Source organism: Cervus canadensis, chromosome 4, assembly GCF_019320065.1.
Source record: "Cervus canadensis isolate Bull #8, Minnesota chromosome 4, ASM1932006v1, whole genome shotgun sequence".
Lineage (NCBI taxonomy): Eukaryota > Metazoa > Chordata > Mammalia > Artiodactyla > Cervidae > Cervus > Cervus canadensis.
Window position 1 is genome coordinate 99,236,557 of NC_057389.1, and position 72,089 is coordinate 99,308,645.

Consider the following 72,089-nt stretch of genomic DNA (forward strand, 5'->3'; position numbering starts at 1 on the left):
AGAGTAATTAAAATGTTAAATTTTATATGATGTATATTTTACCATGAAAAAATGGATAGGTCAAAAAACCGATTAAGTACATGTTTTGAGAAAAGGATGCCCAAAGACGTCATTCTTCTTTTCCAAAACCTTCAGTTTCCTTTTCATTGTGAAATATATAAGAGGTGGTGTTACCATAAGTGATAAATCTTTATTCCTGTGTTGTTCAAAATGTGCTTCTCAGGGCAAAAAGTACAAGTAAAGCAGCACAGAGGCCTTCCTTCCTGTGGAATTCTTCTGGACCCTGAACTATAACTCTGGCTACACAGGTTTCAGACTGAAAAAGAAAAACAGACATAGGCATTGGTCAAATTTGGCAGATGATTAGCTGCTGTCAGGGGACATCTCTATTTCTCCCAGAAGAAAGGACATTCACCTTCTGTTACATCACTGGGTCTCATTCCTACTCCCAGCCTTGTCATATTCCCTAGGAATCTAAGTATGAGGAATTAAGTTATGCTTCCAAATTCCTTTTTCTGAAATATTTACAGAGACGACCAAAAATTTAGCAAAGTAATCCATGGCTTTTATTTCATATATTCCTGGTGACATACCTTGTTCTTCTTTTGTTTAACAACCTAGTCCAAAAATTCTGTCAGTGCAAGTATGCGTGTGGTCATGATACTGAAGTTTAATGTGTAGAAAAATATTTTACTATCCTCTCATATTGGCTGCATGGAGGATGGAGTTTTTGGTAAAGAACATAACAGTGTGAAAAACAGACACACTGCTAAAAGTAATTTTACAAAAAATTAATCCACACCATGGAGAGACAGACTGTGAGAGTATGTTCTGAAATACAGATTTTTAATTAACACATTACATCCCGATTCAAGTATGGTACAGTTTTGTACAAAAATGAGAAACATTTTTATGTGTTACATGCAAAAGAATTAAACAAATAAGCACCTTACAATTACACTGGACTTTTCACATGTGGGAAATTTGTTAAAACTCATGGTCAATGCTTTGAAGTATTAGAGTGAAGTTTCATGACCAAATAATATGCAAATAATGAAGGGAATGTATAAATGTACAAAGAGATAGTTGACATCCATAGTCTACTTGTGTTTATCTAAACAGAAGAAGGACTTTACCAAATATAAATAAGGTCAGGGTATTTCATTCTACACAACCTACTCATCGTAGACATTGACTCAGAAAGTATGTAAGAGGGCTTACTGTGAGTCACAACATTACATTCAAAGAGTGACTTTAATGCTCAAAGGCATGCACACTTCATTTCATACGAAGATTCTGCTCTAGTATTTTGACAGTGGATACATCTAATCTTAAAGTGATGTCATACCTCATTGATCCTATAGACCATTCTATCATCTCTTTATTGATCACCAAACCTTGGTCATATAGGCTCTTGGAGCCCAATTCTCCTTCTTTAACCAGGAGTTCTAGATTGCATAGAAAACTCACAGCATTCAGGATAACATACCACATCACATGACTTCTTTTGTCATCTGAGAATATGTGCTCCCAAGCATTGTTTCTAAGTTAGATTTTATCCAGGAATGGGTGAAGCTAGAAAAGAAGCAAGATTGAAAAATGAAAAGTGCATTCAAACTAGAAATGGAAGGCCCACTGTTACATGGCAGGCTTTCTTTCCCACCTCCCCAGCCTCTCAGTCAGTTTCTTGTTGGTAGCTTTGTGTGGGTGTTTACCATCTCTAGGATTCTAGTGACACGGACATTTCATCTCATTCTGAAAACAAAGACAGAAGGAATTAAATACAATCATGACACAGTCGAAGGATGTCTTCATCATGGATGTTGGTGAGTCCCAGACCAATAAATATTGAAAGCAACAAGGGGGAAAAATTAACATACAATAGAAATCCCATAAGATTATCAGCTGAATCCTCAATAGGACTCTACAAGCCAGAAGAGAATGGCATGATATATTCAACCGGTGGAAAGGAAGTATCTACAAATAAGAATAATCTACCCAGAAATCTCTCAATCAGATTTAATGTTGAAATCAAAGTTTTGTTGTCGTTCTAATGAGTCAGCTCTTTGCATCAAGTGGCCAAAGTATTGGAGTTTCAGCTTCAGCATCAGTCCTTCCAATGAATATTCAGGACTGATTTCCTTTAGGGTGGACTGGTTGGATCTCCCTGCAGTCCAAGGGACTCTCAAGAGTCTTCTCCAACACCACAGTTCAAAAGCATCAATTCTTTGGCGCTCAGCTTTCTTCATAGTCCAACTCTCACATCCATACATGACTACTGGAAAAACCATAGCTTTGACTATATGGACTTTTGTTGGCAAAGTAATGTCTCTGCTTTTTAGTATGCTGTCTAAGTTTGTCATAGCTTTTCTTCCAAGGAGCAAGAGTCATTTAATTTCATGGCTGCAGTCACCATCTGCAGTGATTTTGGAGCACAAGAAGATAAAGTCTGTTACTGTTTCCATTGTTTCCCCATCTCTTTGCCATGAAATGATGGATCAGATGCCACGATCTTAGATTTTTGAATGTTGAGTTTTAATCCAGCTTATTTGCTCTCTTATTTCATGTTCATCAAGAGGTTCTTTAGTTCTTCTTTCCTTCCCACCATAAGGGTGGTATTATCTGCATATCTGAGGTTCTTGGTATTTTGCCTGGCAATCTTGATTCCAGCTTGTGCTTCATCCAGCCCAGCGTTTCATATGATGTACTTGAACATAAGTTAAATAAGTAGGGTGACAATATACAGCCTTGAAGTACTCTTTTCCCAATGTGGAACAAGTCCCTTGTTCTATGTCTGGTTCTAAATGTTGCATCTTGACCTGGACACACATTTCTCAGAAGGCAGATAAGGTGGTCTGGTATTTCCATTTCTTGAAGAATTTTCTAGTTTGTTGTGATTCACACAGTCAAAGGCATTAGCATAGTCAGTGAAGCAGAAGTATGTTTTTCTGGAATTCTCTTGTTTTTTTCTATGATCAAACAGATGTAGGCAATTTGATCTCTGGTTTCTCTGCCTTTTCTAAATCCAGCTTGAACATCTGGAAGTTCTCAGTTCACATACTATTGAAGCCTGGCTTGGAGAATTTTGAGCATTACTTTGCTAGTGTGTGAAATGAATGCAACTGTGCAGTAGTTTGAGCATTCTTTGGCATTGCCTTTCTTTGCGATTGGAATGAAAACTGACCTTTTCCAGTCCTGTGGCCACTGCTGAGTTCTCCATGTTTGCTGGCATATTGAGTGTTGCACTTTCACAGCATCATCTTTTAGGTTTTAAAGTAGCTCAACTGGAATTCTATCACTGCCACTAACTTTGTTCATAGTGATGCTTCTTAAGGCCCACTTGCCTTCGGATTCCAGGATGTCTGACTCTCAGTGAGTGATCACACCATCATGTTTATCTGGGTCATTGAGATCTTTTTATTGTATAGTTCTTCTGGGTATTCTTACCACCTCTTTTTAATATCTCCTACTTTGGTAGGTCCCTACCATTTCTGTCCTATATTGCGCTCATCTTTACATAAAATGATCCTTTGGTATCTTTAATTTTCTTGAAGTGATCTCTAGTCTTTCCCATTCTATCATTTTCCTCTATTTCTTTGCATTCATCACTTAGGAAGATTTCTCTCTCCTTGCAATTCTTTGAAACTCTGCATTCAGATGGGTATATCTTTCCTTTTCTCCTTTGCCTTTTGTTTCTCTTCTTTTCTCAGCTATTTGTAAGGCCTCCTCAGACAACCATTTTGCATTTTTGCATCTCTTTTTCTTTGGGATGGTTTTGACCACTGCCTCCTGAACAATGTTACAAACCTCCATCCATTGTTCTTCAGGCACTCTCTCTATCAGATCTAATCCCTTGAATCTATTTGTCACTTCCACTGTATAATCGTAGGGAATTTGATTTAGGTCATATCTGAATGGCCTAGTGGTTTTCCTTTCTTTCTTCAATTTAAGTCTGAATTTGACAATAAGGAGTTCATGATCTGTGCCACAGTCAGCTCCCAGTCTTGTTTTTGCTGACTGTATAGTGTTTCTACATCTTCAGCTGCCAAGAATATAATCAGTCTGATTTCAGTTGACCATCTGGTGATGTCCATGTGTAGAGTTGTCTCTTGCTTTGTTGAAAGAGGGTGTTTGCTATGATCAGTGAGTTCTCTTGGCAAAACTCTGTTAGCCTTTGCCCTGCTTCATTTTGTACTCCAAGGCCAAACTTGCCAGTTACTCCAGGTATTTTTTGACTTCCTACTTTCGCATTCTAGTTCCCTATGATGCAAAGAACATTTTTGGTGTTAGTTCTAGAGGGTCTTATAGGTCTTCACAAAACCATTCAACTTCAGCTTCTTCAGCATCAATGCTTGGGGCACAGAATTGGATTACTGCAATATTGAGTGGTTTGCCTAGGAAATGAACAAATATCATTTTGTCGTTTTAGAGATTGCACCCAATTTCTGCATTTTGGACTCTTTTGTTGACTATGAGGGCTACTCCATTTCTTGTAAGGGATTCTTACCCCCCAGTAGTAGATATAATGGTCATAGGAATTAAATTCACCCATTCAGGTCCATTTTATTTCTCTGATTCTGAAAATGTCAATGTGCACTCTTGCCATCTCCTGTTGGACCACTTCCAATTTACCTTGATTCATGGACCAAACATTCCAAGTTCCTATGCAATATTGTTTTTTACAGCATCAGACTTTACTTTCACCACTAGATACATCCAAACCTGAGCACTGTTTCCACTTTGGCTCAGCCTCTCTATTCTTTCTGGAGCTATTTCCTCACTCTTCTCCAGTAGCACATTGGGCACCTGGGGAGTTCATATTTCAGTGTCATGTCTTTTCATCTTTTCACACTATTCATGAAGTTCTCAAGGCAAGAATGTTGAATTGGTTTGGCATTCCATTTTCCAGTGGACCATGTTTTGTCAGAATTCTCCACCACGACCCTTCCATCTTGCGTGGTCTTACACAGCATGGCTCAGTTTCATTGAGTTAGACAAGGCTGTGATCCATGTAATAAATTTGGTTAGTTTTCTATGATTGTGGTTTTCATTCTGTCTGCCCTCTGATGGACAAGGAAAAGAGGCTTGTGGAAGATCCTGATGGAAAGTACTGATCAAAAGCTTGAGACACAAGTAAGACTTATGAGAATTCAGCACCACTAAACTAATTTTGCAACAAATACTACAGAAACTTTTCTAGGCAGGAAGCACAAAAGAAAGAAGTTCAGTTCAGTTCAGTCGCTCAGTTGTGTACGACTCTTTGCAACCCCATGCTTTGCAGCACACCAGGCCTCCCTGTCCATCACCAACTCCCAGAGTTTACTCAAACTCATGTTCATTGAGTTGGTGATGCCATCCAACCATCTCATCCTTTGTCATCCCCTTCTCCTCCCACCTTCAGTCTTTCCCAGGAGCAGGGTCTTTTCAAATGAGTCAGTTCTTCACATCAGGTGGCCAAAATATTGGAGTTTCAGCTTCAGCATCAGTCCTTCCAAAGAATATTCAGGACTGATTTCCTTTAGGGTGGACTGGTTGGATCTCCCTGCAGTCCAAGGGACTCTCAAGAGTCTTCTCCAACACCACAGTTCAAAAGCATCAATTCCTCAGTGCTCAGCTTTCTTCATAGTCCAACTCTCACATCCATATATGACTACTGGAAAAACCATAGCTGTGACTAGATGGACTTTTGTTGGCAAAGTAATGTCTCTGCTTTTTAACATGCTGTCTAGGTTGGTTATAACTTTTCTTCCAAGGAGCAAGTGTCTTCTAATTTCATGGCTGCAGTCACCATTTGCAGTGATTTGGGAACCCCAAAAAATAGTCTGTCACTGTTTCCATTGTTTCTCCATCTATTTGCCATGAAGTGATGGGACCAGATGCCATGATCTAAGTTTTCTGAATGTTGAGTTTTTAGCCAAATTTTTCACTCTCCTCTTTCACTTTCATCAAGAGGCTCTTTAGTTCTTTCCTTTCCACCATAAGGGTAGTGTCATCTGAGTATCTGAGGTTATTGATATTTCTCCCAGCAATCTTGATTTCATCTTATGCTTCATCCAGCCCAGTATTTCATATGATGTACTCTGCATATAAGTTAAATAAGCAGGGTGATGCTATACAGCTTTGAGGTACTCCTTTCCCGATTTGGAACTAGTCTGTTGTTCCATGTCCCATTCTAACTGTTGCTTCTTGACCTGCATACTGGTTTCTCAGGAGGCAGGTCAGGTGGTCTGGTATTCCCATCTCTTGAAGAATTTTTAGCAGTTTGTTGTGACCCACACAGTCAAAGGCTTTGGTATAGTCAATAAAGCAGAAGTAGACGGTTTTCTGGAATCCTCTTGCTTTTTTGATCATGCAACAGATGTTGGCAATTTGATCTCTGGTTCCTCTGCCTTTTCTGAATCCAGCTTGAACATCTGGAAGTTCACAGTTCACATACTGTTGAAGCCTGGCTTGGAGAATTTTGAGCATTATTTTGCTAGCATGTGAGATGAGTGCAATTATGCAGTAGTTTGAGCATTCTTTGGCATTGCCTTTCTTTGGGACTGGAATGAAAACTGACTTTTTCCAGTCCTGTGGCCACTGTTGAGTTTTCCCAATTTGCTGGCATATTGAGTGCAGCACTTTCACAGCATCATCTTGTAGGATTTGAAATAACTCAACTGGAATTCCATCAGCTCCACTAGCTTTGTTCATAATGATGCTTCCTAAGGCCCACTTGGCTTCACATTTCAGGATGTCTGGTTCTAGGTGAGTGATCACACCATCGTGGTTATCTGGGTCATGAAGATCGTTTTTGTATCGTTCTTCTGTGTATTCTTGCCACCTCTTAATATCTTCTGCTTCTGTTAGGTCCATACCATTTCTGTCCTTTAATGTGCCCATCATTGCGTGATATGTTCCCTTGGTATCTCTTAATTTTCTTGAAGAGATCTCTAGTCTTTCCCATTCTACTGCTTTCCTCTATTTCTTTGCATTGATCACCGAGGAAGGCTTTCTTATATCTCCTTGCCACTCTTTGGAACTCTGCATTCAAATGGGTATATCTTTCCTTACCTCATGTTAAAATATCTTCAGTTTTAAAACTTAGATGACTCTCAATTGAAATATTAAAAATTTTAAGCCTGTAAAGAAAGAAAAAGAAAGTTAGGGACAAGAGACACTTTCTGGTCACAATGTCCTATTAGCCACTTTTCTTTTTCTCTAAACTTTCTTCCCCAGTCTCAGAACCTTCACCAGCCCCAAACCCCTACCCCTTCCTCCTCCCCCAGGCTCACAGGGGCATCTCTGAGGCCAACAGGGCCTGTGACCTCCTGTACCTGGGACAGGGACATTGTTCACAGAATCCTGGTGAGCAGCAGATGTTCAAGTTCCTTTCTGAGGACAGATTACATTCCTGAAATGAAGGATGAGACCATCCAGGCCTTAAAATTCTTAGTCAGTCCTTGTGTTCTGTGAGTTTTCAGATTTCATTATTCATTACTGAACTTGAACAATACTCAGGCACACAGAAGCTTCCCAACAGGACCATGAGTACAGGCACTGGACATTACTTCTCCCAGTGATGCTGGGTCCCAACCTTCTAGTTAATATTTTATCCTCTCCCACTGACAGACACAAAGGCAGGTGTAGGTCTTGTTAGTGTAGAGGGAGGGTCTCTGAAAACCACTGAAATATACAGTGAGTCATGCCAAAGTGCATCCACATTTCTCTGTCCCTTCCCGGCCAGCACTGGCTACAAAATGGGGAATCTTTTTTCATCTTGAGTCAAGGAAGAAGAATCATGCACAGCAAAGACAACCGCAAGACTCTCAAGCCCAGGGCCATAAAGAAGAACTGAAAACAATGTCCTCAGGTTAGTTTGTAAGACTTGAATACTCGTGAGGCCAACAAGTGAATACTGGCCCATCATTATGGAGAAGACCTAAAGAAGAACTTGGACCAGACTGGAAAGAACATGTCCCCTCTGGTATGTCTCTTCTACATTCCATTTTCATGATATTTAAGTAACCAACATGGGATGACCCAGACAATCACACGGTGCCCTAAGCAGAGTAGAGAATTATGAGACCAGGCTTTGCCCATGGTCCTGTTTTCACAAGACTGGGAAGGATTTCACACTCTGAGCCTGCCATACATCTGTCTCCTAGCTGCTCCTTTACAGCAATGGCCCAAAGCAATGATGCTGAGGGAATCAGGGGGTCATCTGTGGATACTGTTCAGAGCGTTCACAGCCCCTGAGGAAGACAGGTTCAGAGGAAGAGAGACAGGAAGTAGATCCGGGTCACCTAATCCAGCCCTGAAGGCATTTGTTCCAGTCAGCTCTTCCCTGTGTACATGGCCACCTCCCACGTCCCAGGACCAGCTCCAGGCTTGGTTCCTGAGGGTCACAGCTCTGGATTCCCACCTCAAAAGTGAACTATATTGAGACGCTCGAGTACTGTAATAGGTTCTGTGAAACTTGGGTCCTGTCTGGCTATCTCAACACCCATTTCCTGGTCTTCTGTTGAAGACCTCAAGCCTAGTAACAGCTGTGGACTTTATCAGATTCTTGTCTTGAAGACATGACTTTAAGTCATTTAAACCTGTGTTATATAGCAACTTCCCACTAGCTATCTATTTTACATATGGTAATGCATATATTATGGAGAAGGAAATGGCAACCCACTCCAGTGTTCTTGTCTGGAGAATCCCAGGGATGGCGGAGCCTGGTGGCTGCCATCTATGGGGTTGCACAGAGTCGGACATGACTGAAGCGACTTAGCAGCAGCAGCAGCCACAATGCATATATTATACATGACCAACATAGACAGCATATTAAAGAGCAGAGACATTACTTTGCCAACAAAGGTCCATCTAGTCAAAGCTATGGTTTTTCCAGTAGTCATGTATGGATGTGAGAGTTGGACCATAAAGAAAGTTGAGCACAAAGAATTGATGCTTTTGAACTGGTGTTGGAGAAGACTCTTGAGAGTCCCTGGGACTGCAAGGAGATCCAACCAGTCCATCCTAAAGGAAATAAGTCCTAAATATTCATTGGAAGGAAGGATGCAGAAGCTGAAACTCCAATACTTTGGCCACCTGATGTGAAGAACTGACTCATTTGAAAAGACCCTGCTCCTGGGAAAGATTGAAGGTGGGAGGAGAAGGGGATGACAGAGGATGAGATGGTTGGATGGCATCACCGACCGGATGGACATGAGTAAACTCTGGGAGTTGGTGATGGACAGGGAGGCCTGGCGTGCTGCAGCCCATGAGGTCACAGAGTCGGACACGACTGAGCGACTGAACTGAACTGAATGTACATATTTTAATGCTACTCTCTCAATTTGTCCCACCTTTTCCTTCCCCCACTGTGTCCACAAATCTGTACTCTACATGTGCCTCTCTATTCATGTTCTACAAATATGTTCATCAGTACCATTTTTCTAGATTCCATATATAGGCATTAATATCAGCCTGGTGCTCTGTGATGACCTAGAGTGGTGAGATGAGGAGGTGGGTGGGAGGATGGCTCAAGAGGAAGGTGACATGTGTATGCTTATAGCTGATTCACGCTGTTATATGTGGCAGAAACCAACACAACATTATTCTCCAAATAAAAATAAATTTTTTTTAGAAAGTTATTTAAACTGGATACCAATTCTGTTTGAAAGACAAGGGTTGCATCCACTGAACATCAGAAGGTTAACACTATGTGTGTGTGTGTTTATATGTGTAGAATTCAGTAAAATAATCCAGCCAGTCATTAACAATATAAACATGTTAATAGAAGCAACGATCTACAGGGGTTTGAAATACTCTAACAAAAGATATGAAACATACAAAGAAATAGGGAAGGAAGGCCTGTATGCTGGAAAATAAGCAGGGACCAGAAATTGCTTGTGAATAGGTGACAAATGAAACAGAAAAAGACTTCAGTTCAGTTCAGTTCAGTCGCTCAGTCATGTCCGACTCTTTGCGACCCCATGGACTGATGCCATCCAACCATCTCATCCTCTGTCGTCCCCTTCTCCTCCTGCCCTCAATCTTTTCCAGCTTCAGGGTCTTTTCAAATGAGTCAGCTGTTCGCATCAGGTGGCCAAAGGATTGGAGTTTCAGCTTCAACATCAGTCCTTCCAATGAACACCCAGGACTGATCTCCTTTAGGATGGACTGGTTGGATCTCCTTGCAGTCCAAGGGACTCTCAAGAGTCTTCTCCAACACCACAGTTCAAAAGCATCAATTCTTTGGCACTCAGCTTTCTTTGTAATCCAACTCTCACATCCATACATGACCACTGGAAAAACCATAGCCTTGACTAGATGGACCTTTGTTGGCAAAGTAATGTCTCTACTTTTTAATATGCTGTCTAGGCTGGTCATAACTTTCCTTCCAAGGAGTAAGTGTCTTTTAATTTCATGGCTGCCATCACCATCTGCAGTGATTTTGGAGCCCAGAAAAATAAAGTCAGCCATTGTTTTCACTGTTTCCCATCTATTTGCCATGAAGTGATGGGACTGAATGCCATGATTTTAGTTTTCTGAATGTTGAGTTTTAAGCCAATTTTTTCACTCTCCTCTTTCACTTTCATCAAAGCCTGTTTAGTTCTTCTTCACTTTCTGCCATAAGGGTGGTGTCATCTGCACATCTGAGGTTATTGCTATTTCTCTTGGCAATCTTGATTCCAGCTTGTGCTTCTTCCAGCCCAGTGTTTCTCATGATGTACTCTGCATAGTAGCTAAAAAGTACAGTTGAAATGAAAAATTTACTGGAGTATGTCAGTAAATTTGAACTAGTAGAAAAAATAATTAGCAAACTTAAGTGTGTATTGATAATAAAAATTATGTAACCCGAGAGAAGAGAGGATGAAAGAAATTGAAAGGAGACTCAGAAAACATGGAACATGTTTAAATAAATACACAATGGGAGTATCAGAAGGATAGGAGAGAAGGGAACATAAAATTACTTTGAGGAAATAATAACTTAAAATAAGCCAAATTTATTTTTAAGAACACAATAATCTACACATTCAGGAAACTCAACAAATTCCAACTAAAACAAATGCAAAGAGAGCCAGAATTAGATCCATCACATTAAAAAACTGAAAGCCAAAAGAAGAAAACATACTCTTGAAAAACCACAATGTGTCTCCTCACCTCCCTTCCGCTCACCTGCACATCTGACCATCGGCTCGGTCTGCCCCGCCACCATCCAGCTTGGTCCCTGATATCGGGAAGAGCTGAGGTACAGCCGTGGGGTCAGGCAGCCTCATCCTCCCCAGCCCAGGCCCACTGTGAGGGTCCCATGACCTGCCAGAGCCAGTGGCAGCCGTGGGCAAGGTCGGCGTGGGGCTCTCTGTCCTTGTCCCTGTCCTCGGGGGCAGGGTCCCCGGGCTCCCGCCTTGCAGCTGCAGTTGCATTTCTTTCAGAAGAGGCATCTCTCCGTAGGCTGTTGACTCTCCCCGTGTGTAATACCCATTACCAGAATGACCGTGTATTCAGTTTAATCACTCATTATTTCTATGCTGAAAGAAGATTTTTAACGAAGGGAAAAAACAACAGCAATAACATTCACATCTATGGAGCAGCTAACTCACTCACATAGTGTCCTGCTTTTCCTACAAAACTCGCCAGTGTACAAAGCGACCGTGTAAATACTCTCTCCTCTTATACACTCGTGTATCATACGTGTACATGGTGGGTCCTCCCCCGGGACTCTCTCCTTACCGGTAGCTGTCCTATTTTCTGGGTTATTTCTAACAGAGGAAGAACACGCCCACCGGCTCACCCGGCTTCCTGGGCAACCCCACCTGTCCTTCATGCCTGCTCAGCGGGCTTGGGGGGCTGTCTTGTTCTTGCTTTAAGTCAGGAGTCACAAACGAGACTTTTTTTTTTTTTCAATTAAGGAAAAAACCACAGCTCCACCCTGGTGCCCGCCAGGAGCGTCCGCATCGCCGTCCCCTTCTCTCCTTTGCTGCTGCTAATGACAATATGACAACTTACTCTACTATTCGAAAACTATTTTTATGTAATTAATGTATGCTTTCTTGTTTATAAATGCCTGATTTAAAAAGAAAAAAGAAAAAAAAAAAAAAGAAAAACCACTTGTCACTTGTAAGGGAAACTTAATAAGAAACTTAATAAGCTAACTTCTCTTTTTAAATTAATTTTTTCATGTTCAAATTTTTTTTTTAATTTTTAAAATATGAATTAAGAAAAATGTTTTTTGACGGTACTGCTTGGCAGGTGGGAACTTAGCTCCATAACCAGGGATTGAATCCACTCCCCCTGCAGTGGAAGCGCAGTCTTAACCACAGGACTACCAGGGAAACCCTAATGGTTATCTTCTTTATTAGGAACAATGGAGTCTAGAAAATAGTGGGATATTCAGAGAACTAAAGGAAACAATTGCATTCATCTCATATGATAGCAAAGTAATGCTCAAAATTCTCCAAGCCAGGCTTCAACAGTACGTGAATCATGAACTTCCAGATGTTCAAGCTGGATTCAGAAAAGGCAAAGGAACGAGAGATCAAATTGCCAACATCCGTTGGATCATTGAAAAAGCAAGAGAGTTCCAGGAAAACATCTACTTTTGCTTTACTGACTACGCCAAAGCCTTTGTCTGTGTGGATCACAACAAACTGCTAAAAATTCTTCAAGAGATGGGAATACCAGACCACCTCACCTGCCTCCTGAGAAATCTGTATGCAGGTCAAGAAGCAACAGTTAGAACAAGACATGGAACAACAGACTGGTTCCAAATAGGAAAAGGAGTACATCAAGCCTGTATATTGTCACCCTGCTTGTTTAACTTATATGCAGAGTACATCATGAGAAATGCTGGGCTGGATTGAAGCAAAAGCTGGAATCAATATTGCTTAAACAAATATCAATAACTTCAGATACATAGATGACACCACCCTTATGGCAGAAAGTGAAGAAGAACTAAAGAGCCTCTTGATGAAAGTGAAAGAGGAGAGTGAAAAAGTTGGCTTAAAACTCAGCATTCTGGGAAAAAGACCTAAACAGACATTTCTCCAAAGAAGGCATACGGATGGATAGCAAACACATGAAAAGATGTCAACATCGCTCATTATTAAAGAAAGGCAGATCAAAACTACAATAAGATATCACCTCACACCAGCCAGAATGACCATCACCAAAAAGTTTACAAACAATAAATGCTGGAGAGGGTGTGGAGAAAAGGGAATGCTCCTGCACTGTTGGTGGGAATGTAAATTGATACAGCCACTATAGAAGACGGTATGGAGATTCCTTAAGAACTAGGAATAAAACCACCATATGACCCAGCAATATCACTCCTAGGCATATACCCTGAGGAAACCAAAATTGAAAAATACACATGTATCCCATTGTTCATTGCAGCACTATTTACAAGAGTTAAAACATGGAAGCAACCTAGAAGTCATTGACAGATGAATGGATAAAGGCCTTGTGGTACATATACACAATGGAATATTACTCAGCCATAAGAAGGAATGCATTTGAGTCAGTTTGAATGAGGTGGATGAACCTAGAACCTATTATACAGAGTGACGTAAGTCAGAAAGGGAAAGATAAATATCGTATTCTAACACATACATATGGAATCTAGAAGAATGGTACTGAAGAACTTATTTACAGGGAAGCAATGGAGAAATAGACACAGAGAATAGACTTACGGACATGGGGAGAGGGGAAGAGAAGGTGAGATGTATGGCAAGAGTAACATGGAAACTTACATCACCATACGTAAAATAGACAGCCAACGGGAATTTGCTGTCTGGCTCAGGAAACTCAAACAGGGGCTCTGTATCAACCTAGAGGGGTGGGATGGGGAGGGAGATGGGGGGAGGTTCAAAAGGGAGGGGATAGATGTATACCTATGGCTGATTCATGTTGAGGTTTTACAGAAAACAACAAAATTCTGTAAAGCAACCATCCTTCAGTGAAAAAATAAATAAATTTAAAAAAAGAGAAAATAAGAAAGCTAAGATCATGGCATCTGGTTCCATCACTTCATGGCAAAGAGATGGGGGAACAAGGGAAACAGTGAGAGACTTTATTTTTTGGGCTCCAAAATCACTGCAGATGGTGACTGCGGCCATGAAATTAAAAGATGCTGACTCCTTGGGAAAAAGTTATGACCAACCTAGACAGCATATTAAAAAGCAGAGACATCACTTTGCTTACAAAGGTCTGTCTGGTCAAAGCTATGGTTTTTCCAGTAGTCATGTATGAATGTGAGAGTTGGACCACAAAGAAGGCTGAGTGCTGAAGATTGATGCTTTTGAACTGGGTGTTGGAGAAGACTCTTAAGAGTCCCTTGGACTGCAAGGAGATTCAACCAGCCAATCCTAAAGGAAATCAGTCCTGAATGTTCACTGAAAGGACTGATGCTAAAGCTGAAACTCCAATACTTTGGCTACCTGATGCCAAGAACTGACTCATTGGAAAAGACCTTATGCTGGGAAAGGTTGAAGGCAGGAGAAGGGGATGACAGAGGATGGTTGGATGGCATCACCGACTCAATGGACATGAGTTTCATGAAGCTTCGGGTGTTGGTGATGGACCAGGAAGCCTGGCATGCTGCAGTCCATGGGGTTGCAGAGTCGGACATGACTGAGCAACTGAACTGACTGATGGATGTTCAAAACCATCAGTTCTTTGCTGCTCAGCCTTCTTTGTGGCCAGCTCTCATATCCATATGTAACTACTGGAAAAACTATAGCTTTGCCTATACAGACCTTTTCCAGAAAAGTAATGTCTCTGCTTTTTAGTATGCTATCTACGTTGGTCATAGCTTTTGTTCCAAAGAGCAAGCATCTTTTAATTTCAAGACGGCAGTCACCATCTGCAGTGATTTTGGAGCCCAAGAAAATAAAATTTGTCACAGTTTCCATTGTTTCCCCATCACTTTGCTATGAAGTAATGGGACCGGAAGCCATAATCTTCGTTTTTTGAATGTTGAGTTTTAAGCCAGCCTTTTCACTCTTTTCTTTCACTTTCCTCAAGAGGCTCTTTAGTCTTTGCTTTCTGCCATAAGAGTGGTGTCATCTGCGTATCTGAGGTTATTGATATTTTCCCCAGCAATCTTGATTCCAGTTTGTGCTTCATCCAGCCCAGCATTTCACCTGATATACTCTGCATATACATTAAATAAACAAGGTGACAATATACAGCCTTGGTGTACTTTTTCCCAGTTTGGAACCAGTCTATTGTTCCATATCTGGTTCTAACTGTTGCTTCTTGACCTGCGTGCATGTTTCTCAGGAGGCAGGTTAGATGGTCTGGCATTCCCATCTCTTTAAGAATTTCCCACAATTTGTTGTGATCCACGCAGTCAAAGGTTTTAGTGTAGTCAATTAAGCAGAAGTTTTTCTGGATTATCTTGCTTTCTCTATCATCCAACAGATGTTGGCAATCTGATCTCTGGTTCCTCTACCACTCTACTATTTGTATTTATCATTTCTATGTTTATATTCTCATGTATCTTTGTTTCATGTATCATTTTCTTAATATTCTTTTTATTTTGGCCGTGTCAAATGGCATGTGGAATCCCAGTTCCCCAAGCAGGGTTCAAACTCAAGCCCCATGCATTGGAAGTGCAGGATCTTAACCGCTGGACTGCCAGGGAGTCCTAATTTTCCTAATATTCATTACTTGCTTATCTGTGTTCTCTTTTAGCTCACTGAGCGTCTTTAAGAGGGTCATTTTGAATTACTGTTCAGATAGTTCACAAATCTCCGTTTCTTAGGGCTGGTTAATGGAGATTTAGTTTATTCCTCTGACCGTGCCATGCTTCCCTGTTCCTTTCTAGACTGTGACTTCTGTCAGATTGGTTATGGGAAAAAAACAGCCCCCTCCTCAGTCTTTATGGGCTGACAGCATATCTTCCAGTCTTTACGGACTGGACAGGGGAACACTGTTATCAGTCAGCTGGGCCAGATATTCTGAGGGTGTCTCCAATCATTTTTAGGGACTCTTCTCTGAACTAGTGTATATAATTTCCAAATTAAATGAGCTTGCTGCAGAGAGAGAGTCTCTCTCTCCGGAGACTGCAGTGTCTTGCTTCTCCTGGTGTCCGTCTGTGGTATTACAGTCTCTTTGATGTTCCCCTATGGTTTTCAGCAGTCCCAACTTGGTGTCCAAACTGCCATTCCAGTCAATGCTCTGAGCCAAGTGAGACAGAAATCAGTCCCCGAGGCAAGACCCTGAAAAGTCAGACCACTGGATGTAAAGTCTATCTTGTTTTTTCCCTCTTTCACTCCTGAGGGAGAAGCTAAGAGTTGGGGATTTTTCTCCTGAATGTGTCTTGCTGTGCTTGGGGCAGAGGACATAGCTAAAGTGGGTAAAGTAGCACCGATTTTATTCTCCAACACAATGCATTTCTTACCGGCTTTGCACTCACCTGGAGTGCTGCAACCTCCTAAATGCATTCTGCAGTTCTCAGAAAAGCAATTTGATCTATATCTTATTTAGTCAAAGTCTTTGTAAGAGAGTGAAGGCCTGGAGCTTCCTAGTTCATCGTCTTACTGATGTGATTACCCTGGGCTCACAGATATTTTATTTCAGCCCTTGTACCTATGTGGTTTCTGATGAAATATCTGTTTTCATTTGTTTGCTTTTTCCCCCCCTTTATAAGGGGTCATTCTTCTCTATAACCTCTTTTAAAATTTTCCCTTTCACTTCAGTTTCCAGAAGTTTAACTGTGAAGTATTGGGGTGTGGATTTCTTTGGTTTAATGCCTTTAGGGGTTTATTCACCTCCCTGAGTTTGAAAGTTTACATCTCTTGCTAAACTTGGGAATTTTCAGCTACTACTGCTTCAGACTTTGCCAGCCTGTACTCTTTATCTTCCCTCTTTTAAACTGTGATAATATGAATGCTAGATCTTTTGCTACAGGTACAGGTACCTGAGTAGCCCTGTTCTTTCTTTTGGTCTTTTTTCTCTCTGCTATTAAGTTCTGCTCTTCTGCCTTCAAGTTTATATTCTGTCCACTCTGTTCTGCTCTTGAGCACATGCAGTGTATTTTTAAAATTTAGGTTACTGCATGTTTTCAGTTCTAAAATTTCCATTTGTTTCTTATCTTTTCTACTTCTTTGCTGAGACTTAAATTTCTTTGCTAAGACTATTTTTTGTTTCAAACATTTTTTTAAATTGCTTATTGAAGAATTTTTAGGATGGCTGTTATAAAAATATTTGTTAAATTATTTTAACATTCTTGTCATCTAATTGTTGCCTTTTTCATTTAAGTGATCTTCCTGGTTCTTGGTATGATGAAAGTTTCTTTTGTTGAATCCTTGAAATTTTGGGTATTATGTTACAAAAGTCTTGATCTTATTTTAATCTTTAGCTTCAGCTGACTTGCTTTGATACTGCCACTGCAAAGGTAGAGGAAGTGCCACCTCAAAATGGCCATGTGACATAGATCAGCTTTCCCATTTGATCTCCCTAGAAATATAAGGAGTTAAGGGTCTCCTTTTTATTGCTTGGTAGGGGTGGGATTTCTGGTTCCTCACTAAGCCTTCACTGGTACCACCTTGGCTGAGACAGATGAGTGCCTGGTTTGCTCCTATTGTCCTCCAATGGCACTATGGAGTGGGACTGTGGCCTCATTACTGTTGGGCGGTGGTAAAATTTCTAATCTGGCACTGGTGTGTGTGTGGGGGGGTGTCCCAGTTCCCCATGTAGTGCAATACAATTCATAGCAATAATAGATTGCTGTGAAGATGGGTCATTTATTACCACCCAGCATGGATGAATGTCTTAGCTCCTGGCCTTCTGTGACACCACCAGCAGAGTTTTATGGCCCCTCTTTACAGTCTTTTAAGGGTAGAAGTCTAGACTCTTCATTCAGACATTGCTGGTGTGTGTAATGATGATTCTTTTTTTTTTTTTGGTGCTTTTTGGATGGAGTAGAATGGTTATTATCTAAGAGTCGTCTGTCTTGCTAGGGTACCCCTTTCCTGGTCCTTTGGCTAATGAAACTGAACCCTTTGTTGGGGGTTTGTAAACTTCTTTTTGTGCCTATGTCTCTTGCTATCTCTGGGTTCCTGATTCTTCAGCTCTACATTTGGGATATAAGAGGCAAAACAATTGCCATATCATTCTTCTGGTTCTCCTGAGGTTCCTAGCAGGCCTATCCTCTTTTCTCCACTTTAAAGAATCTTCTTTTATATATATATATGTATATATATATATATATAACATATATAATGTACAGGGGGGTTAGGTGTACTTAGTGGGAAAATAACACAGAGTATATACCTGCCTACTCCATCTTCCTGGAACAATTTTATTTTTAGATTGAAAAGTTGAGTTCATAATATATAAATTGATTGATTATTTTATCCAACAATATATGCTAATACTGTTACTAATTAATGATGTTTCTGCCACCAAAATACATAAGATGAACACTTAAAACTATGAGTTAATCTACACCATTCATTGTTGTTGTTGTTCAGTGACTAAGTTGTGTCTGACTCATTGCCACCCCATGGACACCAGGCTTCCCTGCCCTTCACTGTCTCCTGGAGTTTGCTCAAATTCATATTCACTGAGTTGGTGATGCTATCAGATCATCTCATTCTCTGTTGCTCCTTTCTCCTACTGCCCTCACTGTTTCCCAGCATCAGGATCTTTTCCAATGAGTGAGCTCTTCACACCAGGTGGCCACAGTATTGGAGCTTCAACTTCAGCATCAGTCCTTCTAATGAATATTCAGGGTTGATTTCCTTTAGGATTGACTGGTTTGATTTCCTTTCAAGTCTTCCCAGCATCACAATTTGAAGCAAGTGTCTTTTAATTTCATACCTGCAGTCACAGTCTGCAGTGAATTTGGAGCCCAAGAATATAAAATCTGTTACTGCTTCCACTTTTCTCCCTCCTATTTGCAGTGATGAGGCCAGATGCCATGATCTTAGTTTTTTTTAAATATTGAATCTTAAGCCAGCTTTTTCACTCTCCTCTCTTACCTTCATCAGGAGGCTCTTTAGCTCTTCTTTACTTTCTGCCATTAGAGTGGTATCATTTGCACATCTAAGGTTGTTGACATTTTTCTCAGCAATCTTGATTCCAGCTTGTGATTCATCCAGCCTGGCATTTTCTATGATGTACTCTGCCTATAAGTTATATAAGTAGGGTGACAATATACAGCCTTGATGTAGTCAGTGAAACAGATGCTTTTCTGGAATTTCCTTGCTTTCTCTATGATCCAACAGATGTTGGCAATTTGATCTCTCGTTCTTCTGCCTTTTCTAAATACAGTTTGTACATCTGAAAGTTTTTGGTTCATGTACTGCTGAAGCGTAGCTTGAAGGATTTTGAGTTTTACCTTGCTAGTATGTAAAATAAGTGCAATTGTGTGGTAACTTGAACATCCTTTGGCATTGCCTTTCTTTGAAATTGGAATGAAAACTGACTTTTCCAGTCTTGTGGCACTGATAAGTTTTCCAAATTTGATGACGTATTGAGTACAGCACTTTAAAGCATCATCTTTTAGGATTTGAAATAGCTCAGCTGGAATTCCATCATCTCCACTAGCTTTGTTTGTAGTGATGCTTCCTAAGGTCCACTTCACATTCCAGGATGTCTGGCTCTAGGAGAGTGGTCACACCATCATGGTTATCCAGGTGATCAAACGTTTTTTGTATAGTTCTGTGAATTCTTGCCACCTCTTCTTAATCTCTTGTTTCTGTTAGGTCCTTCTCATTTCTGTCCTTTATTGTGCCCATCTTTGCATGAAATGTTCCCTTGGTATCTCTAATTTTCTTGAAGGGATTTCTAGTTTTTCACATTCTATTGTTTCCCTCTATCTTTGCATTGCTCACTTAAGAAGACTTTTTTTTTTAATCTCTGCTGGCTCTTCTCTGGAACTCTGCTTTCAGTCAGGTATAGCTTTCCATTTTGCTTCTCTTCTTTTCTCAGTTATTTGTAAGGCCTCCTCAGACAACCACTTTGCCTTCTTGTATTTCTTCTTCTTTGGGATGGTTTTGGTCACCACCTCCTATACAATGTTATGAATCTCCATCCATACATCTTTAAGTGCTCTGTCTACCAGATCTAATCCCTTGAATCTATTCATCCCACTGTATAATCATAAGGGATTTTATTTGGGTCATACCTGAATGGCCGAGTGTTTTTCTCTACTTTCTTCAATTTAAGCCTGGATTTTGCCATATGGAGTTCATGACTTGAGACATAGTGCACTCCAGGTCTTGTTTTTGCTGACTGTATAGAGTTTCTCCATCTTCAGGTGCAAAGAATATAATCGATTCAATTTCGGTATTGACCATCTGGTTATGTCCACGTGTAGAGTAGTCTCTTGTGGTGTTGGAAGAGGGTGTTTGCTATGATCAGTATGCTCTCTTGGCAATACTCTGTTAGCCTTTTCCCTGCTTCATTTTGTACTCCAAGGCCAAACTTTCCTGTTACTCCATGTATCTCTTAACTTCCTATGTTTGCATTCCAATCTCCTATGATGAAAAGGACGTCTATTTTTGTGTTAGTTCTAGAAGGTCTTGTAAGTCTTCACAGAACCGTTCAACTTCATCTTCCCCAGCATTAGTCATTGGAGCATGGGCTTGGATTACTGTGATGTCAAATGGTTTGCCTTAGAAACAAACTGAGATCATTCTGTCATTGTTAAGACTGCACCCAAATACTGCATTTTGGGCTCTTTTACTGACTATGAGGGCGCCTCCATTTCTTCTAAGGGATTCTTGCCTACAGTAGTAGATATAATGGTCATCTGAATTAAATCTGTCCATTCCCATCCATTTTAGTTCACTGATTTCTAAAATGTCGATGTTCACTCTTGCCATCTCCTTCTTGACCATGTTCAGTTTACCTTGATTCATGGACCTAACACTCCAGGTGTCTATGCAATATTGTTCTTTACAGCATCAGACTTTACTTTCACCACCAGACTCATCCAGAACTGGGTGTGGTTTCTGCTTCGACCCAACCTCTTCATTCCTTCTGGAGCTATTTCTCCGTTCTTCCCTAGTAGCATATTGAACACCTATCAACCTGGGGGGCTCATCTTCTGGTGTGTCATCTTTTTGCCTTTTCACACTTAATCCACACCATTAGGAACTATAAAGCAGCATATGAAAAAGGTGGATTTCCTAGGGTTTAAAAAGCCAGAGACTGTGTAACTTGAACCAGAATAGGGGTAGGAAAACATATAGGTCTCTTCACTCTTTGTCCAATGATCTCATGGAATGTTATCTCTCTCAAAAATAAAATAAAACCTTACAAGTAGCTGTTGGAAGTTGTTTTTATAATCTGAAGCATACTGACCTACAATACAGAAATTATATGTTCTTATTTTGAAAGCATAGTGAAAGTCTCTCAGTCATGTCTGACTTTGAGCTTCTCCATGGAATTCTCCAGGCCAGAATACTGGAGTGGGTAGCCTTTCCCTTCTCCAGGGGATCTTCCCAACCCAAGAATTGAACCCAAGTCTTCCACATTGCAGGTGGATTCTTTACCAGCTGAGCCACAAGGGAAGCCTAACTGCACCTTAATTTTAAAAAGTAAACTAAGTAAATTGTCAATTTAAACAATTTTATCATCTGTGGTATTTAGCAAAATACCAGGACAATTGTCAGGCACCAAGAGTAGAGCTAGCCTCTGTTCTTTTTTCTTTTTTTTAGCTTCTCATTAAACATTTTTTACAGACTCTCCTAAACTCATATTTCCAAAAGTTCATCTTTCAGCCAGTTTCTCAAGTCAGAAACTATCAAATCATCTTTGAACCTTCTGCCACATCAGATATTCTTCCTAAAACAGGCTTCAAACTGGCCATTTACTACTCAGAAATATACACTGATTTAATATCTAAGGATCCTACCCAAACTCCTATACTCTCAGGTAGTATTTAAAATTTCTGATAACCTAACTCTAGCCTTCATTTCCAGTACTACTTTTTCTTTTATTGTATCAGAAATCCTCTACATCAGCAAAGCTTGTTTCTCTACTGGTCTCATCAGACGCTGCATTCACTCTCCTTCTGAGACTCTTGCTCTTATGGTACTCTTATCCATGCCATCCCCTTCTTCTCTCTAGATGTTATAATTCCATCCATGCTTCAGGTCTGGATGATAAAAAAAGTTCTGCTCTGAGTTCTTAGAACACAATCTTGGTCACTTCATTTGGCTTCTACTTATTAAAGAAGAAACCTGATCTTATAAACACATACATGTAAATAATGATATACCATGACCAAGTAGAATTTATTTTAGTAAAGCCAACATTCAAGGGATTAGATCTAGTAAACAGTGTGCCTGAAGAACTATGCACGGAGGTCCATGATATTGTACAGGAGGCAGTGAACAATAACATTCCAAAGAAAAAGAAAAGCAAGAAGGTAAAGTGGTTATCTCATGAGGCTTTACAAATAGGTGAAGAAAGAAAAGCAGCAAAAAGCAAGGGAGAAAGGCAAAGATATGTCCAACTAAATGCAGAGTTCCAAAGAATAGCAAGGAGAGACAAGAAGCCCTTCTATAATGAACAGTGCATAAAAATAGAGGAAAACAACAGAAGGGAAAAGACTAGAGATCTCTTCAAGAAAAATGGAAATATCAAGGGAACATTTCACCCAAAGATGGACACAATAAAGGATAGAAATCGTAGAGATCTAATAGACACTGAAAAGATTTAATAGAACTTCTTGATCTAATAGATGGAGATGAAAAGAACACATGGAAGAACTGTACAGAAAAGATCTTAATGAACTGGATAACTATGAGAGCCAGAGCCAGTATGTCACCCGGAGCCAGACATTCTGGGGTGTGAGGTCAGGAGTGCCGTAGGAATTGTGGTGCTGGCGAAGATTCCTGAGAATCCCTTGACCAGCAAGGAAACCAAACCAGTCAACCTTAAGAGAAATCAACCCTGAATATGCATTTGAAAAACGGATGCTGAAGCTTCAGTATTTTGGTCACCTGATGTGAATAGCCAACTCACTGGAAAAACCCTGATGCTGGGAAAGATTGAGGGCAGAAGAAGAGGGTGTCAGATGATGAGATGACTGGATGGTATCACTGATGTAACAGACATGAACTTGGGCAAATTTCAGGAAATGGTGAGGGACAGGGAGGCCTGGTGTGCTGCAGTCCATGGGGTCGCAGAGTCGGACACGACTGGGCAACTAAATAACAATAACAGTGCAACACTGGTCAGCATAAAAATTCAGTCAATATAATTATCAATTAAAAGTGTGAAGAAAAAAAATATTATTTCACTAAGTACAGGAAATAAAAATGAAAAACTACTACTCCTGTTTATGATTAAAAGAAACAGCACACTGGGAATACAGGGGTATGTTTCTGTTCTGATAACAAATATACACAAAAAATTTAAAGTAACATCATTAAATGGGCTTTCTTGGTGGCTCAGATGGTAAAGAGTCCACCTGTAATGCAGGAGGCTCAGGTTCAATCCCTGGGTTGGGAAGATTCCCTAGGTTGGGGAGATTCCCTGGAGAACAGAGTGGCTACTCAGCCCAGTATTCTTGCCTGGAGGATCCCAAGGTTAGAGGAGCCTGGCAGGCTAAAGTCCACAGGGTTGCAAAGAGTTGGACGTGACTGAGCAACTAACACTTTCACTGCTTTTCAACATTGTGCTGGTCTGTGCTATACAGGACTACCATGTAAGAAGAAATTTTGATTTAAAATTAAATGTACTACAACTCAAAGAGAAAAATAAAATGGTCATTATTTACAAAAATTCAGACATAAATTGAAGAAAGTAGGGAAAAACCACTAGACCATTCAGGTATGGCTTAAACCAAATCCCTTGTGATTATACAGTGGAAGTGATAAATAGGTTTAAGTGATCAGATCTGATAGACAGAGTGCCTGAAGAACTATGGACAGAGGTTCATAACGTTGTACAGGAGGCAGTGATGAAAACCATCCCAAAGAAAAAGAAATTTAAAAAGGCAAAATGGTCGTCCAAGAAGGCCTTACAAATAGCTGAGAAAAGAAGAGAAGTGAAAGGCAAGGGAGAAAAGGGAAGATACACTCATCTGCATACAGAGTTCCAAAGAATAGCAAGGAAAGATAAGAAAGCCTTCCTAAGTGAACAATGCAAAGAAATAGAGGAAAACAATAGAATGGAAAAAACTAGAGATCTCTTCAAGAAAATTAGAGATACCAAGGGAACATTTCATGCAAAGATGGGTACAACAAAGGACAGAAATGGTATGGACCTACAGCAGCAGAAGAGATTAAGAAGAGGTGGCAAGAATACACAGAAGAACTATACAAAAAGGGTCTTAATGACCCAGAAAACCACAATGGTGTGATTACTCACCTAGATCCAGACATCCTCGAGTGTGAAGTCAAGTGGGCCTTAGGAAGCATCATTACAAACAAAGCTAGTCAAGGTGATGGAATTCCAGCTGAGCTATTTCAAAGCCTAAAAGATGATGCTGTTAAAGTGCTGCACTCAGTATGTCATCAAATTTGAAAAACTCAGCAGTGGCCACAAGACTGGAAAAGGTCAGTTTTAATTCCAACTGCAAAGAAAGGTATTGCCAAAGAATGTTCAAACTACACAATTGTGCACCGCATTCAAAGCAAAATTGCACTCATTTCACATGCTAGCAAGGTAATTCTCAAAATCTGTCAAGCTAGGCTTCAGCAGTACATGAACCGAGAACTTTCAGATGTACAAGATGGATTTAGAAAAGGCAGAGGAACCAGAGATCAAATTGCCAACATCTGTTGGATCATAGAGAAAGCAAGGGAATCCCCAAAAATCTACTTCTGCTTCATTGATGACACTAAAGCCTTTGACTGTGTGGATCACAACAAACTATGGAAAATTCTTAAAGAGAATCTGGAATACCAGACCACCTTAGCTGCCTCCTGAGAAACCTGTATACAGGTCAAAAACAGTAGTTAGAACCGGACATGGAACAATTTTGAAGTGGTTCAAAATTGGGAAAGGAGTATGTCAAGGCTGTATATTGTCACCTTGCTTATTCAATCTATATACAGAGTACATCATACTATATGCTGAGCTGGATGAAGCACAAGCTGGAATCAAGATTGCCAGAAGAAATATAAATAACCTCAGATACGCAGGTGACAACACCATAATGGCAGAAAGTGAAGAGGAACTAAAGAGCTTCCTGATGAAGGTGAAAGAGGAGAGTGAAAAAACTGGCTTAAAACTCAACATTCAGAAAATGAAGGTCCTGCCACTTCATGGCAAATAGATGGGGAAAGAATGGAAACAGTGACAGGCTTTATTTTCCTGGGCTCCAAAATCACTACAGATGGTGACTACAGCCATGATATTAAAAGATGCTTGCTCCTTGGATGAAAAGCAATAACTAACCTGGACAGCATATTACAAAGCAGAGACATTCCTTTGCTAACAAAGGTCCATCTAGTCAAAGCTATGGTTTTTCCAGTAGTCATGTATAGATGTGAGAGTTGAACCATAATGAAGGCTGAGCGCTGAAGAATTGATGCTTTTGAACTGTGGTATTGGAGAAGACTCTTCAGAGTCCCTTGGACATCAAGATCAAACTAGTCAATCCTAAAGGAAATCAACACTGAATATTCATTGGAAAGACTGATGGTGAAGCTGCAGCTCCAATCCTTTGCAACCTGATGCGAAGAGATGACTCATTGCAAAAGACCTTGATGCTATGAAAGATTGAGGGCAGAAGGAAAAAGGGGTGACAGAAGATAAGATGGTTGGATGGCATCATCTACTCAATGGACATGAGTTTAAGCAAACTCCAGGTGATAGTGAAGGACAGGGAAGCCTGGCATGCTGCAGTCCATGTGGTCGTAAAGAGTCAGATACGACTGAGCGATGGAACAATTATGTTTGTAGAAAATTCCAAAGAATCTATAAACAAGCTACTGGAGAAAGTCAGTTAAGCAAGATTATGGGATATAAGGTCAATATATAAAAACCAGTTGCATATTCATGTTCTAGTAATAAACAGTTGGGAAATGAAGGTTAAAAAGTACTATTCACAATACTACAGTGAAGACATCATATCTCCTATATTCTTTGCCATTACATGAACTTTTCCTCTGTGTTAATGCCTTTCCATCTACTTCCACACATTTGTTGAACTCCTATAATTCTTTCCAGTCTCTGTTCAGGGTTAATCAATCTTTTAAAGCATTTTTTCTTACCCTTTACTTTTTCAACTTTATCAGCAAATTCTCTTCTTAAAGAGAAAAACAAAACAAAAATTAACACAGATATCAAACATATAGAACTAATAAAAGTGGAGCTTTCTTACTGAAATGAGTACAGAGTAAACTCAGAGTCATAACTTCCTAAAAAAGCTCCTAAGCACAGACTGAAACTCATTAAGATTTTTAAGCACCCAAAGATCTGAAAGTTGCTACTATAGCCAACATCTTAAAAAGTGAAATCTTTCTCCAGCTTTATAGAAAATAAGATCAGCATATACAAATTCTTTCACCTCCAAGTCAAACAGAAACTTATTTGCATTCCTTTCTGTAGGATTCCTCTCCAGTCTGAGATGAATTCTTCCACCTATGCTCTCATTCTCTCATAATAACTTAGAAAATCTGTTCCAGTGACCTCTTTAATTCACTCTCAGCATGTACATACACTGTTGCCTCAATTATTAACACAGAAATATTGTCATTTTCTCCCATTGAAATACAAACTTCTTCTTTTTCCCCTAGAATAATGTGGTTTCTGTTCACCCTGATTAACAGAAATTGTTCTTGCCAAGGTCTTCAACAGGCTAGCTACTAATTCCAATTCATTCTCTTTTATGTGATTTGTGGCACCCAACACTACTGAGATCCAGTTCTCCTTTGGGTTCACTGACTTCACTCCTCCAGCTTTTCTACCTCTGGGGCCATTCCTTTTCATGTTAAATTACTTTTTCTCCACCAGCTCCTTATTTATTATTTCTGTGGGTTTTATATATGACCCCTGCTCCCCATTCTAATCTATACACTATGCTGGACAAGTTCACACACAATGGTTTTGACTACCAATTCTGTATTTTACTCTGAATTCTCGTCTTCTGGGTCTAGATTTCTAGGCTTGTCTGTTCAGCTGTCTTCAACCTTCTGAACTCAGTCTCTACACCTTATTGCTAGACCCACTTCCCTTATAGAAAATCTTTCATTGGTATAAATTTCTGAATCAATTTCAAATGTTTTAGGATGGCAAGTAAGACCTTTGGTTCTGCCATTTCTCAAGCTTCAACCTGTCATTCTCACCACTTAACAGATATTCTACAAATGTGTCACGCTGTCACCCACCTTTATGTTTGCTTATATGGCTTCCTTTCCTTGAAGGACTCATCTCACTCCCTGGAGAACTCTTATTATTCTTCCCAAACGAGGCTCAGACCTCACTGTCCCTAGTCCTTTCAGACTCTTTATGCATCCAGCACAAAAACACAGCATTTGTGTTCTATAACATAGTATCATTGTCACATCTGTTTCCCTGTGCAAACTACTTTAACACATTGTAATCTTCTTACTCATTTGTTATTCTCTTCAACTCCATCTTTTTGCCTGTCAAATCATGACTTCCTGAAGGCCTATTCTTTTTCTCTTGTATGAGTTCCAGTGCCTAGAATAATAGCTGGCTCACACTTGGGGTTAAGCATTTACTGAGTAAACTGCTTTTTAAAGGCTTAGAAATTTCCCCCTTCTTTTATTTTCCTTTGGAGTCTGAGATTTTTAAAAACTAGAAAATCTTAAGTGGGGAAAACATGCTTTTATTTCATGAAATTGATTCCTTTTTAAGACTGCCACAAGTTCTTAGGAATTCTGCAGCAAACTAAAAAAAAAAAAATTAATAGCTTTAAAGGGATTATCTAATCAAACTATATTTTTCCTACTTAAATTAGCATGCTGTACAGAACAGAGCAAATAAAGTTATATGATAAATATGGCTTCAATGCAAAGAAAAATAATGCTGAAACAAAATTAGAAATTGTGTAAAAATTTTAGGACACTCTTAGGTGCAGTTTGGAAGTAACAAGAAAAATAAAGGAGGAAGAGAAAGTTATGACCAACCTAGAAAGCATATTGAAAAGCAGAGACATTACTTTGTCAACGAAAGTCCATCTAGTCAAGGCTATGGTTTTTCCAGTGGTCATGTATGGATATAAGAGTTGGACTATAAAGAAAGCTGAGCACTGAAGAAGTGATGCTTTTGAACTGTGGTAATGGAGAAGACTCTTGAGAGTCCTTTGGACTGCAAGGAGACCCAACCAGTCCATCCTAAAGGAAATTAGTCCTGAATATTCATTGGAAGGACTGATGCTGAAGCTGAAACTCCAATACTTTGGCCACCTGATGTGAAGAGCTGACTCATTTGAAAAGACCCTGATGCTGGGAAAGATTGAGGGCAGGAGAAGGGGATGACAGGATGAGATGGTTGGATGGCATCACTCACTCAATGGACATGGGTTTGTGTGGATTCCAGGAGTTGGTGATGGACAGGGAGGCCTGGCGTGCTGCAGTTCATGGGGTTGCAGAGTCAGACACGACTGAGCAACTGAACTGAACTGAACAGAGAGTGGGTTTTTTGGCCTCTCTTTTGATGAAAACCATGCACCAAGTTTGACAGCAATTTAGGAAAAGTAAGTTGCAGAGGCTGAGGTAGTTTGCAGTTTATTTTTATCTATTATTTGGTCCTTTGCTCTAAAAATGCATTTATTTTAAGATTTTGTGTGCTATTAAAATGTTAGTTGTAAGAGACATGGTATTAAGCTTATGCAGTTGGTGAGTTTCTAATGAGAAATTCAGCACCTTTACACACAGATTTTTTTCTGTTTACATGTTGCATATAGTGTATAACACTGTATAAAGAGACAGAAAAACCTCACATTTATCTTACAAATGGCCAAAATCAGTATTTTGAACTGTGATTTATTTGTCTCAGGATATTTTAAAAAGTGACTGACAGGTATTAAAGTATTCCACATATTTATTACACAGTCAAAGCTTTTCCTTAAAATTAAATAACTGATAAGGACTAGATTAAAATTGAAGTTTTATCGTATTCATTACATTTACTAAGTCATTCTCAAGTGTGTATACAGTTGTCCCACACTATCTGTAGTGGACTGATTCCAGGACCCCCCCCCCCCCCCCAGATACCAAAATCTGAAGATGATCAAGTCCCTTATGTAAAATGGCATAGAATTTGCATGTAACCTATGCACATCCTCTTATAAACTTTAAATCATCTCTAAGTTACTTGAAATACCTAATACAGTGCAAATGCTTATGAAAATAGTTGCCAGTGTGTGGCAAATTCAAATTTTGTTTTTGGATATTTCTGAAAATTATTTTTTTAGTATTTTAAATTTGCAGTTATTTGAACCAGTGGATGTAGAACCCACAGATATGTGGGATCAATTTTATTCTAATGACCTTTGGTTTAAGGGTTTCACACATGCAAATCTACTTTGAAGGGGTCCTCTTCAATGTGAATTTTATAATGGTTCGTAAGGGACGACCTCTGGCTGAAGAGTTTCCCGCATGCATTACATTCATAGGGTTTCTCTCCAGTATGAATTCTTTGATGTGCAATAAGTGATGAGCTCTGCCTAAAAGTTTTCCCACAGGTAATACACACAAAGGGTTTTTCTCCTGTATGAATCCTTTGATGTTGAAGAAGAGCTGCACTCTGCCCAAAAGATATCCCACATTCCAGACATCGATATGGTTTCTCTCCTGTGTGAATTCTGTGATGATTACTAAGGGATGAATTACACCTGAATGTTTTCCCACACTCATTACATTTATAGGGTCTTTCTCCAGTGTGCATTCTCTGATGTTGAATGAGAGCAGAACTTTGTCTGAAGGCTTTCCCACACACTTTACATTTACATGGTTTCTCTCCAGTATGAATTCGCTGATGAATAATGAGTGTTGAGTGGGAACTTAAGGCTTTACCACACTCATTACAATTATACAATTTCTCTCCAGTATGAATTATTCTATGCCTATTAAGTCGTGAAATAGAAGTGAAACCTTTTTCACATTCATTACATCTGTAAGGCTTTTCTCCGGTGTGAATTCTTTCATGTTGAATAAGAGATGCACTCTGACTGAAGGCTCTCCCACATTCACCACATTTAAAAGGTTTCTCTCCTGTGTGAATTCTCTGGTGGTAACGAAGGGATGAACTAGACTTAAAGGTGTTGCCACATTCGTTACATAAATAGGACTTCTTTCTTGAATGAATTCTCTGACATCCAGGAAGGTTGCAAGTGGCTGCCTTCCTTCCTGGGTTATATTTGTGGGGATTGTCTTGAGCATGAATTTTTTGATGTATAAAAAGGGCAGACCTTCTGCCAAAAGATTTACCACATTCTTTACATTTGTAGGATTTTTCCACAGTATGTATTTTTACGTGTTTATAAAGGGACGCACTATGGCTGAAGGCTTTCCCACACTCTTTACATATATAGGGTTTCTCTCCAGTATGAGTTCTTTGATGTTGAATAAGAGCTGAACTTTGGCTGAAGGCTTTCAAACATTCATCACATTGAAATAATTTCTCTCCAGAATGGTTTTTCTGATGTTTACGAAGGGATGACTTGTGAATGAAGGCTTTTTCACATATGTTACATTTATGGCGTTTTTCTGCTGTCTTTATTTTCGACTGGTTAAGTACATTTGAATCCTGCCTGAAGCTATTCCTTTGTATTTCATATTTTGAGGGTGTTTTTTCTCTAGCACTCCTCTGTTGCTTAACAAACACTGATTTCAGGCTGAAATTTTGGCCGAAGTCATTATTTTTATGGCTTCTTTCTGCAGTGAGGATTTTTGTATGGGTGACTGAAATTATTTGTAAACTTTCACTTTTGTCCTTCTGTTTCTTTATTCTGTCTTCATATATGCAGGGGTTTTCTGATATGAAATTCCATGGTTCATCCTTTTTGAGTGTTTTCCTTATTAGCCCCGAAAATGATGAGTCTTGAGTTTGAGTTGCCTTTGTGGTTTTACTGCTCTTACATTCTGAAAAAAATAAAAAAAGGAAGTGCCAATGATTCACATGATTAGCTGAGACTAAATATATAGAAGGAATAAATATTAATGATATCTAAATAAGGCCTCACTTTCTGGATAAAAAAACTAGGAAGAGGAAAAAATAGGAAAGTAACACTGTATATATAAAACAATAATGAATGAGAGATGATGTATTAGGGTGAGTAAAATAAGGGATCCTCATTTAAAGAAGGTGAGCATATATGCATGACCAGGAGAATGGAGAGAAGGGATCAGAGGAGAAGTATGAACTGGGAAATTCAGTCTAGCACCCAAAGCATATGACAGGCTCATAAATTATCTCCATGACATCATTCTCATTTCTGTAATTATTTCTAATCTTGAATATCTTTCCTACTTTTCCTACATGTCAAACTTCTCTGTAGCCTTCAGATTCAGTTCCAATGTTAGCTTGTCTGTCACCCTTTCCTGACTCTGAGCCCCACCAATCTATTCCCCTTATTATACCACTTACCATAGTATACCATAATATGTATTTAAGGGAAAAAACTGAGTATATCTAGAGACAAGGAGAAAGCCTTAAAAAAATTCAGCACCATTAATAATAAACACATGCAAGAAAACAGGAATTGAGGGATACTTCCTCAACAAGATAAAGTACATACACTTTAGTCCTAAAGTCAGTATCTTATTTAATGAAGAAACTCTAGAGACATTTCCACCACGATCAAGAACAAGGCAAGGATGTCAACTACCTTCACTTCTATTCAACATGGTACTAGATGTATTAACCAATACAAGTATACAAGCAAAGTCTTTTGGCTTTGTGTATAAACAGGCATAAGGATGAGTAAAGAGAAAATTAAACTACTTCTATTTGCTGATGCTATTAATGCTACATCTAAAATTAAACCTCAGAGAATCAATAATAAAACTTGATCAGTGACATAGCAGGATATAAAATTAACATACTAAAATCAATAACCTTCATTTATACAAAAAATTTAGGGAAATAAATTCACAAGAAATATGAAAAACTTATATGAAGAAAAATTTAAAACAGTCTTGAATGTCATTAAAGTATACCTGAACCAATAGCAAAACCTCTCCTATTCATGGATAAAATGAGTAAATATTATAAAAATATAAAGGTATTAAATTGCATTGTGTGTGTGTGTGTGTGTATAGATAGATATTTTAAATCCTGCAGGATTTCTCAACTTCAGCTGACATTTTATGCTGGATAATTCTTTGTTTTTCAGTGATGGCCTGTGCAATAGTACCTACTCTTTTCACCACTCCTATCCTCTCTCAAGTTGTAACACTCAAAAATATTTCAAGACACTGAAGCACTGAAATGGTAAAATCACCCCTGGTAGAGAACCAATGGTATGGATGAAATAAAAATGACAGTAAGTTAATAAATGTTAGAACTGGGTGATAGACACACAGGAATTCCTTATATTATTTTCTCTACTTTCATATATGTTTAAACTTTTCTATAATAAAAGTAAAAATTAAATTTTCTTTTACTTTCTGTTAATTTCTTGCTAGAGGAGAGAGTAAGTTAATATTTTCCCCCTTTATACCATGTCTAATCAGGGAGAAATTAGAAAATGTTTATACATGAATGAAAATGAAAACACAACTTACTAAAACTTATGGGGTGTAGTGAAAACAGTGCTAGGAAGAAAATTTAAAGAAGTACTTAAAAACATAATTTACTACTTAAGGAACCAGAAAAAACAAACTCAACCCAAAGCTAGCAGAAGGAAGGAAATAATAAAGGTAAGAGCCTAGCCACATAAAATAGAAAAACAATAGAGAAAAATCAACAAATCCAAAATCAGTTATCTGAAAATACCTAGAAAATTGATAAGCCTTTAGTGAGACTAAGAATAAAAGGGAAAAGACACACATTACTAAAATCAGAAATGTGAGTGTTGACATTACCACAGATTAAAATAAAAAGGATTATAAGGAAAAACTATGGATAATTGTATGGCAAAAAACTGGAGAGCCTAGAAAATATGGACAAATTCATAGAAACAAAAAACCTACCCAAACTGAATTATGAAGTAGAAAATCTGAACAGATATATATCTAGAAAAGCAACTGAGTCAGTAATCAACACCTCCCAATAAAAATAATAATTACAAAAAACAGCTCTTACCAGATGGCTTTACTGCCTACCAAACATTAAAGAACTAACACCACTCCTTCTGAAATGCTTCCAAAAAACCAAAAGAGGCAGCAATACTTTCTAACTTATTCTATGAAGCCAGCATTGCCCTGATAATAAAATCAGACAAAAACCCTACAAGAAAAGAAAGCTAAAGACCAATATTCGTTACATATATTGATTTTAAAATCCTCAATAAGGTACTAGAAAAGAGAATTCAGCACATTAAAATGATTATATGCCATGACCAAATGAAATTTATCCCTGGCATGCAAGAATGATTTAACATATGAAAACCAACTAAAGCAACACATCACATTAACAGAATGAAGACACAAAATCACACAGTCATCTCAAGTGATGTAGAAAAATGCACCTAACAAAACTCAAAATTCAACACCTTTTCATTAAAGAACAAAACTGGGACTAGAGGGAAACTACCCCAACACAATAAACACTATCCTTAAAGAACCCACAATTAACATCATATTCAATGGAAAAAGACTGTAATCTTTTCCTCTGAGATCAGGAACAAGATAAGGATGCCCACTTTTACCACTTCAACCCAGTATTGGAATTTCCAGCCAGAACAATCAGGCAAGAAAAATAGAGTATCTAAACTGGAAAGGAATAAGTAAAATGATCTTAGTCACAGATGACATGGTTTTTTTCTAAATTTATTTTATTGAAGTACAGCTGACATATAATGGTGTGTTAATTTCTGCTGTACCACCGTAATTCAGTTATCAGATGATAAAAGAATCTGCCTATAATGCGGGAGACCCAGGTTCGATCCCTGGGTTGGGAAGATCCCCTGGAGGAGGGCATGGCAACCCACTCCAGTATTCTTGCCTGGAGAATCCCCATGGTCAGAGAAGCCTGGCAGGCTACAGTCCATGGGGTTGCGGAGTCGGACACAACAGCAACTAAGCGCACAGCACATACATATATTGGGTTGACCAAAAAGTTCGTTCAAACGTTTCTGTAACATCTTATGGAGAAACCCAAATGACCTTTATGGCCAACCCAATATATACATTTTTTTTTCATATTCTTTTCCATTACTTATGGTTTACCACAGGATATTGAACATAGTTCCTTGTGTTTTACAATAGGACTTTGTTGTTTGTCCACTCTATATAATAGTTTGCAACAGATGACATGATCTTATATCATAAAATCTAAAGATTCAACAAAAGAACTGATAGAATACAAACTCAGCAAAGTGGCAGGATTAAAAAATCTACACAAAATCAGTTGTGTTTTTATATTCTAACAATTAACAAGTCAAAATGGAAACAGAGAAAAGGTTTTTATTTACTATAGCATCAAAAAGAATAAAATACTTAGGAATTAACTCAAAGGAAGTAAAAGATTAATACACTGAAAACTACAAACACTGTATAAAGACGACAAAGGTAAAGTGGAAAAACATCAAATATTTATAGATTATAAGATTTAATGTTGATAAGATGTCAATACTACCCAAAGTGATCTAGAGATTAAATGCAAGCCCCATGAAAATTCCAATGCCATTTTGGGACAGAAATAGAAAAACTCATGTTAAAATTTATATGAAATCTCAAGAGACCCTGAAAAGTCAAAATAATTTTGAAAAGAGGAACAAAGTTGAATACTCATACTTCCCGATTTCAAAACTTATACAAAGTTACAGTATGGAAGCATCATGGTACCGGCATAAAGGTACACATAGACCAATGGAACAGAATAGGAAGTCTGAAAACAAACCTTTGCATATGAGGGTAAGTGATTTTCGACAAGGGTGCCAAGACCATTCAATGGGGAAAGGATAGTCTTTTCAACAAATAGTGCTGGGAAAACTGGCTATGCAGGTGCAAAAAAAAAAGCCTCCAACTAATAAAAATAATTGAAAAAAAGAAAAAAAAATGAAGTTGGACCCTTCATGTGTGTAACACCATACACAAAATTTAACTCAAAATGAATATATAACTTAAATATAAGACCTAAAATTATAAAATTCTTAGAAGAAAATATAGGACAAAAGCCTCATGACTTAGGATTTACCATTGATTTCTGGAATAGAATACCAAAAACATAGGAAACAAAGGAAAAAATAGACAAATAATTGTATTTCATCAAGATTAAAAGCTTCTGGGAGAATTCCTGGCAGTCCAGTGGTTAGGACTTGGCACTCTCACTACTGGGGGCCTGGGTTCAATCCTTGGTTGAGGAACTAAGACTCCACAAGCTGAGCAGTGTGGCCAAAATAAACAAATAAAATCTTCTGTACGTCAAAGATGACATCAGCAGAATATAAAGATAAGACTAGGAAAAAATTTTCTAATTATATATCTGATAAACGGTTAATACCCAAAATATATTCCTATAACTCAACAATAAGAAAAAAACAATTTAATTAAAAAATGGGCAAAGGACTTGAACAGACATTTCTCTATAGAAGGTATACCAGTGGACTCTAATAAGCACATGAAAAGATGCTCAATACGTTAGGAAATAAAAATCCAAACCACAATATTCTATTTCACATTTGTTATTATGGCTAACAAACATACATGTGTATGTGTGTGTTTTAATTATAGAGAGAGACGGAAAGTAACAAATGTTGGCAAGGATATGGAGAAACTGGAACCCTTCTGAACTGCATTGGTGATCATGCACCAGCTAGGAGAAAGAAAGCTCTGACTCAGTCTCTTTCAAAATCTCTGCTAATGCTTGAAACGTCAAAAATTCCAATGTTCACTTGCCACCCCCATCATTCCAGTTTGGCTTTGAATGTAGCCACTTTACATGCCAACCTAAACACACTGTCATTCTCCCCTAAACAGACAGATGGAGTCTGTTGAGCAGGTTGAATATGTCACACAATGAAGGAAATTTTGTGACCCATTCTGTGTCACTGAAATATGCTGCTAGTGGTGACCATTATTCTAAAAAAAAAAATCTCTGAAATGTCTCTCATAACTCAAAAACTGGCCAGATCACTCTGGCCAGTGATCTACCCTTAGAAAGCATCTCACTTCTGTGTATAAAAGAGGACATATGTGCTCTGCATCCATCTCACAGAGCTGTGCAGACAGACGTGAGTTAAAGGCACGTACTTAATGTGGTTGATAATTTTAATCACACTCTGCAAAACGTTGTCAAGGAGGTATTTTCCAGCTAGCCAGCATTTCTCTATGAATAACACAGTGCATAGACTCACATTCAGAAGTGACCTCTTTGACCCAAGTACATTACTTTGCCAACAAAGGCCCGGCTAGTCAAAGCTATGGATTTTCCAGTAGTCATGTATGGATGCGAGTGTTGGACTATAAAGAAAGTTGAGTGCTGAATAATTGATGCTTTTGGACTGTGGTGCTGGAGAAGACTCTTGAGAGTCCCTTGGACTGCAAGGAGATCAAACAAGTCAGTCCTAAAGGAAATCAGTCTTGAATGTTCATTGGAAGGACTGATGCCGAACCTGAAACTCCAATGCTTTGGCCACCTTATGTGAAGAACTGACTCACTGGAAAAGACCCTGATGCTGGGAAAGACTGAAGGCAGGAGGAGAAGGGGACGACAGAGGATGAATGGTTGGATGGCATCACTGACTCGATGAACATGAGTTTGAGCAAGCTCCAGGAGTTGGTGATGGACAGGGAAGCCTGGAGTGCTACAGTCCATGGGGTCGCAAAGAGGCAGACACGACTGACCGACTGAACTGAACTGAATGAAGCCAGAAAGCCATCTAGTGGCTTTCTGACCATGTAATAATGGTCTAAAGACCATTATTATGGTCTCTGTGCAGTCAAACCTCTCTGCTAAGGATAATCTGTATTTGTACCACCCACTCCCAGCAATAGCATCAACACCTCAGTTCCACATCAGATCAAGCATTAGATTCTCATAAAGAATGAGCAACCTAGATCCCTCGCATGTACAGCTCACAGTAGCACTCACACTATTATGAGAATCTCATGCCACTGCTGATTTGACAGGAGTTAAGAGCTCAGTCATGGCAGCCACTCTGTCCATGCATATACAGACACAAAATGACCAATTCTGTTTTCCTGATATGAAATCATTCTTGAATAGTTCTGCAGCTGTGATGTTGGTTGCCAACCAAAGTGCACATAACATATCCTCCTGAAAAACAGATTGCACAAAAACAAGCACTGTTGCCCTGTTGTCAACATCGGTAGACTCATCAACCTGGATTGCGTACCACAGTGACTCATTAATCCTCTCTAACAACTGTGCCTCAACATCCTCTGCTGTTTCATCCATTCGTCTAGTTACAGGGCTAGCCGAAAGAGGAACACGTGCCACCTTTTAACTGTGACCTCTCCTAAAAGTTCATGACAAATGAACTTTAGCAGCAGACAGGATCAACTCTTCACCAATAGTAAAGGACTTCTTACCTTTAGCAATGCAGTTAGCCCTAAGAATGATGCTCTCAGTGCAGACACATTTCATGAAGTGGTGGCCTTCAGTAATTTCTTCTGTTCTTCATATTCACTTTTTTTTTTCCTTTTGAAAAACTCCAGAGACTTGCACTTTATTGCAGGGTGCTTGGTCTTCCTGTGGTAAAGCAGTTTCGAAGGTTTCGAAACTTTGTTGGATAGCCAGTCATCACATATTATACAAAGTGGGCTTAGAGAATGTGACTCACCTATTTCAATAAACCTGTAATTTAAGTTGGACTCCTGGTATTCTATATAACTGGGTCTTTGTTGCTGTGTGCAGGCTTTCTCTAGTTGTGGAGACTGCAGGCTTCTCATTGCAGAGGCTTCTCTCGTTGCAGAGCATTGGCTCTGTAATGCAAAGGCTTCAGCAGTTGCAGCTCTTGGGTCCTGGAGCACAGGCTCAGCAGTTGTGGTGCAAAGGTTTAGTTGCCCTGCAGCATGTGGGATCATCCTGGACCAGGGATCAAACCAGTGTCCCCTGCATTGTAAGGTGAATTCTTAACCACTGGATCACCAAGGAAGCCCCATTTTCTTTTAAATGCAGCTTTATTTTTGTTGGCAGTCTTAGAGCCTTCTGCTGTCTCATTATTGTGTCTTTCCCCCTTTTCAAAGAAGCTCTCCAGTGATGTTTGTTTTTCACTCATTTTGGCAAGGGTTACTTTGTGGGTTTATCAAAACTGTGACTGAGACAAGTGTGCAATGAGGGAAAGAGGTGTGGATAGAAGTGATAAATAAAATAATGGACAGGCCATGCATGGCCTAAAATAAGTATAAGATTCTGATTTAAAGCCCGCCACTAGATGCAGCTGTACAATTCAAGTACATCAATTCACTTGCCACTATAAAGCCTGCCACCAGATACATCTTAGTTGTCACTTGCCACTCACTGACAGGGTTTTTATATCAGTCTTCAAGCAATTGATTTATTATGGTCTCTGTGCAGTCAAACCTCTCTGCCAAGGATAATCTGAATTTGCACCCCCCCAGCAAAAGCATCAACACCTCGGTTCCACATCAGATCAAGCATTAGATTCTCACAAAGAGTGAGTAAACTAGATCCCTCGCATGTACAGTTCACAGTAGCATTCACACTATTATGAGAATCTAAAGCCACTGCTGATCTGACAGGAGTTAAGAGCTCAGGTGGTAAATGCGAGCAAGGGGGAGCTGTTATAAATACAGATGAAACTTCCCTCGCTCTCCTGCTGCTCACCTCCTGTCATGCAGCTTACCACTCACCTCCTGCTCTGTAAGACACTAGGGATCCAGTAATGAAAAGAAATGTTTTGTTTCCTCCAGGAGCCTAGTTTGACAGGAGAAACAAATTAATTCAATGTGCAATCACAGCAAATTGTGATCACTTCTACAAGGAAAACAAAAGATAGAAACAGAAGCAAATGTGTGCTTTAAATAGTATCCAAACTATCCTTAAGATAGTGGAGGATATAGGCAGGAAAGATGTTCAGGCAATAGTTACAGTTTCCTAGGATTTTAGGGGATTAGCAGTTTGCTAGTGGAAATTTAAAAACTGAATCTTCCCTTTTGTCAAAATGGAAAGATATATGCTTTCCCACCCTTTTTCTTGGCATATTCTTTGAGAAAACTTTTATTTGTAAATCATTCCTCTATGCCTTTGATATGTATTTAAACTTGTAAAGCCTCTGTTAGCATTACAAACCAGCACCAAAAATTCTTGAGAGCTTGGGAACCATCTCTTTGAAATATAAACATCAAGAAATATAGTGATACTATCTTCCTGTCCTTGTTAAAGTTTAGCCTAGTGCCTAGTTCCAAACTGGCACTATCTGCTCACCATAGGATACTAGCAGTTTTCTTATCACCAGGACAGATCGCCCGACCGCCTGGTGAGTTTAGGGTAAATACAAAGGAACGTACAGCTGTGTTGTCGTCGGTCCCCTGGGAAGTGACAGTGTTAGTCGCTCAGTCATGTCGACTCTTTGCGACCCGTGGACTGTAGCCTGCCAGGCTCCTTTGTCCATGGAATTTTCCAGGCAAAATTACTGGAGGGAGTTGCCATTCCCTTCTCCAGGGATCTTCCTAACCCAGGGATCAAGCCCAGGTCTCCCACATTACAGGCAGGTTCTTTACCATCTGAGCCACCAGGATGAAGACAAATGACAGTTAACCTCAAGAACATGTATTCTCAAGAATATGTAATTCTCAGCTACATTAAAAAAGGGTGGGTTTTTTTTCTGTTGTGATTTCATCAGCAGGTCACCTATGCAGTCTAGTTTAATGCTTATTCAATAGTGACAATGTTTTCCGTCTTTTGGAGAGATTTTTCTGGGTTGGCAGGAGATTTAACAAAACTTCCCTCAATATTATATGAAGGGATAAGCATGAGGGTTGAAGTCAGAATCAGTATCTTTTTTGTTTGTTTTGTTTTGTTTTTTTTCCATTTATTTTTATTAGTTGGAGGCTAATTACTTTACAATATTGTAGTGGGTTTTGTCATACATTGATATGAATCAGCCATGGATTTACATGTGTTCCCCATCCCGATCCCGCCTCCCACCTCCCTCTCCACCCGATTCCTCTGGGTCTTCCCACTGCACCAGGCCCGAGCACTTGTCTCATGCATCCAGCCTGGGCTAGTGATCTGTTTCACTGTAGATAACATACATGTTTCGATGCTGTTCTCTTGAAACAACTCATTTGAATCAGTTCTAATGAGATGGATGAAACTGGAGCCTATTATACAGAGAATCAGTATCTTTTTTTTTTAACCCCAAATAGGTTTTTGGCCTTATTTTCTAAAGCATTCCCCTGATTTATCCAATAATCAGTCAGATTCAAAGTTATATCTTAACAAAAATGTGACTTTAATTGGCACTTTCACAAGGCTTCTTGTAAACCAGAGGACTGAGAGAATTAAAATCGGTGTGCTGGGAATTAAACATAACAGTATAATTATACATGGGTGTAGTACTGCACATTTGTGAACACCCTCTGTCTTACTGAAAAAAGAAATGCTGGTCTAGACAATGGTTTTGGCAATGTCAATTTTAAAAACTTTTTATTATGGAAAAATTTCAATATATATGAAAGTAGAGAGAATTGTACAATGCTTCAAAAACCACCACCATTTCATATATAAGCTTCACTCCTCCTCCATCAGATGGGCTAAAGCAACTCCCAAACATATCTCATCTGAAAATATTTCCAAACGCATTTCTCAAAGGGCATTAAAAAAAAAGCAACAAAAAGCAAAACATCTCACAGCCAATGAAATTAACACTATTTACTAGTAGCATCTTATATACAGGCAGCATTTAATTTCCCTATGTCAAAGCCTTTAACTATGTGGATCACAATAAATTGTGGAAAATTCTGAAAGAGACGGGAATACCAGACCACCTGACCTGCCTCTTGAGAAACCTGTATGCAGGTCAGGAAGCAACAGTGAGAACTGGACATGGAAGAGACTGGTTCCAAACAGGAAAAGGAGTATGTCAAGGCTGTATATTGTCACCCTGCTTATTTAACTTATATGCAGAGTACATCATGAGAAACGCTGGGCTGGATGAATCAAGATTGCTGGGAGAAATATCAATAACCTCAGATATGCAGATGATACCACCCTTATGGCAGAAAGAGATGAACTAGAGAGCCTCTTGATGAAAGTGAAAGAGGAGAGTGAAAAAGTTGGTTTAAAGCTCAACATTCAGAAAACTAAGATCAAGGCATCTGGTCCCACCACTTCATGGCAAATAGATGGGAAACAGTGGAAACAATGGCTGACTTTATTTTGGGGGGCTCCAAAATCACTGCAGATGCTGACTGCAGCCATGAAATTAAAAGACACTTGCTCCTTGGAAGGAAAGTTATGATCAACCTAGACAGCATATTAAAAAGCAGAGACATTACTTTGCCAACAAGGGTCCATCTAGTCAAGGCTATGGTTTTTCCAGTGGTCATGTATGGATGTGAGAGTTGGACTATAAAGAAAGCTGAGCGCTGAAGAATTGGTGCTTTTGAACTGTGGTGTTGGAGAAGACTCTTGAGAGTCCCTTGGACTGCAATGAGACCCAACCAGTCCATCCTAAAGGAGACCAGTCCTGGGTGTTCATTGGAAGGACTGATGTTGAAGCTGAAACTCCAATACTTTGGCCACTTGATGTGAAGAGCTGACTCATTTGAAAAGACCTTGATGCTGGGAAAGATTGAGGGCAGGAGGAGAAGGGGACGACAGAGGATGAGATGGTTGGATGGTATCACTGACTCAATGGACATGGGTTTGGGTGGACTCTGGGAGTTGGTTATGGACAGGGAAGCCTGGTGTGCTACAGTCCATGGGGTAGCAAAGAGTCGGACATGACTGAGCGACTGAACTGAACTGTCTCATAAATTTTTTCAACTAGGAAACAAGGCTCACCTACCTTGGTTGGTATGACTCTTAAATCTTTTCTAATTATTAGGTTATAAATGTAATCTGTAATGTGGTGAAGTGAAGGTCATTTGCCATCCCAGAAAAATATCTTAACCTGATAAAGAGCATCCACAACAACCTAGAGCTAACATAACACTTGGGCTTCCCCAGTAGCTCAGTGGTAAAGAATCTGCCTGTCAGTGCAGGAGATGGAAGAGATGCGGGTTCTATCTCTGGGTCAGGAAGATCCCCTGGAGAAGGAAATGGCAACCTACTCCAGTATTCTTGCCTAGACAGTTCCATGGAGAGATGAACCTGATGGGCTACAGTTCATAGGTTTACGAAGAGTCAGATATGACTGAGCAACTACACACACACATCATTATACTTAATGGTGAAAGGCTGAACGAAAAATTGGTGCTTTTGAACTGTGGTGTTGGAGAAGACTCTTGAGAGTCCCTTGGACTGCAAGGAGAGCCAACCAGTCCATCCTAAAGGAGATCAGTCCTGGGTGTTCATTGGAAGGACTGATGCTGAAGCTGAAGCTCCAATACTTTGGCCACCTCATGTGAAGAGTTGACTCATTGGAAAAGACCCTGATGCTGGGAGGGATTGGGGGCAGGAGTAGAAGGGGGCGACAGAGAATGAGATGGCTGGATGTCATCACCGACTCGATGGACATGAGTTTGAGTAGACTCCGGGAGTTGGTGATGGACAGGGAGGCCTGGCATGCTGCGATTCATGGGGTCGCAAAGAGTTGGACATGACTGAGCAACTGAACTGAACTGAACTGAATGCTTTATACCTAAGATCTAGAACAAGGCAACGATGTCATTCTCATCACTTATAATCAGTATAGTACTGAAAGTCTACTTAGTACAATATGGTAAAAAAGTGATATAAAAGGTGTACGAACTGGAAAGGAAGAAATAAAACTATCCCTATTTGTAGATAACAGTACAAAGAAAATTCCTCAGAATCTACAAAACATTTTCTAGAACTATAAGATGTTTAGGAAGGTCACAGGAAAAAGACAAACATACAAAAATCAGTATTATATCTACATACTATGGACATATGGGCACCGAACTTATATTTACAATACCATTTATAATTACTCAAAAACACAAGTGTAAATGTAACAAAACATGTATAAGACTTGTATTATGAAAACTATGAAACATTGATGAAAGAAATTAAATAAGAGCTAAATGGGGAATTCCGTGGTGGGTCCGTGGTTAGGACTCAGCACGTTCACTGCTGAGGGCCCAAGGGCCAGGGTTCAATCTCTAGTTGGGGAACTAAGATCTCACAAATCATGTGGCATGGCCAAAAACAAAAACAAAATAGAACTAAATATATGGTAAGATAAACCATATTCACAGATTGGAAGATTCAGCCTAGTAAAGACCTCAGTTGTCTCAAAATTTACTTGGTTTACTACAATATCTCTGCATGTAGATATAAATAAGATTATTTTAAAATTTACATGGAAAAGCAAAGAAACTAGAATACCTAAAGCAACTTCTAAAAGGAAGAATAAACTAGGAATAATCAACCTACCCAACATTAAAGCCTATACATAGCTACAGTAATCAAAACTTTGTGATGCAGGTAGAGGGAAAGACACATAGATCAGTGGAACAGCAGAGAACACCTAGAAATAAAGTCACAAATGTGCTCAACTGCTTTTGGACAAAGGTGTAAAAGAACTGAGTGAAAGAAGATAGCTTATTCAACAAATAATGCTGGGACAACTGACTGTCCACCAGCAAAAATAATGAATCTTGACTGGATCCTACATCTAATACAAAAATTAACCCAAAAGAATCACAGAAATAAATGTTCAGTGTAAAACTATAGAACTTTTAGAAAAAAACGCAGAAGAAAATCTATAAGATCTAAGGATAGGTAAAGAGTTCTTAGACTTGACAATGAAAGGACAATTCATAAAAGGGAGCATTGATGAACTGGAGCTCATCAAAATTAAAACTTTCATTCTTCAAGAGACACAGTTAAGAGGATGAAAGGAAACTAAAGACTAGGAGAAAATATTTGCAAAGCACATATCCATCAAATGACTATGATCCAGAATGTATTAAAAAACTTTCAACAGCAAAAAACCAAGCAATACAATTAGAAAATGGACAAAAGATACAAACAGACATTTCACCAAAGAAGATATACAGATATCAAAAAAGCACAGAAAAATATGTGCAATGTCATTAGAGCTTAGGAAGATGCAAGTTAAATTATAGGTATAATTGGGTCTCCTGCATTGCAGGCAGATTTTTTACCATCTGAGCCACCAGCAAAACCCCGTATATACCTATAAGAATGGCTAAAGTAAGAGTAGCAACAACACAAAATGTTGGCAAGGATATGTAGAAACTGAATCATTCATATGCTGCTGCATTGCTGGTAGAATATCAATTGGTACAGCCACTCTGGAAAACAATTTGTTTGTGTTTTCAAAACCTACATGCAACTACAACATGACCCAGCAATTATACTCCTGGGCATTCATCACAGAGACATGAAAATTTTCTTTTGTACAAAAACCTGTACACAAATGTTTTTAGCCATGTTTGTTGTAATTGTCAGAAACTGGAGACAATCTATGTCCTTCAACAAGTGAATGGTTATATAACTGTGGTATGTGTACTTTACAAAAAACTATTCAGCAATCAAAAGGAATGAAATATTGATACAAGAAACTACTTTAAAAATTTCCCAGAGAATTATGCTGAGTGCAAAGAAAAATCCTAAAATGTAACATACTGTATGATCATTTAAATGACATTCTTGAAATGACACAATTACAGAAATGGACTAGGAGTTACAAAAGAGAAAGAACAAGGGGAGGTGAGAAACAGGGACAAGGAATCAGAGGAAAGTGGGTGTGTCTAAAAATGGGTAACAGGTAGGATCCATATGGGGGCAGAAGGAATTCTTCCATATCTTTACTGTATCAATATCTTATTTGCAACCTTCTATTATAGTTCTGGAACTGGGTGAAGGACCAGTGGGATCTCGCTGTGCTACTGGGTTGGCCAAAAAGTTCCAATACTTCTTATGTGAATCTACAATTATTTTAAAATGAAAGTTTTTTTTTTTTAAAGCAAAATTCCCTCTAAAGTAAAAACTCAAATTGGTATCAGTCCCCCAAATCTGATCTCCTAGTACCACTGTCTCAGTGAATGATATCATTGTCCATCCCTAAACAAGTCACAAGACAAGCAGGCAACCTTGACAACTCAGCATCCCTTATCTTCTGTATTGAATCCATCTTTAATTCCTGCTGCATTTATCTCCTAAATATCTCTGAAACTGGTTTCCTTCTTTCTGTCTCCATCACCACTAGGCTAACCAAGTCATTCATGCATTCATTAACTGGAAACTGACTTGGACTAGGCACTATTTTAGGTACTGGGGAAATATGTACAAATGAAACAGACAACCCAGCACAAGGGAGTTTATAATTCAAAGAAAGAGCAGATTATTAAAAAATACTTACTATTTTGCAGTGGTAAGGACTCTGAGAGAAAGTAACACATGATGAGGGGATTAAAAAAGAAGGAAGAATGCTGCAAAGGGTGTGGAGGTAAGGGAACCCTCCTATACTGCTGGTGGAAATATAAATTGGTGCTGCCACTATGGAAAACAGCATGGAAGTTCCCCAAAACAACTAAAAACAGAGTTGCCATATGATCCAGCAATCCCACTCCTGGGCATATGTCTGGAAAAAACTGTAATTCGAAAAGATACACACACCCAAAAGATCACAGCAGCACCATTTACAATAGCCAAGACATAGAAACAACCTAAATGTTCATCAAAAGATGAAAGGATAAAGAAGATATGGTATATATACACAAGGGAATACTACTCGGCCATTAAAAAGAAGGAAATAATGCCATTTGCAGCAACAGGAATGGACCTAGAGATTATCATACTAAGTCAAGTAAGTCAGAAAGAGAAAGTCAAATACCACATTATATCACTTACATGTGGAATCTAAAATATGATGCAAATAAACTTATCTGAGGCAGAGGAACCAGAGATCAAATTGCCAACATCTGTTGGATCACAGAAAAAGCAAGAGAGTTTCAGAGAAACATGTTTCATTGACTATACTAAAGCCTTTGTGTGGATCCCAACAAACTGTGGAAAATTCTTCAAGAGATGGGAATATCAGACCACCTGACCTGCCTCCTGAGAAACCTGTTTGCAGGTCAAGAAGCAACAGTTAAACAGACTTTTGGACTCTGTGGGAGAAGGCAAGGGTGGGATGTTTTGAGAGAACAGCATGTATATTATCTATGGTGAAACAGATCACCAGCCCAGGTGGGATGCATGAGACAAGTGCTCAGGCCTGGTGCACTGGGAAGACCCAGAGGAATAGGGTGGAGAGGGAGGTGGGATCGGGGATCGGGATGGGGAATACATGTAACTCCATGGCTGATTCATGTCAATGTATGACAAAACCCACTGCAATGTTGTGAAGTGGTTAGCCTCCAACTAATAAAAATAAAAAAAAAAAAAAAAAAAAAAAAAAAAAAAAAAAAAAAAAAAAAAAAAGAAGCAACAGTTAGAACCAGACATGGAACAATGGATTGGTTTCAACTTGAGAAAGGAGTATATCAAGGCTGTATATTGTCACCCTGCTTATTTAATGTATATGCAGAATACATAATGCATAATGCTGGGCTGGATGAAGCACAAACTGGAATCAAGGTTGCCAGGAGAAATATCAATAACCTCAGATATGCAGATGATACCACCCTTATGGCAGAAAGTGAAGAGGAACTAAAGAGCCTCTTGATGAAGGTTATAGAGGAGAGTGAAAAAGCTGGTTTAAAACTCAACTTCAAAAAACTGAGATCATGGCATCTGGTCCCATCACTTCATGGCAAATAGATGGGAAACAATAGAAATAGTGACAGACTTTATTTTCTGGCTCCAAAATCTCTCTGGACAGCCCTGGACAGTTGTACTTTCATTCAATTCAATCCAACTAAAGCTTAACTCAGAAAGGGCTCCTCGTGGATCAGAGGCTGCAAGGAGAGGCTGGTGAAGGTGAAATCTGTCAGATGCACTTTCCTCAAGGACCACCCCACTGTCCTTTCCTTCAGCACCAGTGTAGCCTGTCCACTCTTTTTTCAGGGTCTTTCGGTCTTTCTTGGTTCCTCTTTCTCTCTGCCTCCCTGACAATCCCACCTGCCATAGAGGCCAGAGTCAGATTCTCCTCTGCTTCCTTCACAACCTGCGTCTGACTCCTGATATCTCCAAAAGTGACCTGTTCCCTGCAGAGGGGCTGTGAGAGACCCAGGCCCATTCCTGCGCTCATCCGTGACTGGTATGGACACTGCTTGGGCTTTATGAGGGCTGGTATGCAGACCCTCACCCACCTTTAGGTGGGTCCAGGGATTCACTGAACTACGGGTGCAATTGTTGTTAAGGCGTTCATAGAATCCAAAGGACGCACCAGTTTTCCTTCACCTGAGCCCCTGCAGGCTCCTGTTCTCCAAGGTCTCCTCCCATTGGCTGCCCTGATCTCGCTCTCAGCCTGAGGTCTGTTCGAGTCACTGGCCTCTGGAAGAGGCAGCTAGTCTGTCTCACAGGGTGTCGAGAGCTTATGCTGGTTTTCTGCTTGGCCTGTTTCATGCCCTCACTGTTTCCTCTGTGAAGTTGGGCATCATTTTTGAGCTTTCTTTGTAAAATTAAAATGTGAAATTTGAATAAAATGGAGGCAGAAGATTACCATGCATGGGGAAGGTCTCAACTAATTTGAATGTTCTATCCTGCTCTGTCCCTTGAAAAATGTCTCTCAAATTGTAGTCTACAAGGACAGAAAGGTGAAAGTCATTATCCAGTGCCAAATCCAGACCAATTTATGTAATACATTTTCCAAACACTAAACCTTTACCTCCTTTCTCTGGACTCACACACACCTTTCTGAACGCTTCTCACATCCCAGGATCCTTCCTTGGGAAGCATTGCCCACACTGCCCCTCCTGATCCACATTCTCACAGCTCCTGTGGCTCTTCCCCCAAGATCCCCACCAGAATCTGCCATTCCACACTCCTGTGTGCACTTAGTCTTCCCCTCAGCTGAGCTCTGCCAGGGCAGGACCTGCGTCCTTCTGTCCAAGGTTGCACTGCCGTTTATCAGGGGACAGGAAAGCAGTGGATGAGGGTTTGAACTTGGTTCTCTCAGAGCCTGAGCCTCCCCAGTTCAACAGCTGTCAGTCCCCAATTTTCATGACAGCCACCTCTGCCATTTCTCTCCTCTGGTGACCACTTCTCTGGTTCAGTCACAGAATCTTCCTTCTTAACCCACCTCGTGAACATCGAGGTTTCCTGGAACTCTGACCTCTCCTCCATTCCCTCACCTGCTCAGCTCAAGGCTTCAAGTGCTTCCTTCACACTGGTGGCTCCCTGACCTCCCTGCTGAGTTCCAACCCCCTAATCCTTCTATAACTGTCCACTGCTGACCTCTACCCACATTTCATTCACATCTCAAGTGAAACCCCACCTCACACTGAACTCATCACACACCCTTAACAAAGGGGGCCTCCTCTTCTCTCCTGAACCCACTGCACACGCCTTCTTCCAGGTAATGTCTTGCGTACATTATGCAATAATCTCTAGAAGGTTCCCACCTCTATTTTTTTCTCAATTCAAATCTAAGCCCAACAATGTTTTCAAAGTGACTATTCTTATTAAATTCAAATTACATAATTAAGGACTTCATGAATATATTTTGTGAAAATTCTAATAAAATTAAATGTAAATAAGTCTCCTTTCATCATGCCCATTCTTGATCCCAATCCACATGTAACTAGTGTCCCCTGACCTTTTTTTAAGCACTTAAGCACATATTATGCATGTAGACAAACATGTATAACACCAGGGGCTTTCCTGGTGGCTCAGCTGGTATAAAGAATCCTGCAATGTGGGAGACCGGGGTTCGATCCATGGGTAGGGAAGACCCCTTGGAGAAGGGAGCTGCAGTATTCTGGCCTGGAGAATCCCATGGATTGTATATCCATGGGGTCACAAAGACCTGGACATGACTGAGCTACTTTCACATGCATGCATGCAGACAAACACCATGTAAATTTCTGTACATGTAAATGGTGACATGTTATAATCATGCTCTGTAACTTGCTTTAGTTTCTCATAGGCCTTGGAGCTCAGCCCACACCAGTGCTCCTTCTTTCTAACTGTGGTGCTGTGTGCCAACACAGCGACCCACCTCAGGACGTTTGAAGCGTCTCAGACTCAGACCAACTTTTCCAAAATATCAAGGACCATATAATTCTTCAGCTTAAATTCTTGAATTGGGGCTTCTCTGGTGGCTCAGCGGTAAAGAATCAGCCTGCCAATGCAGGAGACACAGGTTCAATCCCTGATCCAGGATGACCCCACAGGCCAAGGAGCAACTTGGCCCATGAGCCTCAACTGCTGAGCCTGTGCTCCAGAGCCCGGGAGCCACGACAAGAGAAGCCACCACAGTGAGAAGCCCGAGCACCGCAATTAGACAGCAACCCACAGCAGCAAAGACCCAGCCCAGCCAAAAAGTGATGCCCAAATAAATAAAACTATCAAAAGCTTCTTAAATTATTTCCAGTCAACCATAGACAGTTCTCATCTTCAAGAACTGTGCCAAAGCACCCATAGTGTGGCCCCCACCCGGCTTTCCAATCTATTTCCTTTCTCATCTCTTTCCTTTCCTATAACCCTCGTCTTTAGTCAGAATGAAACAGCTACAGTTCCTTAAATACACTAAATCTGCTGAATGAATACATGAAAATGTAGTCCTCCTCTGAAACAGGAAAGAATAAGAAAAAAGATCCTGAAAGATTTCTCCTGTGAAGTAATTCTAAGAGAAAAAGAGGATGCTTGTGACTGGGGGCCTTAGCATTCCTTCTCCATCATTTCTTGAGGACTGAGAACCTGGAGAAAATTCACTGACCAACATCTCCAAGTCACACATCCACTTGTTTACCAGACTGCTGCTTGCAGAGATTCCCCACTCACTCACCTAGAGAGGGACCTTCAGGGCCTTCTTTCTCTACTTTCCAGGGATCTTCTCCTTGCTGCAACAGGGAGATCACTTCAGGTTTGGAAAATGGGAGTCCTGCTCACAGAAAAAAAAAAAGACAAAAAAATAAAAACAACAACAAACTCAGTCTTGACACAAAGAGGTAACTGGTTCTGAGGGGAAACTTAGAGGATGATATAAAGAGCTTCTGTGGGGTGCTCAAGCTATGCCCCTATGATGTAAAGGGGTGGGTTAGGGAAAAAGCAAGGGACTTGTAGAACCTACCAATGGAATAATTAGTTACATGTGAGGGAAACACAATGAACATGCAGCCCTGAAATAGGGTACCATTAGCTTTCTCTAGAAAAAGAAATATGTGAAATGTCCAGACTAATATCTATAAACAGGTATCTATGGAAAGGATTATGTAACAGGTAGCTTGTTTAAAATGAGAAAACACTATCTAGCTCCCTTTAAAAATATGGATTATATGGTGTTCATCTGGTTGGAAAAGAAAACTGGGAAAGGCAAATGGTGGGTCAAATAACGGGGCTAAAGGATGCTCTCTGCTTAGAAAAGAGCAAACACATCATAGTGGGAATGGCCTGAACTATGAGGGAATTTCAAATGTGCAGTTCTGTAGACTGTCCTATTCATGAGGCACGAGGCATCCAGGCTTATGAGGAAGAAAAATTTTTCAGATTTATTTTTGGTGATCCAATTTGTACAGTGCTAAGGCAAAATTCAGCTGAAATTTTGATGATCCATGGCTTTTATCCCGGGAATTGGGTGTTGAGTTATCCCAATTTCTGATCAGAGGAAATTTCCTTACCCAATGAGACAAGGTTACTATAGTTCTCCAGCATCACATCTTGGTACAAGTTTCTCTGAGAAGGAGCCAGCTTTCTCCACTCATCCCGTGTAAAGAGCACAGCCACATCTTCGAACGTCACTGACACCTGTGGAGACAAGTATCCTAGCTCACCCAGGACCACCCATCACACAGGCTGAAGGCAGCAGCAATGGGAAGTAGTCAGGCTACCATGAAATGCTTTTATCTTATTCTAGATTCTGAAAGGTTCAAGTCACTTGTTTAATGAACACTTGATTTGTGACAAATATATACTGAGTAGCATGATGTCTGAACCATGCCCTGTGTTAACCACAGAGATCTGTGGAGGTATTAAGGCCATTAGTAGTAATTTTCATTAGAATAGTCTTTCTTAAGGCAATTCAATAAAACATATTAAGAGCTTTAAAATGTTTATACTCTTTAACCCTCCAAATTACTGTATTTGTTTGATAATGAACCGTGCAAAAAAAATGCACACACAAGGACATTTATTATGGTGTTAGTAAGAGCAAAGAAATGGAAACAACCTAAGTAATCATTGCCAGAGGCTGGGTAAAATAATTTAAGGCATTATCTGTGTGCTCTCTGAAGCCTGAGGACAACAGTGGCAATTAAAATAGCTATCATTTATTGAATGCTTTCTTCAGGCGAAGTACTATTCTTACAGCTTTATATTAACCTTTAGTGTAAATCTTTTATTTTATCTTCATGACAACCTTGAGAAGAAGGTACTCTTAGTACCCTCATTTTACGCAGGAGAACTCACAGAGAGGGGAAGACATCTGTCTAAAATCATAAAGCCGGTCAGTGGTAGTGCTGGGATTCCAATTTCAGGTGCATGGCTAAGGCTCCATTCTTAACCACTCTGTAAAAGGCCTCTTAAAATCTACCAAATAATTAGTAAATAATTGAAATACTGCATACAATGTACTTAAAACTGTACCAAGCTTATATTAAAGGTTCAGATGTTACCTATTATCACGTCAATATAAAGTACTATGCAATCATTAAAACTGATGGTATAAGTCAACAATGTTGACTTAAAAAGACATTCATGATAATGTTAAGTACAAAAAGCAGGTTATGTATCAGTATGTATAGTTTGTTCCCATTTTTGAAAAAAAATTAAATATGTACATAGAAAATGATGCTGAGAGATGCATAACAAATGGCTCACAGCAGTTATCTCCAGATGGTGGGTTTTTTTTTGCATATATGGAAAAAATATATACACAAATACACACACATACACACATCTATGTACATATGTACATATACAAGCATATATACATATACACATATAATGGGGGAATCCAAAGGGATATTGTATCAGTACAGGAAGACGACAGACTATTTCACAACAACTTTTTCTTTTGACTTACCTGGTGGCTCAGACAGTAAAGATCTGCCTACAGTGCAGAAGACCCCAGTTTGATCCCTGGGTTGGGAAGATCTCCTGGAGAAGGAAACAGCAACCCACTCTAGTATTCTTGCCTGGAGAATTCCATGGAGAGAGGAACCTGGCAAGCTAGAGTCCATACAATCCATGGGGTTGCAGAGTCAGACACGACTGAGCAACTACACTTCCACTTTTCTTTTGATTTGTATCTCTTAAGTTTTTAAATTGAGGTAACATTGGTTTATAACATTATATAAGTTTCACGTAGACAACTTTGTACAGTTGACCCTTGAACAATACACATTTGAACTGTGCAGTTCCCCTTATATGTGAGCATTTTTCAGAAAATAGATAATATGATACTACATGATCCATGGTGGGTTGGCACTCTAAAGCCTCATGTTGTTCAAGGGTGAACTGGATGTAAACTTCTGCATACACCACCGTGTGAGTTCAGTCAGTCAGTCAGTTCAGTCGCTCAGTCATGTCCGACTCTTTGCAACCCCATGAATTGCAGTAAGCCAGGCCTCCCTGTCCATCACCAACTCCCAGAGTTTACTCAAACTCATGTCCATTGAGTCAGTGATGCCATCCAACCATCTCATCCTCTGTCCTCCCCTTCTCCTCCTAACCCCAATCCCTCCCAGCATCAGGGTCTTTTCCAATGAGTCAACTCTTCCCATGAGGTGGCCAAAGTACTGGAGTTTCAGCTTCAGCATCAGTCCTTCCAGTGAACACCCAGGACTGATCTCCTTTAGGATGGACTGGTTGGATCTCCTTGCAGTCCAAGGGACTCTCAAGAGTCTTCTCCAACACCACAGTTCAAAAGTATCAATTTTTCGGTGCTCAGCTTTCTTCACAGTCCAGCTTTCACATCCATACATGACCACTGGAAAAACCATAGCCTTGACTAGATGGACCTTTGTTGGCCAAGTAATGTCTTTGCTTTTTAATATGCTATCTAGGCTGGTCATAACTTTCCTTCCAAGGAGTAAGCGTCTTTTAATTTCATGGCTGCAATCACCATCTGCAGTGATTTTGGAGACCCAAAAAAGAGTCTGTCACTGTTTCCACTGTCTCCCCATCTATTTGCCATGAAGTGATAGGACCAGATACCATGATCTTTGTTTTCTGAGTGTTGAACTTTAAGCCAACTTTTTCACTCTCCTCTTCGAACTTCATTAAGAGGCTCTTTAGTTCTTCTTCACTTTCTGCCATAAGGGTGGTGCCATCTGCATATCTGAGGTTATTGATATTCCTTCCAGCAATCTTGATTCCAGCTTGTGCTTCTTCCAGCCCAGCGTTTTTCATGATGTACTCTGCATATAAGTTAAACAAGCATGGTGACAATATACAGCCTTGACATACTCCTTTTTCTATTTGGAACCAGTCTGTTGTTCCATGTCCAGTTCTAACTGGTGCTTCCTGACCTGCATACAGATTTCTCAAGAGGCAGGTCAGGCGGTCTGATATTTCCATCTCTTTCAGAATTTTCCACAATTTATTGTGATCCACACAGTCAAAGACTTTGGCATAGTCAATAAAGCAGAAATAGATGTTTTTCTGGAACTCTCTTGCTTTTTCAATGAACCAGCAGATGTTGGCAATTTGATCTCTGATTCCTATGCCTTTTCTAAAACCAGCTTGAACGTTTGGAAGTTCATGGTTCATGTACTGTTGAAGCCTGGCTTGGAGAATTTTGAGTGTTACTTTGCTAGAGTGTGAGATGAGTGCAATTGTGTGGTAGTTTGAGCATTCTTTGGGATTGCCTTTCTTGCTCCTGATCTAGGGTTGCTTTAATGCTGTCTCTCTCTGATTGCTGACCCTAGACACGTGTGTGGGGAACATCCTGCTCATCTCAAGCCATGCCTAGAAACTCTGCCATTTCTGTCCTGGGTCCATCTTCCTAAAAGCACCACAGAGCTATTTCTTCTCAGGAGTCTTATCCTTTCCCGGAGCAAAACCAGAAGCAGGGCACAGCTCTTGTCTCCTCTCAGATCTCCCTAAATCACTGGATTTTTGTCAGTCACTCCAGGTCGGCAGCGTGGAAATGAAAGAAAGATTAAAGGACCTTTTTTTTTCAGCTAACACCCTAGAATGTAAGCTTCCTTACTCACTCCTTCCCCACCTACTCTTAAACAGAGACACTTTCTAGTCTAGAAGACTAGGCAGCTTTGCTTGTACCTTCTCTGTGCCCAATTTCCTTCTTCCTACAATCTGAAATGCAAAAGCAGTTTTAAAAACTCAAAAACCTTTGCTCTGTCTCCTCCCTGAGGCAGTTTCTCAGCTTGGTGGCCCAATTTAGGGAAGAGTCAAGGGGTTCACAGGAAATACCAGTGAAAACACAGCAGGAGGCTCCAAATGTTTTCCCACCACAAAAACATACAAATTATGTCTTAAAAGCATGAACTCCAGCTGACAAAATTAACCTATGCCTTCTCACCATAAATGCAAAATTCTATTAGTGAGTAGAAACTAACAATGATGTGATGAGACGCGGGTGCTGGCTGCTTGGAGAGGCTCCCTCATTAATTGAAAGACTTACTTCTGTGCAATGTGCTGTCAAGTTATAGGAAGAGTCAAAACGGGTACTCTGTAAGATTAACCTTGTGCCCCAACATCCGGTACAAGATGCTCTCTAAGCCCCAGCTTGCACAAGTTCGCCTCCCCTGTACCCTGGGTAAACATCATCTTAGCTCAAGGAAAATTCTACAGAGATGGAGCAGTGAGTAGGAAGATTTCCCTGCCAAGGAGAGTCTAGGCTCTGCAGGGATGAGGTCTGAGGGAGGGGAAAGGAGTGGGTCTTCTGCACAAAAAGACAACAAACCTCCTTTGTCGGAGGCAGGAAAGCAGAGTCCCTGTGGTGCTGACTGGCTGCTTCTACCTGGGCTGTGGGCTGGTCCACACGGGGCTGGCTGCAGGGGGGCAGTCTCTGTCTGAGGACCAGCGTCCTGCTGCCCCTCTGCAGACCTGAAGGGCCTGGCTGGGTTTATGGCTCCTGGTCAGGTCTGCATTTCCCTTGGTTAAGTGGCCAGGTCAAGATGTCACCACTTACCACATTACTCTCTGGTAACCTTTCACCTCATGTGGGTGAGCTTTTGGAGGGCAGAAACCATGTGTTACTCATCTCCATGGCCCTTCACCCTACACAGGGACTAGCCCACGGGACACACCCCACAGTACCTACTTCCCAAGGTTTGCTGAGCCCTCCCATGGTGTGAGTCTCTGGGGCTTACACTTGAAATGCACTGTTCTATTTCATCCTCACGAAGAGCCTCTGAGGCACAGACAGCACCTCAGAGAAAAGAAGCTCATCACCTCGGGTCACACACCTGGTAAGGGACAGGGCCAAGATTTGAATCGAGAGTGGCTGACTTCCAAGGCCTGGCTCCAAAATACCTCAACGCTGAAGAGAAAGCCTGAGAAAGCATTCTATGATTTCTCTGTGCATCTGGAGACGCTGTAAACTCAGAACCCTTGGGGACCTTCCCAGGACAGACTCCTCCCCCATGTCCTTTGCTTTAGCTCCTCTCTGAAGTACCTAGGTAGCAGAAACTGATACACGTTTTCTGAGTTGTAACCTGCAAGTACTGTTGGTGGGAGTATGGACCACGGCAACTTTTGGGGGAGAAATTTGGCTTAATTTGATTAACTTAGTTTTATACAAACCACAAACCCAGTGACTCAGAAAAGCTGTTCTAGTGTATATGTGCTAGTGGGTTTCTCTCTCAAAAGGACTTTTTTGGGTTTTCATAGAAATATTGTCTGCAATGGCAGAAAGTTGGAGGTACCCATTACCAGGAGAGGGAGGAAGGAAAAGGTGATCGGTCCACACCATAGGTTGTTATGTAGCAGTCAGGGAAAGGTGGGGCTTTCCTGGAGGCTCAGCGGTAAAGAATCCATCTGCAATTCAGGAGCTGCAGGAGACGTGGGTTTGATCCCTGGTGGGGAAGATTCTCTGCAGACGGGCATGGCAACCCCCTCTAGTATTCTTGCCTGGAGAATCCCATGGACAGAGGAGCAGGGTAGGCTACAGTCCATAGGGTTGCAAAGACTCAGACACACTGAAGCAACTTAGCATGCATGGACACAGAGAAAGGTGGAGAAGAGATATATCTAGCAAGCAAAGTGAGAAAAGGAAAAAAAAACAGAAAGAGCTATAATCAAGTACTATTTGCCTAAAATGCATGCACACCAAACAATATAGTCAAGTAAAAGTATATCTATGACACATATTAAGATGGATGCTCAAAGAAGATCCTTGCTCCTATGGATGTTAAACAAAAGGGCAAACAAAAGAATACTGGATAATTTTGACCAGTGAAATAAAGGGAAAGTCAACAAACAAACTCAAATTCCTGAGAAGGAAGAATAACAAGAGGGATCTACTCTGCATGAGGCGGGCCAGGGAAGGCTCTGAGGCAGTGATAATTCATTTCTGCTGCCACGTGACCTAGAAATGGCATTTGGTAGAGCAGCCACATAGAAGAAAAACTATAGGAAAAGCCCTGAGGTGGGAAGGATTTGAATGTTCCAGTAACTGAAAGAAGCCAAGAAGACCAAACCCCTTGTCTTGAGAGCTTCCGCGTTGGACATAGTGCACGTGAAGGATGGGGGGAAAATCATAATAACCAGAGCACAGGTTAGGAGGCTTAGATGGTTACTGAATACTGGCAGGCAGCAGACTATTTTGTTAGCAGCACTGCCTTAATGCCAGGTAATTAGCTCAAGCTGTAAAATCCATTCTCTTTAGTTCTCACAGTTATTATGAGGAGAAAGGAAAACACTTTCCACGTAAACCTCCTTTCAGTTTTGCAAAAACCAGAGTGCGTTTGGAAGAAAAGGTCTGCAATTTTAATGTGAGGCTCCACATGGAATTTATACAGTAAACTGCTCCTGGGGTACAGCTTTAAGTGCTTCACAAATTAGTAGTCTGAACAGATGGAGGCTAAGTGGGCAAATGGTGAGAGATCAAACCTTGGGATTTGATAAGTCTTGTCTTATTTATAGGCTTCCCTGATAGCTCAATTGGTAAAGAATCTGCCTGCAATTCAGGAGACTCTGGTTCGATTCCTGGTCAGAAAGATCCATTGGAGAAGGGAAAGACTACCCACTCCAGTATTCCTGGATTTCTCTTGTGGCTCAGCTGGTAAAGAATCCACCTGCAATGCGGGAGACCTGGGTTCAATCCCTGGGTTGGGAAGATCCCCTGGAGAAGGGAAGGACTACCCACTCCAGTATTCTGGCCTGGAGAATTCCATGGACTCTATAGTCCATGTGGTTGAAAAGAGTCGGACACAACTGAGCGACTTTCGCTCACTCAGTCTGGTGCCTGCTGCCCAATAGGTACTCAACTGTAACTGTGGGACAGATAAATGAACATGACATTTCCTTTAAAAATAGAGCTTTGAATGAAATGGGGCTGGTTATGTCTCTGTTGTCTCTCCTTCACACAGATATATACATACACACACACAAAAGCCAAAGCCATAGAGAAAAGTCAAATCTGGAAGTAAGCAGAGGAAATATACCAAAAGATTGAGGGTGATTATATATATTATGTGGTGGCTCTATGGGTAAATTTAAACTGTATTTTTCTAATTTTCCATGTTTTCTAATATACAACATAGATATATATTTTCTAATATATATTTCTCTCATTTCTAATCCTCTATTTTTTCATGTCATTTTCTTTAATATAAACTTTTTTAAAATTGGAAGAAGTCATTCTTGAAGGGAAGAGAGAATGCTGTTTAAAAAATGCCCTGACACCTGCTTTTACGGAATGAATCACATTCATTCACTTTTGATGGCATACAAATATCCCCACACTCCTCAAAAGATCTTCTGCATTGTATCCTCAGGTCAGTTTCCTAAGTGGTGTTATTACACATTTGCATGGTAGGTCCAGGGAAGTGCAGCTACCGCTCCTGACCTTGGACGTCGGGTATCTCCTCTTGGCCGCTGGCTGTTCCAGCGCCACGCAGCCACCACTCCAAGGTCAGAAAAACCCCAGTAAGATGGTAGGCACTGGAGCGGCTGTGAGGGGATACCCAATGTCCAAGGGCAAAAGAGAAGCCCCAGCAAGACAGCAGGAGCAGCAATTCGCATTTAGAATCAAGCCCTGTTCCTGCCAGGGCTGCTCAGAGGATTCAAACAAGGCTTGTTTTTTGAACCAGGACCCAGGGACCCCACAGAGACTGAGAGAGAACTGTGTTTGAGCGTCTCCTGTGGAGGTGTGGGTCGGTGCTCTGCCACAGGGACAGGGGCTCTGGGTGTGGGTGTGACATAAGTCCTCTTGGAGGATGTCACCATTAACCCCACTACAGAGCTGCCAGAACTTACCTAGGACTGAGAAAAAGACTCTTGGAGGGCACAACAGAACCTTGTGCCAGGACCCAGGAAAAGGAACAGTGACCCCACAGGAGACTTGCCTGTGGGTGATCGGGAGTCTCCGGTGAAGGAGAGGGTCGGTGGTTGCCTGCTGCAGGGTTGGGGGCACAGACTGTAGGAGTACATGTGTGGGATCTTACCCCTCGTCCAAGGTAAGGAGCAGCGGCTGCGCTTTGCTGGAGCAGCAGTGAAGAGATACCCCACGTCCAAGGTAAGAGAAACCCAAGTAAGGCGGTAGGTGTTGTGAGACAGCATCAGAGGGCAGACACACTGAAACCACAATCACAGAAAACTAGCCAATCTGATCACACGGACCACAGCCTTGTCTAACTCAATGAAACTAAGCCATGCCATGTGGGGCCAACCAAGACGGACGGGTCATGGTGGAAGGTCTGACAGAATGTGGTCCACTGGAGAAGGGAATGGCAAACCACTCCAGTATTCTTGCCTTGAGAACCCCAAGAACAGTATGAAAAGGCAAACTGATAGGATACTGAAAGAGGAACTTCCCAGGTCCGCAGGTGCCCAATATGCTACTGGAGATCAGTGGAGAAATAACTCCAGAAAGAATGAAGGGATGGAGCCAAAGCAAAAACAACACCCAGCTGTGGATGTGACTGGTGATAGGAGCAAGGTTTGATGCTGTAAAGAGCAATATTGCATAGGAACCTGGAATGTTAGGTCCATGAATCAAGGCAAATTGAAAGAGGTCAAACAGGAGATGGCAAGAGTGAATGTCAACATTCTAGGTATCAGTGAACTAAAATGGACAGGAATAGGTGAATTTAACTCAGATGACCGTTATATCTACTACTGTGGGCAGGAATCCCTTAGAAGAAATGGAGTAGCCATCATGGTCAACAAAAGAGTCCGAAGTACAGTACTTGGATGCAGTCTCAAAAACGACAGAATGATCTCTGTTCATTTCCAGGCAAACCATTCAATATCACAGTCATCCAAGTCCATGCCCCAACCAGTAATGCTGAAGAAGCTGAAGTTGAACTGTTCTATGAAGACCTACAAGACCTTTTAGAATTAACACCCAAAAAAGATGTTCTTTTCATTATAGGGGACTGGAATCCAAAAGTAGGAAGTCAAGAAACAACTGGAGTAACAGGCAATTTGGCCTTGGAGTATGGAATGAAGCAGGGCAAAGGCTAATAGAGTTTTGCCAAGAGAACGCACTGGTCATAGCAAACACCCTCTTCCAACAACACAAGACAAGACTCTACACATGGACATCACCAGATGGTCAACACCAAAATCAGATTGATTGTATTCTTTTCAGCCAAGGATGGAGACGCTCTATACAGTCAGCAAAAACAAGACTGGGAGCTGACTGTGGCTCAGATCATGAACTCCTTATTGTCAAAATCAGACTTAAATTGAAGAAAGTAGGGAAAACCACTAGACCTTCAGGTATGACCTAAATCAAATCCTTTATGACTATACAGTGGAAGTGAGAAATAGATTTAAGGGACTAGATCTGATAGACAGAGTGCCTGATGAACTATGGATGGAGGTTCGTGACATTGTACAGGAGGGAGGGATCAAGACCATCTCCAAGAAGAAGAAATGCAAAAAAGCAAAAATTAATTAATTAATTATATTTCAAAAATCCCCAGTTTGGGAACAAAAATCCTGAATGGTGCTGCAAAAAAAAAAAAAAAACACCCACAGAAGAGGGTCCCTCCTCAACTCCAGGATCAGGCCTGGCAGCCCTTCCTAGGGGCCTGAGGTGCTCAGGCCTGGCAGAGCCCAAAGGTGTCCCAGCACTTCCCCCAATCCCTGAGGCTGTGGCTGGCATTTAGCAGGTGCTTAAATGAGCCACCCCAGAGCTTCCGGACACTGGGAGTGGCCATGAAACGGCCCCTGAACTCCCAGGAGCCCTGACCTGGCAGCATTAGCTCACCCTTGATCCCAGACTCAGAGGGGTCAGGTGGCCTCCCACCTGAGGCAAATTTGGAAAACTCAGCAGTGGCCACAGGACTGGAAAAGGTCAGTTTTCATTACAATCCCAAAGAAAGGCAATGCCAAAGAATGCTCAAACTGCCACACAATTGTAGTCATCTGACGTGCTAGCAAAGTAATGCTCAAAATTCTTCAAGCCAAGCTTCAGCAATATGTGAACCATGAACTTCCAGATGTTCAAGCTGGTTTTAGAAAAGGCAGAGGAACCAGAGATCAAATTGCCAACATCCATTAGATCAACGAAAAAGCAATAGTGTTCCAGAAAAACATCTATTTCTGCTTTATTGACTATGCCAAAGCCTTCGACTGTGTGGATCACAATAAACTGTGGAAAATTCTGAAAGAGATGGGAATACCAGACCACCTGACCTGCCTCTTGAGAAATCTGTATGCAGGTCAGGAAGCAACAGTTAGAACTGGACATAGAACTACAGACTGGTTCCAAGTAGGAAAAGGAGTACGTCAAGGCTGTATATTTTCACCCAGCTTATTTAACTTATAGGCAGATTACATCATGAAAAACTCTGGGCTGGATGAAGCACAAGCTGGAATCAAGATTGCCAGGAGAAATATCAATAACCTCAGATATGGAGATGACACCACCCTTATTGCAGAAAGTGAAAAACTAAAGAGCCTCTTGATGAAAGTGAAAGAGGAAAGTGAAAAAGTAGGCTTAAAGCTCAACATTCAGAAAACTAAGATCATGGCATCTGGTCCCATCACCTCATGGCAAATAGATGGGGAAACAATGGAAACAGTGTCAGACTTTAGTTTCTTGGACTGCAAAATCACTGCAGATGGTGACTGCAGCCATGAAATTAAAAGACACTTGCTTCTTGGAAGAAAAGTTATGACCAACCTAGACAACATGTTAGAAAGGAGAGATATTACTTTACCAACAAATGTCCATGTAGTCAAGGCTATGGTTTTTCCATTGGTCATGCATGGATGTGAGAGTTGGACTATAAAGAAAGCTGAGTGCCGAAGAACTGATGCTTTTGAACTGTGGTGTTGGAGAAGACTCTTGAGAGTCCCTTGGACTGCAAGGAGATCCAACCAGTCCATCCTAAAGCAGTTCAGTCCTGGGTGTTCATTGGAAAGACTGATATTGAAACTGAATACTCTGGCCACCTGATGTGAAGAACTGACTCACTGAAAAAAATCCTTATGCTGGGAAAGATTGAGGGCAGGAGGAGAATGGGACTATGAAGGACAGATGGTTGGATGGCATCACCGACTCAATGGACATGAGTTTGAGTAAAGTCTGGGAGTTGGTGATGGACAGGGAGGCCTGGCGTGCTGCAGTCCATGGGGTCGCAAAGAGTCAGACATGACTGAGCGACTGAACTGAACTGAACTGATTTTTTTACTTAATAAATTGTTTAAAAAAATTTAACGGAAGAGTACTTGATTTACTATATTCTGTTAGTTTCAGGTATACAGTAAAGTGATTCCATTATATACATATATGTATGCACATATGCATATATACTTTCTCATATACTTTTCTTCTAGGTTATTACACATATCAAGTATAGCTCCCTGTGCTATGTGTTAGTTGTTTACTGTTTATCCATTGTATATATGGTAACCTTTCCCTTCTCCAGGGGATCTTCACAACCCAGGAAATGAACCAGGTTCTCCTGCATTGTAGGTGGATTCTTTACCAGCTGAGACATAAGGGAAGCCCATTGTATATATAGTATTTTTTATATGTTATTCCTGAATTCCTAATTTACCCCTCTCTGCTCCTCGGCCCCCCCCCACACACACACCTTGTTGGTAACCAAAAGCTTGTTTTCTGTATTCTTCAGTTTATTTATATTTTGGGAATAAGTTAATTTGTATCACTTTTTTAGATTCACATATAAGTGATATCATATGCATTTGTCATTCTCTGTCTGGCTTACCTCACTTAGTATGATAAATGAGCCCCATCAGCATTGCTGCAAATGGCATTTATTTCACTCCTTTATATGGCAGAGTAATTTTCCACTGCCTGTTTATATGTGTGTGTGTTGTTACCCAAATGTTATTGCCTGGAGATATACCAATATTCACTTATATAACCAATTAACAGCTACTGACATTAAGCTTCTACAAAATTCCCATCAATAATGTGTAAAATTTATCCACCAATTGATAGACACTTGAATTGTTTCTACATTATGACTATTATGACTAATGTTACTATGATATTATTGAATAAGTTTTTTTATAGACTTCTATTATCATCTCTTCTAGGTAAATTCCTAGGAATGGCAGGTGTATGTTGAACTTTACAAGGAAATGCCAAATTATTTTTCAAAGTAGATGTACCTTTTTATATTCTCATCAACGATGTATGAATATATTGGTCTTTCTATCCCAGGAATTCACATCCTGTGCCCTGACTCAGACTTGCCCAAAGCTGACTGGTCCCAAGATGCATCTGATAACTTTAAAAACAGACCATTGCCCAGGCCTTGCCCACACACACTTGTTCCACAGTCTTGGTTATAGACTCCTACAAAGGTTTCTAGCTAATGTCAAGTACTGGTACCCATGGGGTCTATATGAATTGCACAAGGACTTCAGCCCACCCTTTCTCTCAATGTTTTCACTCTCTCATAGTGTCAATTGATGCACAGAAGTTTCAATTTTTAATTGATCTATCTATTTTAATTGGGGGCTAATTACTTTACAATATTGTGGTGGTTTTTGCTGTACATTGACATGAATCAGCCACAGGTGTACATGTATCCACCCTCTCAAGTCCCCTCCCACATTCCTCCCCATCCCATCCCTCTGGGTTGTCCCAGTGCAGCATCTTTGACTGCCCTGTTTCATGCATCAAACTCGGACAGGTGATCTGTTTCACATATGGTAATATACATGTTTCAATGCTATTCTCTCAAATCATCCCATCCTCGCCTTCTCCCACAGAGTCCAAAAGTCTGTTTTTACATCTGTGTTTTTCAGATCACCAGCCCAGGCTGGATGCATGAGACAAGTACTCTGGCCTGGTGCACTGGGAAGACCCAGAGGAATCAGGTGGAGACAGAGGTGGGAGGGGGGATCGGGATGGGGAATACATGTAAATCCATGGCTAATTCATGTCAATGTATGACAAAAACCACTACAATACTATAAAATAATTAGCCTCCAACTAATAAAAGTAAATGGAAAAAAATTCTAATACATCTGTGTTTCTTTTGCTATGTAACATAAAGGATCATCATTACCATCTTTCTTAATTCCATATATATGCATTAATATACTGCATTGGTGTTTTTCTTTCTGATCTACTTCACTATGAATGACAGGCTCCAGTTTCATCCACCTTACTAGAACTGATTCAATGCATTCTTTTCAATAGCTGAGTAATATTCCACTGTGTATATGTACCACAGCTTTCTTATCAATTCAGCTGATGATGGACATCTAGGTTGCTTCAATGTCCTAGCTATTGTAAACAGTGCTGTGATGAACACTGGGGTACACGTGTCACTTTGAATTCTGGTTTCCTTGCTGTATATGCCCAGCAGTGGGATTACTGGGTTGTATGGCCATTCTATTTCCAGCTTTTTAGGGAATCTCAACACTGTTCTCCATAGTGGCTGTACTAGTTTGCATTCCAAACAACAGTGTAAGAGGGGTCCCTTTTCTGCACAACCTCTCCAGCATTTACTGTTTGTAGACTTTTTGATAGCAGCCATTCTGACTGGTGTGAGATGCTACCTCATTGTGGTTTTGATTTGAATTTCTCTGATAATGAGTGATTTGAGCATCTTTTCAAGTGTTTGTTAGCCATCTATATGTCTTTATGGAGAAATGTCTGTTTAGTTCTTTGGCCCATTTTTTGATTGGGTTGTTTATTTTTTGGAATTGAGCTGCATATTTCTGAGATTAATTCTTTGTCAATTGCTTCATTAGCTATTATTTTCTCCCATTCTTAAGGCTGCCTTTTCACCTTGCTTATAGTTTCCTTCGTTGTGCAAAAGCTTTGAAGTTTAATCAGGTCCCATTTATTTTTGCTTTTATTTCCATTACTCTGGGAAGTGGGTCATAGAGGACCTTGCTGTGATTTGTATCAGAGAGTGTTTTGCTTAAGTTTTCCTCTAGGAGTTTTATAGTTTCTGGTCTCAGATCTTTAATCCATTTTGAGTTTATTTTTGTGTATGGTGTTAGAAAGTGTTCTAGTTTCATTCTTTTACTGGTGGATGACCAGTTTTCCCAGCACCACTTGTTAAAGATATTGTCTTTTCTCCACTGTATACCTTTGCCTCATTTGTCAAAGATGAGGTGTCCATAGGTGCATGGATTTATCTCTAGGCTTTCTATTTGTTCCATTAATCTATATTTCAGATTTTGTGCCAGTACCATACTGTCTTGATGACTGCAGCTTTGTCTGAAGTCAGGCAGATTGATTCCTTAAGTTCCATTCTTCTTTCTCAAGATAGCTCTGGCTATTTGAGGATTTTGTATTTCCATACAAATTGTGAAATTATTCGTTCTAGTTCTGTGAAAAATACCATTGATAGCTTGATAGGAATTGCATTGAATCTATAGATTGCTCTGTGTAGTATACTCATTTTCACTATATTGATTCTTTTGATCCATGAACATAGTAGATTTCTCCATCTATTTGTGTCATTTTAGATTTCATTCATCAGTGTTTTATACTTTTCTTTATATAGGCCTTTTGTTTCTTTAGGTAGATTTATTCCTAAGTATTTTATTCATTTCATCACAATGGTGAATGGAATTATTTCCTTAATTTCTCCTTCTGTTTTCTCATTGTTAGTGTATAAGAATGCAAGGGATTTCTGTGTATTAATTCTATGTCCTGCAACTTTTCTATACTCATTGATTAGCTCTAGTTATTTTCTAGTGGTGTCTTTAGGGTTTTCTATATGAAGGATCATGTCATCTGCAAACAGTGAGAGTTTTACTTCCTCTTTTCAAATCTGGATTCCTTTTATTTCTTTTTCTGCTCTGATTGTTGTGGCTAAGAATTCCAAAACTATGTTGAATAGTAGTGGTGAGAGTGGTCACCCTTGTCTTGTTTCTGACTTTAGGGAAAATCCTTTTGATGTTTTGCCATTGAGGATAATGTTTGCTGTGGTTTTATCATATATGGCTTTTATTATGTTGAGGTATGTTCCTACTGTTCCTGCTTTCCATTTATCATAAATGGATGCTGAATTTTGTTAAAGGCTTTCTCTGCATCTATTGAGATAATTATATGGTTTTCCTCCTTCAGTTTTATCATATGGTGTATCACACTGATTGATTTGTGAGTATTGAAGAATCCTTGCATCCCTGGGATAAAACCCACTTCCTCATGATGTATCATCTTTTTAGCATGTTGCTGGATTCTGTCTGCTAAAATTCTGTTGAGGATTTTTGCATCTATGTTCATCAGTAACATTGGCCTGTCGTTTTCTTTTTATGGCATCTTTGTCTGGTTTTGTTATTAGGGTGATGGTGGCATAATAGAATGAGTTTGGGAGTTTACCTTCCTCTGTCATTTCCTGGAAGATTTTGAGTAGGATGGGTTTTAGCTCTTCTCTAAATTTTTCATAGAATTCACCTGTGAAGCCATGTGGTCCTGGGCTTTTATTTGTTGGAAGATTTTTTATTACAGTTTCGATTTCCATCCTTTGATAGGTCTGTTAAGGCTTTCTATTTCTTCCTGGTTCAGGTTTGGAAGGTTATACTTTTCTAAGAATTCATCCATTTCTTCCAAGCTCCATTTTATTGGCATATAGCTGCTGATAGTAGTCTCTTATGATCCTTTGTATTTCTGTGTTGTCTGTTGTGATTTCTCCATTTTCATTTCTAATTTTGTTGATTTCATTCTTCTCCCTTTTTTTCTTGATGAGGCTGGCTAATGGTTTGTCTGTCTTATTTATCTTCTCAAGAACCAGCTTTCAGTGTGGAGAAAAGGGAACTCTCTTACACTGTTGGTGGGAATGCAAACTAGTACAGCCACTATGGAGAACAGTGTGGAGATTCCTTAAAAAACTGGAAATAGAACTGCCATATGACCCAGCAATCCCACTCCTGGGCATACACACTGAGGAAACCAGATCTGAAAGAGACACATGTACGCCAATGTTCATTGCAGCACTGTTTATAATAGCCAGGACATGGAAGCAACCTAGATGCCCATCAGCAGACAAATGGATAAGGAAACTGTGGTACATATACACTATGGAATATTACTCAGCCATTAAAAAGAAATCATTTGAATCAGTTCTAATGAGATGGACAAAACTGGAGCCCATTATAGAGTGAAGTATGACAGAAAGATAAAGACCAATACAGTATACTAATGCATATATATGGAATTTAGAAAGATGGTAATGATAACCCTATATGCAAAACAGAAAAAGAGACACAGATGTATAGAACAGACTTTTGGACTCTGTGGGAGAAGGCGAGTGTGGGATGATCTGAGAGAACAGCATTGAAACAGGTATATTATCAAGTGTGAAACAGATCGCTAGTCCAGGTTGGATGCATGAGACAAGTGCTTGGGGCTGTTGCACTGGGATGACCCAGAGGGATGGGATGGGGAGGGAGGTGGGAGGGGAGTTCAGGGTGGGGAACACATGTAAATCCATGGCTGATTCATGTCAATGTATGGCAAAAACCACTACAATATTGTAAAGTAAGTAGCCTCCAACTAATAAAAATAATTGGGAAAAAAATAAAACTGAATAGAACAACAGCAACAACAAAAAAAAAAAACAGCTTTTAGTTTTGTTGATTTTTGCTATAGTCACCTTTGTTTCTTTTTCATTTATTTCTGCCTTAATTTTTATGATTTCTTTCCTTCTACTAACTCTGGGGTTCTTCATTTCTTCTTTTTCTAATTGCTTTAGGTGTAAAGTTAGGTTATTTATTTCATTTTTCTCTTGTTTCTTGAAGTAAGCTTGGAATGTTATGGACCTTCCTCTCAGCATTGCTTTTACTGAATCCCATAGGTTTTGGGTTGTCATGTTTTCATTTTCCTTTGTTTCTCTGCATATTTTTATTTCCCTTTTTATATCTTCCATGATTTGTTGGTTAGTCAAATCATGTTGTTTAGTCTCCATATGCTTCTATTTTTAATAGTTTTTTTCCTGTAGTTGATATCTAATCTTACCGCATTAGAATCAGAAAGAGGCTTGAAATGATTTTAATTTTTTGAATTTCCTAATGCTAGACCTATGGCCCAGAATGTGATAAATCCTGGAGAATGTTCCGTGTGCACTTGAGAAAAAGGTGAAATTCATTGTTTTGGGGTGAAATGTCCTATAGATATCAATTAGGTCTAACTGGTCCATTGTATCATTTAAAGTTTGTATTTCCTTGCTAATTTTCTGCTTGGTTTATCTATCCATACATGTGAGTGGGGTATTAAAATCTCCCATTATTATTGTGTTACTGTTAATTTCCCCTTTCATACTTCTTAGCATTTGCTTTACATATTGAGGTGTTCCTATGTTGAGTGTATATATATTTATAATTGTAATATCTTCTTCTTGGATTGATCCTTTGATCATTATGTAGAGTCCTTCTTTGCCTCTTTTCATGGCCTTTATTTCAAAGTCAATTTTATCTGATATGAGTATTACTACTCCTGCTTTCTTTTGGTCTCCATTTGTGTGAAATATTTTTTTCCAGCCCTTCACTTTCAGTCTGTATGTGTCCCTTGGTTTGAGGTGGGTCTGGTGGAGACAGCATATATAGGGGGCTTGTTTTTGTATCCAGTCTTTGCCTTTTGGTTTCAGCATTCAACCTATTTATATTTAAAGTAATTATTGATAAGTATGATCCTCCTACCATTTACTTTGTTGTTTGGGGTTCGGGTTTATACAACTTTTCTGTGTTTTCTGTCTAGAGAAGATCATTTAGCACTTATTGAAGAGCTGGTTTGGTGGTACTGAGTTATCTCAGCTTTTGCTTGTCTGTAAAGCTTTTGATTTCTCCTTCATATTTGAATGAGATCCTTGTAGGGTATAGTAATCTGGGTTGTAGGATTTTTCTGTTTCATCACTTTAAGTATGTCCTGCCATTCTCTTCTGGCCTGAAGACTTTCTATTGAAAGATCAGCTGTTATCCTTATGGGATTCCCCTGTGTGTTATTTGTTGCTTTTCTCTTGCTGCTTTCAATATTTGCTTTTTGTGTTTGATCTTCATTAGTTTGATTAGCATGTGTCTTGGGGTGTCTTGCCTTGGGTTTATCCTGTTTGGTACTCTCTGGATTTCTCGGGCTTGGATGGATATCTCCTTCCCCGTTTGGGGGAAGTTTTCAACTATTCTCTCCTCAGGTATTTTCTCATGCCTTTTCTTTTTGTCTTCTTCTTCTGGAACTCCTATGATTCGAATGTTGGGGTATTTAACATCATCCTGGAGGTCTCTGAAGTTGTCCTCATTTCTTCTAATTATTTTTTTCTTTTTTTCTTCTCTGTTTCATTTATTTCCACCGTTCTATCTTCCACCTCACTTATGCTATCTTCTGCCTCAGTTATTCTACTGTTGGTTCCCTCCAGAGTGCTTTTGATCTCAGCTATTGCATTATTCATAATTTATTGTCTCTTCTTTATTTCTTCTAGATCCTTGTTAAACATTTCTTCCATCTTCTCAATCCTTGTCTAAAATTTATTTATCTGTAACTCCATTTTTTTTTTCAAGATTTTGGATCATCTTTACTATCATTATTCCGAATTCTTTTTCAGGTAGACTCCCTATCTCCTCCTCTTTTGTTTGGTCTGGTGGGCATGTATCATGTTCCTTTACCTGCTGAATATTTCTCTGCCTTTCCATTTTGTTTAGCTTGCTCTGTTTGGGGTGGCCTTTCTGTATGCTGGAAGTTTGTGGTTCCTCTCTATTGTGGATCCTGCTCCCTGTGGACTAGTGGCTTGTCAAGGTTTCTTGGTTAGGGGAGCTTGCATCTGTGTTTGGTGGGTGGAGCTGGATCTCTTCTCTCTGGAGTGCAATGAAGTGTCCAGTGGTGAGTTTTGGGGGTGTCTGAGGGCTTGGTATGGCTTTGAACAGCCTGTCTTTTAATTCTCAGGTCTGTGTCCCTGCTTTGCTGGAGAGTTAGCGTGGTATGTCTTGTTCTGGAACTTGTTGGCTCTTGGATGGAGCTTGGTTTCAGTGTAGGTATGGAGGCTTTTGGATGAGCTCTTGTGTATTAATGTCCCCTGGAATCAGGAGTTCTCTGATGTTCTCAAGTTTGGGAGTTAAGTCTCCTACCTCTGGCTTTCAGTCTTATTCTAACAGTAACCTCAAGACTTCTCCATCCACAGCACAAATGATAAAACATCTAGGTTAATGGTGAAACAATTCTCCACAGTGAGGGACACCCAGAGAAGTTCACAGAGTTACACGGAGAAGAGAAGAGGGAGGAGGGAGATAGAAGTGACCAGGAGGAGAACAGGGAGAGTCAAAATGGGAGACAGCAATCTAGCCAGTAATCAAATCCATATGTGCTCTCCACAGTCTGGAACACCCAGAGAGATTCAGAGTTATATAGAGAAGATAAGAGAGATGAGGAAATAGAGGTGACCAGGAGAAGAGGGAGGAGTCAAAAGAGGAGAGACAAATCCAGCAAGTAATCAGTTTCCTAAGTGTTCTCCACAGCCCAGAACATCCAGAGAGATTCACAAAGTTAAGTAGAGAAGAGAAGGGAGAGGGAGGAGATAGAGGTGACCTGGAGATGAAAGGGAGAGTTCAAAGGGGAGAGAGCAATCAAGCCAGTAATCAACAACCCTAAGTGAGGGTCTTTTGTTGCAAGGTAACAGTAGGTTGTAAAAATGAAAACTAAAGGAGTAATAAAGAGCATAAATTTTAAAAAAAACTAAAAAGTGATGATAGCAAAAGTATATCTAGGAATTTCTCTGGAGCTGTTGTGAGTAGTGTGGAGTCAGTTCAGTTTCAGATAGTTCATTGTTCCAGCTTGTACTTGTTCTCAAGTTCTAAAGGCCCCCTCCAATGCTTAGTCAGTGTTAACTACAGGGTTTTAATCTGTTGCACCTGTCACTTCCGGAGTGGTTCCCTCTTCTTTCTTCATTTTGGCTTCCTCTGTTTGCAAGTCTCTTTGGTGTCTAATTTCTGCCCTGACACAAGGGGGTGAAGGTGGTCACTTATTTAGGCTCACTTGTTCAGTTGTGTTGTGGGGAGGGAGAAACACCACAAACAAATATGTGTGGGGAGTGCTCACAGTGTATGGACCACACTGGGTTTGTCCCAGGTCACAGCAGCATGTGCTTTCCCGGTCTACACTGCTCAGGCTCCCGGGTGCTCTGCAGGGCACTGTCCAAAGTGGGCCCTGCGTTTTGTGCACTTCCCAGGTCTAAACTGCTCAGGTTCAGGTTCTCAGGTACTCCACAAGGGCACAGACTCGATTGGGCATGCATTTTGTGCCCTTCCCAGGTCCAAGCAGCTCAGGCAACCAGGTGCTTTGCAAGCGCACTGCCCCAGATGTTCCATGCGTCTTAATCACCTCCCAGTCCCAGCTTGGTTTCCCAGGTGCAGCATGAGAGCACAGCCTCATGTGTGCTGTGTGTCTCCTCTGGGGAGCTGATGTCAGGCTGCAAGCTTCCTGGCAGATGTCAACAATCCAGGATCCCAGGAAGATGTGGTTAGCAACCGGGAGCCTGCTCACAGTTTGGTGAAGGATGCTGAGATTGCAGCGACCCCTTGCCTTCCACCTCTGCCTGTCATATGCCTACCTCTCTGCCTCCAGCACGGTGGCCTGTGCACAACCAGATTGGTGGATCTGAGCTTCTGGGCTACTTCTCCACTGGCAGTTGTGGTTAAGTGCCTACTCTATGGGTTTTCTTTTTTTTTTTTTTTTCCACCCAGTTATGTTGCCCTCTGAGATTTCAAATCTCCCCACAGACCTGCCTGTGAGAGGGCTTCCTACTGTTTAGAAACTTCTCCTTAACGACTCTCCCCATCCCCCATGATGGGTCTCTGCCCCTAACTCTTTTGTCTCTCTTTTTGTCTTTTATATTTTGTCCTACCTCCTTTCGAAGAGAATGGACTGCATTTCTGGGTGCCTGATGTCCTCCACCAGCATTCAGAAGTTGTTTTGTGGAAGTTGCTCAGCATTCAAATGATCTTTAGATGAATTTGTGGAGGAGAAAGTGGTCTCCCCGTCCTATTCCTCCACCATCTTGGGACCATCCCCCAGAAGTTTTTATTTTTGAAGAAATCCAATTTCTCTATTTTTTGTTCACTTGTCCTTTGAAAGTCTGATCTTAAAACAATGGCCTACCACAAGGTCACAAAAATTTTGATGCATGTTTTTTCCAAGACTTCAGTACTTTTAGAAATATGCGTATAGGTATTGTCTATAGTAATTGTATGTAAGTATTGCTTATAGTAATATAGTTTTACATATAGTAACTGTTTCCCAGGTGGCGCTAGTGGTA

At 40.2% G+C, this 72,089-nt stretch overlaps 1 protein-coding gene and 1 long non-coding RNA gene across 3 annotated transcripts; both read right to left on the minus strand.

Annotated features, from left to right (window-relative positions):
* Positions 1–550: 550 nt before the first annotated feature.
* Positions 551–8,675, minus strand: LOC122440622. The gene is made up of 3 exons (XR_006269133.1): positions 7,317–8,675; positions 7,054–7,121; positions 551–1,755 (listed from the first exon to the last, which is right to left on the minus strand). It is a non-coding gene; the product is annotated as an uncharacterized LOC122440622 (long non-coding RNA).
* Positions 8,676–28,862: 20,187 nt separating this feature from the next.
* On the minus strand, positions 28,863–51,297 carry LOC122440621 (zinc finger protein 354B-like). Of its 2 annotated transcripts, XM_043467101.1 has the most exons (4): positions 50,892–51,297; positions 50,060–50,155; positions 37,575–37,734; positions 28,863–30,998 (listed from the first exon to the last, which is right to left on the minus strand). In XM_043467101.1, the coding sequence occupies exons 3-4, from the start codon at positions 37,627–37,629 to the stop codon at positions 29,422–29,424; spliced, it is 1,632 nt and encodes a 543-aa protein (XP_043323036.1). In that variant the 5' UTR covers positions 37,630–37,734; positions 50,060–50,155; positions 50,892–51,297; the 3' UTR covers positions 28,863–29,421. The 2 variants fall into 2 exon arrangements, with proteins under 2 accessions (XP_043323036.1, XP_043323035.1); XM_043467100.1 differs by lacking the exon at positions 37,575–37,734 and having other exon boundaries at positions 50,892–51,284.
* Between the last annotated feature and the right edge of the window lie 20,792 nt (positions 51,298–72,089).

Excerpts from the sequence above, each read along its gene's own strand:
- LOC122440621 (XM_043467100.1), bottom strand. The coding sequence starts at position 50,925 with ATGCTGGAGAACTATAGTAACCTTGTCTCATTGG. Across the intron at positions 50,156-50,891 it reads TAGTAACCTTGTCTCATTGG|GACTCCCATTTTCCAAACCT; the intron begins GTAAGGAAATTT and ends TTCTGTGAGCAG. Across the intron at positions 30,999-50,059 it reads CCCTGAAGGTCCCTCTCTAG|AATGTAAGAGCAGTAAAACC; the intron begins GTGAGTGAGTGG and ends TATTTTTTTCAG.